The sequence below is a fragment of the Diabrotica virgifera genome, chromosome 9, assembly GCF_917563875.1.
Source record: "Diabrotica virgifera virgifera chromosome 9, PGI_DIABVI_V3a".
Lineage (NCBI taxonomy): Eukaryota > Metazoa > Arthropoda > Insecta > Coleoptera > Chrysomelidae > Diabrotica > Diabrotica virgifera.
The window spans coordinates 79621571-79693659 of NC_065451.1; the positions used below are offsets into that span (position 1 = coordinate 79621571).

The 72089-nt window shown below is 33.4% G+C and overlaps 1 long non-coding RNA gene across 1 annotated transcript; it reads left to right on the forward strand.

The window, feature by feature from the left end:
- The first annotated feature begins 21752 nt into the window (after positions 1 to 21752).
- Positions 21753 to 59577, forward strand: LOC126892234 (uncharacterized). Its single transcript, XR_007700738.1, has 2 exons — positions 21753 to 22007; positions 59267 to 59577. It is a non-coding gene; the product is annotated as an uncharacterized LOC126892234 (long non-coding RNA).
- The last annotated feature ends 12512 nt before the right edge of the window (positions 59578 to 72089 follow it).

Below are 72089 nucleotides of genomic sequence, written 5' to 3' on the forward strand. Positions count from 1 at the left end.
AAAATTACATCAACTAACACACAACCGCTGAGCAAACATATCGAACACATCAAGGGGTTCGACACACCGAGGACCATGAAGCAACTCAGAAGTTTCATCGGGACAGCGAATTGGTTGAGAGACTTCATTCCCCGATTCGCCGACATCATAACCCCACTGACGGACCTAACCGCAGGCAACCGAAGACGTCTGAAGTGGAACGAAGCAGCAGAAGACGCCTTCAACCACATAAAGCAAGAGATAGAAGGACGACTGCAACTTCACAGACCAGACGCTTCCAGACCGTTCAGCCTGCAAACAGACGCCTCCGATGTCGGCATGGGAGCAGTACTCTTCCAAGGCACGCAGAACGACAAGAGGGTTATCGCCTACGCCTCTACCAAACTAAGGCCAGCAGAAAGACGGTACCACATAAATGAAAAGGAGTGCCTCGCCCTAGTTTGGGCCCTCAAGAAGTACAAGCACTTCCTCCAGGATTAACACTTCACCCTCTACACAGACAGCCAAGCCCTCCTATGGTTAGACAGGTTCAAAGAGGACAAAGCAAAGTTGTCACGATGGGCTCTACTCCTCCAGGAGTTCAACTTCACCACGAATCATATACCTGGAAAAGAAAACGAACTCCCAGACCACCTGTCAAGAAACCCAACAGAAGAACGAGAGGGTGAAGTGGACCAAGACGAAGAAGTGGACCGTCTAAGCTGGCCTACCCAGGAAACGGAAGAGGAAAACACCTTTCCTTTACTCTGCATGCTCGAGGACGTTGAAGAGGGAGAGAACAACCCCATCCTGGACGACCTAACCGACCTACCGCTCCAGGATAAAATCAGACGAAATCATCTGGTACACTACGGGATGAGGCGCTTCCACAGACGATGGCAAGAGATAACCGACCGAGGACCAAGGAGCGAGGTCGAGGAAGACCTCCTCCGCGAATTCACAGTGATTAACGGCGTAGCATACTACGTCCACAACCCAGACCATAAATCACTGGTAGTTCCACAATCCCTCCGGTCGGAGGTCCTCAAGACTTACCACGACTCCGACGAAGCGAATCATCCAGGGCAGGACGAGACAATACGGGCCATCAAACGCCTATACTACTGGCCTACGCTATCAAAGGACGTCAGGAACTACGTCAAGTCCTGCATGACTTGTGCCACCACGAAAGCAGCACCCAGACAACCAGCAGCACCCGTTATGCCAAGGGAACCCAAGAATCCATGGGAGAGGGTCTCCTTCGACATCCTAGGACCTTACCCACCAGGACGAGGGACCCGCAACCGCTACATCCTCTTGGCAACGGACTGCCTAAGCAGCTGGGTAGAATTCCGCTGCGTACCCACTACAAAAAGCCGGCAGGTGATCCAGTTCCTCCAGGAAGAAGTCTGCAACCGCTGGGGAAGACCAACCACCCTAATAACAGATAACGCACCCCAGTTCAGAACAGACGCCTGGGAGAGGTTCCTAAGACGCCATCACATTCAACAAGAGTTCAGCCCAATCTACCATCAAAGGGCCAACCCTGTTGAACGACGAGCTCAGGAGCTCAAGAAGGGACTTCGAGCCAGGTGCAAAGCAGACGACGACCCGAGATGGGACTCCTATGTGCCTGAAATCATATTCAGTTTAAGGACTAGGAGAAACGAGGCCACCCAAGAGACACCTGCCGAGCTGCTACTGGGTTACCTGCCCAGACGAGCCGAGGAGAGCGAACAGACGGAACGAGAAGCCAACACCGCGGCCAGACGACAAGAAAGGGCGGACAAAGCCGTCCGAAATGCCACAGTGTACGCAAGGAATCTGTTCCCGGACAATCCCAATGCTCCACCAGCCAGGAAGTTCATCCAGGGGGAGCAAGTGATGGTGCGGAATCATCAAAAAGGCAACTTCGGACCCACATGGACGGGACCTCATACAATTCTACGGTCATTAGGCGACCACACGTACGAGGTACATAGGGACCAGGACGTCAACCGAACCATCCATGTGGACGATATCCGCTCCGTTCCCCCGCCTAGAGATGGACCTCCACCAGAACTTAACGAAATCCTTTTTACGAAGCATCGTGGACACCAGGGTGAACTGAGTAGCTCTGCGTCGTCCACGACGTCACAGGATTCGTCCAACACGAACGACGGGGGACCGCACCAGGGTGAACTGAGTATCCCTGTGCCCCCCCAAGACTCCACCATGGATCCAGTCCCAACCCAAGACGCCACCAGGGACCAAGGACCACCAGGAGAAGAACATACAATATCTCTTGAAATGTAAATTATTTTTTTTTTGGACAAAATAAAATGATCTGCACCACCCAAGAGTCTCCGAAGGGGGGGGGGGATGTCCTCGGACGCTGTTCAGTCTTTGACCAATCAGCGCGCCGGGAGCATCTCTGGCCACTTTTCCAAAACGCGATTGGTTCGATCGCTTGGGAAAATCCATCTCCTACGTCATAATCCTTGAAACAAAGGAAAAATGGTGTATAAAAGGAGGTGGATTTTTCTCATTTCTTCAGTTCGAGATTTACCTCGTAATCGAAGACTCTTGGGTTCGGTGTAGTAATACATCCACCTAGAATCTGCCTTTTTATTTCTTTGCTATTTTATAAATGTGAGAAGACTTGAATATTTTCATTGATATTTTTATATTGCTTGATTTATTGTGTTATTTCAGTGGTATCTCTGCTTGCAGACCACGCACTTGAAAACACACATTTATTTGTGCCATTTTATAGTCGCACGTATTTTATTACTGTTGAAAATTGTCTCTTATGGTATTTCTCTTGTAGATCAAGCATTCGAGACATTTCCCCATTTTTACTTTATCATTTTATTTTGATATATGTATTTTGTTTTGCTAAGTCGGTTCCTTCCGTATGTTAAGGAAAAACTTAGAATTATTTTGCCATTTTATAGTGTATTATTCTATACTTACTATTTGAAAATTGTCTCTTATGGTATTTCTCTAGTGGATCAAGCATTCGAGACATTTTCCCATTTACTTTATCACTTTATTTTTTGATATATGTATTTTGTTGTGCTAAGTCGGTTCCTTCCGTAAGTTAAGGAAAAACTTAGAATTATTTTGCCATTTCATAGTGCATTATTCTATACTTACTATCTGAAAATTGTCTCTTATGGTATTTCTCCAGTAGATCAAGCATTCGAGACATTTTCCCATTTACTTTGTCATTTTTATATTTGATATATGTATTTTGTTGTTCTAAGTCGGTTTCCTTCCGTAAGTTAAGGAAAAACTTAGAATTATTTTGCCATTTCATAGTTGCATATTACATTTCTTGTTCTTACCCCTTTTTCTAAAGTCTTTCTTCTCGAAGCAAAGCACTTATAGATTTTTCCCTATATATAAATATCTGATTATTTCTATAACACTGCTCTAGTGATATTCCTACTACGGTAGGACACACACCTGAGCGGTATCTCACTCAAGGCAGCGGTATTTTCCTTAAGGAATCAAGTGCTTGCCTTAAATAGCTTTCTAGTGCCAGCATACGTTCTGTACGCACTCGAAAAACTCATTACACGATGGTAGATACTCGTAGTACATCCCGTTCTAATTCTCAGGAACGGAAAACCGTCCAGGAGTCCGGTACGGCCAATTCCACGCCGTCCAGCGACCCTAGGGAACATTAATACACTAATAAATGCAGCCTTTAGGCTTAGACATTAGGTCGGGCCGAAAATGGGTAAACAAATTTTTTTTGCGAAATTTTAAACGGGCTAGTAAAAAAAGTTGTGTATGATAGTCCTTATACTGTGTATCAAACAAAAGGCTGAATTAAATTATCTTTGACCGGGCCCCCGGGGGCCTAAAAAAATTATTTTTTTTTGGCTTTATTTTTTGGGTCGGCTAGTGCCTAAAATATTAAAATCGATGCTACTATCTTGTTAAAAAATTTTCATCATGATCTAAAAAAATTTAACCGGCCCCCAGGACTAAAAACATAAAAGAGGGGTAAACAATGCATATTTATTTATTATTTTTGCGCTGTGAACTCTGCAGCTCTTTGCTTGAATCAATATTCGGCACGAAAGGTTTTTACATTACACTATTTTGCACATATTTAATATTATTTCGTATATTTATTTAACCCAGAACTCACCACGATGAGTACGGTGAGTTCCACCCGCCCACCCTCATTTGCTCAACATTTTTACTTACTCATTTCTTGAAGCATAGTATCGACATTTGCTTTTAAATATCGGCTAATTCTTTCTCGCATCAAGTTTAGCTCGAATGTATCCATCTCTAGATTCTTCACCACACACTTTTATTGACGCTTGTCATCAATTATCAATCAGTAATTATCTTCACACACCTCTCCACCGCTTGAGTATGCCAAGGAAAATTGTCAAACTTTGGAACTTGTTTCACCATGTCCCAAAATTCCTCGTCGGCTAAATTAGAATTATTAGAAGAGGATTTATTAGAAGAGGATTTGTTACAGCACTATTCACTAGTCTATGAGATCTATGTAATCTTCTGCATCGAAATTGATTTAGGGATTTGGGAAACTATGAAAATGCAATTTATGATACCATCCTTCCTACATTTTAAAATTCTTCTGGCAGCAACCTCTCCCTCTCTAATACGTTGACCTGAATCTATTAACATACAAGTTTGAATGATTTCCGGAAGCGCAAATTGAATAACTTGAATAACTTTATTGATAATTGATGAGGCATTATTCGGAAAATCTCTCGAGGCCTGGATTAATTTCCATAGATGCCTGGCACATATTACAATCTTGGCTGTGTTTTTATCTCAAACGTCATATGATAATACACTTGTATTTATAAATCATGTATCAGCTAAAATCTTTAAGCTTGGGACAAGCTGGCCTTGACAAACAAGGATCAGTTGTAGCTATATAAACTCTGAGAATGCCAACTTCTCTCTGTCAAACTTTGAAAACATATTCCGTCTCCAATTATTGCTTTAGATAGTTTGAACAAATACTATTGATCTGAACTTAGATTATTTTCATTTACAAGAAGCAGGACAGCTTATATGGGTTTAAATTTAATAACAGGCATTTTTTCGCAATTGGGAAGAAGGGGTCCAATCGGCTCAGAATATGAACAGGGACCTTTTGTGTGATCATGGTTTGTTTCCGAAGATCATGGTTTGACCTTTTCTTTCATCAAAGTAGAGTTCTTCAATTGAATTGTTTAACATTTTTCATGCTGGAGTTGCCGTCTGTATTCCTTAACTCATCTCCGAATTTTATTTAGATCTTCTAAAGCGGCATTTAACAAAATAAAAGTTCTTTAATGGCCGGGGGGCCCGGTTAATTATTTTTAAACCGGCCCAAATTTGGTATAGGATCATATAAATGCTAGTTACAACTTTTAGCAACTAGCCTTGTACAAGAAAGAGTAAAAAATTTTCGACGCAAAAAAAAATTTTTAAGAGCCAGGAGGCCCGGTTAAATATTTTTTAAACCGGCCCAAATTTGGTATAGGATTATATAAATACTAGTTCCAACTTTTAGCAACTAGCCGTGTAGAAAAATTTTAAAAAAATTTCGCCCCGGCCTATTAGATATGTTCCCATCCTATGGAAAACTGCAGAGGTCATAATGATACCCAAAGTAGGACAAGATAACCATGAATTAACATCATACAGGCCAATCTCTTTACTATCCATAATCTCAAAGGTGTTTGAAAGATTACTACTACGAAGAATGAACCATATATAATTGAACAAAAAATATTATTCCGATACACTAATTTGGATTTCGTGATAAACACTCCACAATTGACCAGGTCGATCGAATAGTAACGGAAATAAAGAAAGCATTGGAAGGGAACAAAATTTGTTCGGTAGTATTCCTGGATATCGCAAAAGCATTTGACAAAGTATTGCACGACGGCCTGTTAATGAAGCTAAAGAAAATATTTCCTATGCAACTTGTTGAAATATTGCAGTCATACATACACCAGCGAACATTTAGAGTTAAAATGGAAAACGAGTACTCTGAGTTAAAACAAATAAATGCAGGGGTTCCACAAGGTAGCGTTCTTGGACCAATACTATACCTTTTGTACACATCTGACATTCCGGAGAGGGAAAACATCCAACTGGCCACATTTGCTGATGATACAGCAGTCCTGACAATAGGAGCAACTATAGAGGAATCTACGATTAACTTACAAAATGCAATTAATGGCATAGAAAGCTGGTCCAAAAAATGGCGAATAAAGTTTAATGAACAGAAGTCAGTTCGTATTAACTTCACTAACAAGAAAATCGATAATCTTTCAATTATATTAAACAACAACGTTGTTCCTAATAAGAAAACAGCGATATACCTGGGTTTAAATCTCGACGTCAAACTTAAATGGAAGGAGCACGTTAAAAAGAAAACTGAACAGTTGAAGATGAAGTACAAAAATATGTATTTGCTAATAGGTAGGTACTCTTAATTTTCCATCCAGAACAAAGTACTAATTTACCAACAGATATTGAAACCGGTGTGGACCTATGGCCTACAATTATGGGGCTGTACCAAAAAAAGCAATTACCGAAATTTAGAAACGCTCAAGAACCGAATATTAAGGAATCTTGTATGTGCTCCTTGGTATGTTCGGAATGACGATTTGCGTAGAGATCTTAAAATCGAATATATTCCAAATGAAATTAAGAAAGTCGCCAGGAGACATTAAGAGAAGCTCCATAAGCATCCCAACCATGAAGTACTTCAGCTTCTTGTCAACGAACCCCAGATGCGAAGGCTCAAGAGGACTAAACCGTTCGATCTCGTGTAATGTATGAAGTTGTGCCGGGCTTAATTAGTGTTGTGCAGTGTATTGTATAGAATAGAGTAGAATAGAATAGAATAGAAATATGCTTTATTGCCATGAAAAATTTTACAATTTTATCGACAAAGCTTATAAATAGTCAAAAAACAAAACAGTAACAATCCAATTTACTAAAATTACATAAATCGTCAATATATTTAAATAATAATAATAATAATAATAACTTTATTGACTATAAAAAGGCCTTTGATTCAGTACCGCATGAATGGCTAATAGATATATTGAAAATATACAAAGTAGATGATAACATAGTGACCTTTTTAAGGCATATAATGAGAGATTGGAAGACTAAAATTCACCTCCAAATACCTGGTGAAATCAATATCGAAACCGAAAATATCGCAATCAACCGGGGCCTATTTCAAGGAGACTCGTTGAGTCCATTGTGGTTCTGTTTAGCTTTGAATCCCCTTTCCCAGCTATTAAACTCCACCGACTCAGGTTTTAGCATTAAAAGCAATAATACTGTGCTAGCGAAGCTCAATCATCTGTTGTATATGGATGATTTGAAATTAATGGCTTCCACTCGAGAACACCTAGAAGAGATGCTAAAAACTGTAGAAACATTTTCTAATGATATTAGTATGCAGTTCGGTCTAGACAAGTGCCGTGTTTTGAATATAGTCAGAGGAAAGGTACAGCCCGGTGGATTCGATATGCAAAATGGCCAGAACATCGAGGCCATGGGCGACAACGATATGTACAAATATCTTGGAGTAAAGCAGGCGCGGAAAATTGACCATAAGCAAATGAAAACTGAGATAACTATTGAGTTTATAAGAAGGGTAAAACAGCTGCTTCGTTCACAGCTTAACAGTAAAAATTTGTTTAAGGCACTAAACACCTACGCTTGTTCCGCGCTTAGCTATTCATTTGGTATTGTTAAGTGGACAAAAACGGATATAGAGAACCTTCAGCGAAAAGTACGAACACACCTCACAAAGGCACAAAAACACCACCCTAAAAGTGCAGTAGAACGAACGACATTACCCCGGTATTTAGGAGGAAGAGGACTTATGGATATAGGTGAGCAATTAGATAAACAAATTGCTAATTTAAGAACTTATTTTCAGATGCAGGCTGAGACATCTACTCTACATCGCGCTATCTGCGCAGTAGATGACACAACACCGATCAAACTGAGGGAAGCAGAACTGCGCATAAACCACCTTACTAAGGACGAAAAAGTGCGCGCCTGGATGGGTAAACCTTTGCACGGGCGACATCCCAATGAGGTCAGCCAAGATTATGTCGACAATATAGCGTCGAACTACTGGTTGACATCAGGAAAGATGTTCTCTGAAACGGAGGGTTCATTACTGGCCATTCAGGATCAGGTTATACCAACCAGAAACTACCTGAAATATATCATCAAAGACCCTCAGGTTCAAAACGACAGATGCCGATATGGATGTCAAGCCCAAGAAACCATCCAACATCTTACAGGGGGCTGCCAGGCATTTGCTGCAACTGAATACAAGGAACGGCATGACGCAGTGGGAAAAATCCTTCATCAAGAGATAGCTATCAAGCTGGGACTTCTCCAAACGGACCATCTCCCGTATTATCAATACGTCCCTGAGAGTATGCTTGAGGATGGCAACTACAAGCTATACTGGGACCGCACTGTGCTCACAGACCAAACAGTGGCACATAATAGACCAGATCTCGTACTAGTTAATAAATTAACAAGACAAACAACACTAATTGATGTGGCGATACCTAACAACAATAATCTACGTAGTAAATTCACTGAAAAGATCGCCAAGTACAGAGATCTAGAAATTCAAATACGAAGGCAATGGAGAATGCAAAGTACCCAGACGATACCTATTGTTATGTCTACTACTGGAGTCATTCCGAAGAACCTCCTCGAAAGCATAAAAAGGCTGGGTCTAAATGAACATCTTTACAAGACCATGCAGAAAGCTGTACTACTCGCAACGGCCAGATGTGTACGAAAATTTTTGGGAGATACACCTGCATACCAAGTCACCTAGGGCTCGATAACACGGAAAGAGTCCCACCAGAGCTCAATCCTTTTGATACCGTAGGTATCTGGGATGAGTCAATTTTCCCCTTAGAGGGAGTGTGAGCCGTATGGCTAAATCTGGATAATAATAATGAAGTTAAAACAGAAATAATCAATTGCAAAAATTTAAATAAATTACAAACGCATAGTGTACCTAATAATTAATAAAAAAGGTTTAAAAGTTAAAAAGTTAAGCTGCTGCCTATGACACCCAAATATAGATAAAAAAATAATAAAAATACTACTTGTGCAAAGGGTACTGTAATTTCTTAGTTATTGACTAAAAAAATCTTCTACTGAATAATATGGTCTTTCAGACAGGTAGGCTTTTGTCAGTTTACGGAATTTGTGGAAAGATGGTGCAGATTTTAGTTGTAGGGGGAGATGGTTGTACATTTTTTTTGCAGAATATAATATCGATTTCTTTACTAACTCCGAGGACGGGGTCGGCAAATAGACGACTAACGTAGAATTTCTCGTGAAGTAGTCATGATTAGGTCTTGGTGAAAAGACATGTAGATGTTTACGAATTAAGCAAACAGTTTCTAAAATATACAAAGATGGAAGGGTTAAAATTCCGTGATCTTTGAAATAACTTCTGCAATGTGTTGTTCTTCTGAGGCCAAATTGCCCTTTTTTGTAATTTGAAAATAACATCGAATTGGGCAGCTGTACCAGAACCCCAAAAAGGAAGACCATAACGAAGATGTGACTCGAACAAAGAAAAATATGTTATTTTGGAAGACGCTAAATTGAGTTCATTCGAAACAGATCTTATAGAATAGCAAGCTGAAGAGAGTTTCTTCCGTAACAAATCGATATGGAGGGACCATTTAAAGTTGCTGTCTAAAAAAATACCAAGAAATTTTACAGAATCAACGGTACAGATCTGGCTGTTATTAAGAGGTAAGGGTTGAAGAGCTCCTTTATAAGACAATGCTACTGTTTTATCTACGTTAAACGAGAGTAAATTTGAGTCAGACCAGGTTTTTATTGTAAGTAGATCAGAAGTTATAGTAGCATGAAGAGTTGCAATATTTGAGTTGCTCCAAGTGATACTGGTATCATCAGCAAAAAGAAAGATTTTTCCATCGATTTTTAAATTAGTGATGTCATTAATAAAGATAAGGAAAAGTAGAGGACCCAATACTGAACCTTGAGGTACCCCACATACAATGTTTTTGAGACTAGAGTCTGTATCATTTGCTCTAACCAGTTGTTTCCTATCATCCAAGTAAGATTGGAACCAATCTAAAGAAATGCCTCGAATTCCGTAGAAATTTAGTTTTTTTATTAAAATGTTGTGATTTACACAATGAAAAGCTGTGGCGTAGTCACAAAAAACGGTGGCAGTGTGAAGATTATTGTTCAGTGCTTGATAAACCTCATGTAGTACAGAAAACATGGCATCAGTGGTGCATTTATTATTTAAAAAGCCGAACTGATTTTGTGATAAAATGTTGTTTTCAACTAGAAAGGACATAAGTCGGGCTTTTATGAGTCTCTCAATAATTTTGGAGAGTACCGGTAGTAGTGCAATAGGTCTATAATTGCAGGTATTAGATATTTCACCACCCTTATGAAGAGGAATAATGATGGCTGTCTTCAGGCACTCTGGAAATTTACCTTCCTCAAAAGAATCATTAATTAGTGAGATGAGGACTTCTAACACATTTTCTGGAAGATTAGAAAAAATTTTTATCGATAGACCATCAGTACTACAGGAAGATTTGCTTTTGATACTATTAATTGTTTGGATCAGTTCAGATTTATCGACTGGTTTTATAAAGAATGAATTCGAGACCTTTCTTGAATTAGGGAGATAGGAAATTGGATCTTGTTGTGGCAAAATAGTTGATGTAATATTTTTACTCACATTAACAAAGTATTCATTTAGATTTTCAGGCTCTGGGAGGAAAAATGTTTGAGCAGTGTGGGTTTTATTTCGAAGATCGTTTATTATGGACCAAGTTTCTTTTGCAACACTTTTAGAGCTTCCCAAACGGTTCTGGTAGTAGACTTTTTTAGCTGATTTTATAAGTTTAAGATATGTTTCCCGGTACTTGGTGATATATTCAGTGATAGAGACGTTGGTAGTAAATTTCTTGATATAGAGAAGAGAACGCATATTCTTGGAAGGTATTCGGATACCTTTAGTAGTCCAGGGTTTGTGATGTTTTGGCTTAATTGCAATTAAAGGAAATGCTTTATTGAAGGTACAGATAAGCTTATCTAAGAATTCACTGAATTTATTATCCAGGAAAGCGCCACTCAGAGGTTAAGCATAAATTTTGGAATTTACGAAAGTTCCGGGTGGAAAAAATCCTGCCTAAACGTCGGGTTTTCGAGGAGGGTTTGCTGGAGATATTAAACTTCGTATAAACTGCTTCATGATCAGATAGTCCAGCATTAATAATTGTAGAGTGGACATGAAGGGGCGAGAAATCTGAGACTGTATAATCAATTATGGTAGATGAAATTTTTGTAATCCTTGTAGGAGAATCAACGTGCATTGTTAGACCATGCGATTCAAATATGTTGACCAAGGATATTTGTGTAGCACAAGCAGCAGCATAATCAATGTTAAAGTCCCCGCATAAAATTTTTCTACTTTTATGAGGCAGGTCATCTAACAAATTTAGCAGGTTCTGAAAAAATAGTTCCACGGAAGAGGCAGGTGATCTATAAATGCAAATAATGTAAAGATTAAGATTCTTATTGTAAACTAAGGAAAACTCAAAGGACGCTTCACTTAACAGAAAGTCATATTTTGTTACCAAAGAAAAATCATTACTCGTAGACAGAATTAGTGTCCCCCCATAAGCTGAGCTTGGACGATCATACCTAGCAATTGTTGTGTATATATCTACAACAAAAGGCTCGTTGACTTCAAGCCAGTGCTCTGTAACCGCAACTACCAGGGGAAACCCTAATTCCTCTAGGAACAAAAACAATTCATCAGTTTTGTATCTTATAGAACGAATATTAATCAGAACCATGCTAAAGTTTTTATCACTAAAACAATTTGAGAATTCTAGTCCCTCAGAACACGTCGTGATGTTTAAAAATTTCGTTTTGGAGAGGCAGCGGAATAGTAATTTCGGTCACATTCCCTTGATTTTTGCAGGTGTATAATTCTTTCAGAAGTGAGAAAGGACCTATAAGCATTAAGATCAGCTTCCACCTCATCTGGACCAATTCCATAGGCATTGTTGAAGTCTAGCAGAATTTGTCGTAGATCTTCTGTCTTAGTGGGAAGTTCCTCGGAAGCCAAAAAGAGTTTAACGCTTGTGTTGGTAAATCCATCCTAAAACACTGAAGCTGGTTGGTCATGTAGATAAGAAAGATGAAGTTTAATGGCTTTTAAGATATCCGGTTCCCTTAATCTGGCTAGAAGATATCGACTATTAGAGTTATTGGTTAATCGAACTCTTGGTGGGTCAAAGGATCCAGATTTATCGATGGTTCTAAAGTATCCTTCTTAAGGAAATTTATTGGCGAATGGAACGGATTCTTAGATTTACAAACTTCGATGGCTTGCTTGTCTGTACGTATGTTTGTGTTTTCTACTTCATCTTTGTTCTTGCGAGAATTGGTAATTGGATTTTCCAAGGTAACAGGGCTTCTGAGATTCTTCGGATTCTTATGTGACTGAGATGAAAGCGTTGGTTCAGAATAGGAAGATTCTATAGACCATATAATTTTAACACCAGGTGGCCAAATTTCCTTATTAAATAATAAGTTAATAGATGTTTTAGATTTTATACGTATTTTGAACGAAGAGCCAGTTGTTGTGTCGGCATCTTTAAGGAGTGCGTAACATCTAATATATTCCTTAATACCTAGCTTCTCTTTAATATAGTGAACCACTTGTATAGGGGTGTACGTTGGGGTCAAGTTACTAATAACTACAAAGTGACATTTAACTTCTGTACTTTTTAGCTTTTGCTCTGGACTTGGTTCTAAATGTCGGGACTCTTCAGTTTGGGTACTTGCGGTGGCATAAGATATTTTTTTCTTCAATATCTCTTTTTTAGTTGGTATAGTAGATAGATTTTTAGTAAGACTGCTCATTTGATTTGAAATTTCACCGATATTTGAAGAGAGTCTTTCTAATCCCAACTTAATCTCAGTTGAATTTGTGTCTTGGATTTCAATCTTGATAGTCTCGTCTGAAGAGCCGAAAAAAACTGACGATATATTGAAAATGTCGTGTTCCATCTGCCTTAGCGATTTTAAAACCTTTTCAGGATTCAGCACGTTGTTTAGTTTGTGGATCTCGTCAATTTTTTTCATAAGATAGTCCAGTTTACCGTCATTTTTAGTTAATAGATCATAAGTCTCGATGAAAACAGGCAAATTGTCATTTAGTTTTTTAATAACTTGAATTAAGGCCTCAAAGTTCTCTAAAGGTATTTGATTTTTTGATAAATTTGTAATTTTGTCATTTAAATATCTCAAGCTTGGAGAGTCACATACGGTACAAAAGAATCTAAGATGAGAAGACTTTTGGTCCAATAGGGCTTTAGTGATGGTCTTGTTTATTCTCGTACATTTCATACAGAAGTTTCTTTGGCAATCTCCGTTACATCTTAACTGATTGTATTTATCCGAGTCAGAATATTGGGTAAGACAATGTTCACAAGTATACGTCATTTTCAAGGTTAATTGATTACGATGTGCAAAAATTAACTAGGTCGATGTGATGGTAGTAATAAAAAATTTGAAACACTTACAGCTAGTATTCACAACATATAAATCAAAACAAATAACAAAATGTGTAAACACAAGAAACCAATCAAAACATACATCCGTACACTTCCACTGCTGGAATACGAATGTAGCCACAACAAAGACGTGAGCAATTTGTGAAAAGCAGAGTCAGTGCTGTGCTGTGTAGCCACAACAAAGAAGTGGGCATTTCATGTAAAAAAAGCTAGGACGGACCAGGTGACATCTAGTTTACAAACATTTTTAGGGAAATTAGGTTAAAGAAAAAATACTGATTAATCTTTTAGATTAGGTGTATTTATATTGTTTAAATAAAAAAAAATTACTAGCATCAAAAGTAAACAAGTTACCCTCAAAATAAAGTCGGTCCCTTTTTTTTGGTAAAAAAATCTGGAAATCCCCTCCTAATTAGCATCTGAAAATGAACTTAATCGTTACCACCTCATAAGTTGCGTTATTCGTATATGTATTGTTTTTATGGTCTGTAAGTTTCTTCAGTTTAAATTCCTTTTTTTTTGGAAAGGTCTGTAGTTCAAACGGTTTGAACGAGTCACTAATCACAAGTGAATGCAAATGTAGAAATACCAAATCTTAACCAATTTTTGTCTTAGAAAAAAACAAAATACTGCAAAATATTCAGACAAGCAAAGCCGACTTTTTTATTGTTTAAGATTTTTGGTACCTATCTATAATAATTTTTAAGTTATTATGGAAAAAAAGCATTTTTTTCAAAATAATTTTTTTTAATTTGACTTTAAAACCAAATTTTTTTAAAAATAAGCACTTTGAATCAATGAAATTTACAAGCAACTTGTGAAGCGGTAACGATTAATTTCATTTACGTTGCTAATTAGAGGGTGATTTTCCCGATTTATTTTTGCCAAAATAAAAAGGACCAACTTTATTTTGAGCGTAATCTGCTTACATTTGATGCTAGAAAAATTTTTTGATAAAAACAGAAATAAAGCTTTTTAACTTAACTTAACTTAGTCCTAAGCCTTTCTACCTTCAGGTGTAAGGCTGGTGGAGTTGAGTTTGGCATTGCAGTCTCCATGCTTACCGATCTTGCGTTAGGTTTCTTGCACTTTCCAATGTCAATCCCTTCTTCTCGACTTCTTTCCTGATTTCATCTACCCACATAACTCTTGGTCTTCCTCTTTTGTTTTTCCCCTGCACTCTCGTTTCGAACACTTGTTTTGTAAGCCTCTCGTTCGACATTCTACACACGTGCCCGAACCATCTTAGTTGTCCCTCCACTATTTTTTCATTGATTGGTTCCAGATTTAGGTTTTGTCTAATTGTTTCGTTTCGTATTTTGTCTGTCCTCTTTCTGTTTGCTATTTTCCTCAGGAACCTCATTTCCATAGCATTGATTCTAGATTTTTGTCTCCCCGTCAATGTCCATGTCTCGATGCTGTACATGATTGTTGTTCTAACTACTGATTTACCGACTGCCGTTTTTACTTTCTCCGGTATCTCTTTTTTCCCCAAAAATGTTGTTTTCATAGCGTTAAATAAGCTTCCTGTTCGTCCCACTCTCTCGTTTATTTCCATGTCTTGTTTACCATTTGCTTCGATTATTACTCCTAGGTATTTAAAATATTCCACTTGTTCTAGTTGTTTCCCGTCTAATTCTATTGCGTGTGTCTTCCTCGTATTTGAAATTATCATTGTTTTTGTTTTCTCTGTATTAATTTTTATATTTATGTTTGATAGTTCTTCTTCTAGGATTTCAAGATTGTTCTGTAAGTCTTCTCTGTTTTCTGCTAGCATTACCATGTCGTCTGCAAATAGTAGCTCCGATAGTTGAGTCCGTTTCATTTGCCAGTATCCTAATATTAGTTTTCTCATTCTTCTCTTGGCTTTCTTTATCGCTTCATCCAGTATCACTGAGAATAGCAGTGGACTCAGCACGCATCCTTTTTTTACGCCTTCGCTTCTAGTAAATTCTCTAGATTCCTCATTATTCTATTTGGGTGTTTTTGGTCTTAAGTTAAAATCTTTGGAGTTATAGAGTAAAAAATTGAAAAAAAAACACGATTTTCGGGCGCCATTTTGTTTATAAAAAAAAGTAGCACACTATCTGCGGACTTTGCATATCTATATTATTAATATAATATACAATCATAAGATTCGATTCCAGCAATAAAATTGCTGGTAAATAACTTTTCCCAAAAATGGCCTATTCTCCGATAATCAGCCCAGACTAATTTAGAATTTAAAAATTATATCGGGCACTCCTTGGTTTGTGTTATTAACATACTAAATTACATACAAACCTCATATTATCGTATTTTAGAAAACCCTATCGACAAGTATTCGCGGTGTGCAAGTACTTGGAAGGGAAACGAGAAACGACCGTGCGCGAGTCGCGGAGAAATATTGCAACTATCTTAAATAATTCACATTGTGTATTTCATACCTTCTGTCATTGAAGCAGAAAAATTATATATTGATCCACAATATTGATATGATATGCAATTATTATATAAAGGTAAATTTAATTAATTGTATTTTGCTTGCAGTACTGCATTTTAATAACTAATTTTATTTACTACATACAATTGTTTACGTTTGCATAACATAACCTGCATCTTATTTTTTCTTCTTATTATTTTTTTTGGACTATGGCCTTGACAATTATCCAGCAACCAGGACTAATATAGTTGGCCAATATAATTAAAAGTGCGAATAAAAGTACAGAGCGTAGAAATAGAGGTCGCTTTGCCGAACTTGCACGGTCCCAATAGTCTAAGAGCTGGGAGCGGATTTTGTGCGTGATAAGTAATATGGAAAAACTATACGGGGATATGTTGAATTAGCTGTGTACATGACTTTCACCAACGGCCGGAAACCAGAGTTGGGGCCGAGGGTAGTTATAAGGGGTCAAAGTCGCGGAATTAATTATTTTTTTTATGACGCTCATGATCGAGATAGTGCACCAAAATTTGGGGATAGGTAGGTCATGACGTACCTAAGTAAAATCTCTAGGGGCTCAACGCTGCGTGGCCGACAAAGGGATGGGGTAGGGGTGAATATAAAAAATATAAGGGGTTTTTTGCGACGTTCCCAGAATCCCAAAAATCCCCAGAGCCGGAAACCAGAGTGGGGAACTAAGGTAGTTATAAGGGGTCAAAGTTCCGTTTTTTATTATTTTTTTTGTGACGCTCATGATCGAGATAGCGCGCCAAAATTTGGGAATAAGTAGGTCATGACGTAACTAAGTAAAATCTCCAGGAGTGGAACGCTGCGTGCCCGACAAAGGGGTGGGACAGGGGTGAATATAAAAAAATATAAGGGGCTTTTGCAACGTTCGTGATTGAGATAGTGCACCAAAATTTGGAAATAAGTAGACCATGACATAAGTAAGTAATATCCCCAGAGGCGGAAACCAGAGTGGCGGACTAGGGTAGTTATAAGGGGTAAAATTCGCGATTTTTATTATTTTTTTTTGTGGCGCTCATGATGGAGATAGTGCACCAAAATTTGGGAGTAAGTAGGTTATGACGTAACTAAGTAAAATATTCAGGGGCGGAGCGCTGCTTGGGGTACAAAGGGGTGGTAGGCAGGGGTGAGTATAAAAATATATGGGGTTTCTTTGCCGTTCGTGATCGAGATAGTGCACCAAAATTTGGGAATAAGTAGATCATGACATTACTAAGTAAAATCTCCAGGGGCGGAACGCTGCGTGGGGGACAAATGTTGTGCCGGGTCACAAAAAAAATAATACACACTGCGACTTTGACCCTTAAAACTACAACTCTGGTTTCCGGCTCTGGGGATTTTACTTAGCTATGTCATGGTCTACTTATTCCCAAATTTTGGTGCACTATCACAATCTAGCACGTCGCAAAAAACCCCTTATACTTTTTATATTCACACCTACCCCCACCCCTTTATCGGCCACGCAGCGTTCCACCCCTAGAGATTGTATTTAGTTACCTCGTGACCTACTTATTCCCAAATTTTGGTGCACTATCTCGATCATGAGCGTCACAAAAAAAATAATAAAAACGGCGACTTTGACCCCTTATAACTACCCTCATGCCCAACTCTGGTTTCCGGCTCTGAGGATTTTACTTAGTTATGTCATGGTCTACTTATTCCCAAATTTTGGTACACTCTTTCAATCACGAACGTCGCAAAAAACCCCTTATATTTTTTGAATTCACTCCTGCCCTACCCCTTTGTCGGCTACGCAGCGTGCCATCCTTGGAGATTTTACTTAGTTACGTCATGACCTACTTATTCCCAAATTTTGGTGCACTCTCTCGATCATGAGCGTCACAAAAAAAAATAATAAAAACGGCGACTTTGACGCCTTATAACTACACTCATCCCCAACTATGGTTTCCGGCTCTAGGGATTTTGCTTAGTAATGTCATGATCTACTTATTCCCAAATTTTGGTCCACTATCCCAATCACGAACGTCGCAAAAAACCCTTTATACTTTTTATATTCACCCCTACCCCCACCCCTTTGTCGGCCACGCAGCGTTCCGCCCCTAGAGATTTTAAGTAGTTACGTCATGACCTACTTATTCCCAAATTTTGGTGCACTATCTCGATCATGAGCGTCATAAAAAAATAATAAAATCCCCGACTTTGACCCCTTATAACATAACTACCCTCGGCCCCAACTCTGGTTTCCGGTCGTTGGTGAAAGTCATGTACACAACTAATTCAACATATCCCCGTATAGTTTTTCCATATTACTTATCACGCACAAAATCCGCTTCTATCTCTCCGACTAGTACATTCAAACTGTTCGCTAAATAGGATTATTACTTTACTTCTCTGGTCTCTGGGTGTCAAGGTCGTTTTCTAATTTAGTAGGTACTTGGTACTGCCATAAATTGGTTGTGGTGGGAGTGATAGGGGAGGTAACCGAACGTCAGTCTACGATCATTCTCTTGCGAGAACAAATTCCTAACTGGCTATTTCACGAAATAACCACTAGAGTCGCTGATTCTTGACTGAAATTTTAATTTTTTGGATGGTAAAGGCCTTAGACCATAAAAACTGATAGACATGCCGTAATGCTATTCTCTCATCTCGAAGAGTGAAGCCAACATAAAACGATTCATACAGCTGTGCGTGACGTCAGTTTACGGCAGAAAACGTTAGAGATTAGAAGTGTTTATAGGCGTTGTAAACTTTTTAAAGTGTTCCAATTTAGAAATTTTCCAATACACTAATTTTTTAATTATGGTGTTATCTTGCAGAGCATTTAATTGTACGCAGCGACAAAAAAGGGGAAAACACCTAAAATCCAGTTTACAGCAGCATAATAAACAAGCGATTTTTCAAAAAATTGAAGAATTTATAAAGTATCTTAATTCACTCAAATATTCCAACAATGGTGAACCACTGCATCTAAGCCAAAAATAAACGGGTTTTATTGGTATGATGCGAATGCGAATTTGGAAAAATTACGTGAAGGATCATATGGATGGAGGTCTGAAGTATCTTTCGGCCTATAAACTTTCTCAGTATCACTTAGAAGTTTTCTTTAGTTCTATTATAGGAGTCATGGAGGTTACAACAACAACCCAACGGCAAAAAATTTGAAGATGCATATAAAAGACTCTTAATGCACACAAGTGTTACAGGATCTACCCAGGCTAATTGTATAAAACAGGCACCTTCCACAATTTTAGCAATGAGCAAAACAAATACTGTGAAAATGAAAACTGTTGATCATCAACTCATTGACAACTCTAGAACTGATGAAAATAATAGGGAAATAATAACTAATAACCATGATTATAATGTAAATAAATTAAGTTTTTCAAAAAGAGTTATCTTATGTTTGTGATGTTGTTGACTATATCGCTGAGTTTGTAGTTAAGAAAGTTAAGAAAACATTACATTGTGACATATGTTTGTGTGCAATTGAATGTGATAATTTACAATGTCCATTCATAAACACAAAAATTATAGCATATCAAAAAAATTTTAATTCAACCTTCTAAAGACGTCATTCATATTTGCAAAATTGCTGAAAGCGAAATTAGAATTATGTAGGTACAATTCAAAAAAATTGAACGATTCTAAATTATTGACAAAATTGATCTTAAACGTGCATGGTTCTGTGTTTAGCGAATACAAAGAACATGTTTGATCATGATTTTGAAACAAACCATTTGTTTAATCGAATAAAGATAATTTGTTCGCATTATTGATACATCAGATTGTACCACGAAGGTGAAAAACTAAATAATGTAATAAGAGTTAGAAGTAAGTTAACAAAAGGTATTTTGTTTTGTGGTCATTAATTAATAGATTTCCTACATATTTTTTCACCTAACGTGAAACTAACACCCAAAAGAAAATTACTCTCCTTTAAATTTATTTTTGATTATCAAACAAGAAGAGATATACCAACGATATAATTTCAAAAAAACATTTATTTTTACAAAATTACTTTAAGTCAAAAATATTTATTAATTATTTTGCTAAATGATTTTTCTTCCCTATTTTTTACAAAATATTAAGTTATACTACAAAACTACTTATATTACAAAAGTTATACTATAATTAATCTAAAATTGGGTAATTTTATTAGTGCTTTGCTAAGAATCCAAACGAGTTCTTGCCGTATTGTGACGTCACTTTCGCGGAAGGTCTTTGCTTCAACGGTTCGGTACAAGGCGTGTCTATCAGTTTTTATGGTCTAAGGTAAAGGCGACACGCTTTCGTCCATAAGCGCTGGGGATCTATCCGTGTCTATAATCAATGCTTTAATTGAATTATTTTCTAGTTTTGCTATGTTATACTCTGAAGTGACACTTAGTAAAACTAGAAAATATTTGAATTAAAACTAAAAATTCAAATATATTGACATTGATAGAAAGCGATCGGCGTTAGCGATTGCATGTACACAGAATCCCATCTCCACCACCATAGCCACCTTTACTTTACAAGCCATGAAGAGAAAAAGGCAACGTCGCAATTTATGACGTCCGTAGTCCGACTTTCGGACTACCGCTTTCGAAACTACGATTTTAAAGTACAAATTCTGGTAAAATTTATAGTATTTTTTGAGTCGAATAAGAAAATATTATTAATTAGAAGTTTGTACAAAATAATATTAAAAGTAATTCCTTGCAAGTAACGTTTATTATACAAAAAGAAAGCAATAACAAGAATATAAACGGGATTCATTTTTTTCGAATCCTAAGAAAACTAATAAGTATTTTTGACAAATTCAAACGCAGAATGAAAGATTACGTTAGGACCGAGGGCCGAAAATCCCTGAAAACTTCTATGTTTATTTTAATAAGTTACAGGGGTGAAAAATTAAGAAAATTTAGTGTGATTTTTAGTTTCAAATGTCATTAAAAAAAACATTTTATTCATTCTAAGGGACTTTCTGCCCTCGGCAATAAAGTAATCTTTCATTCTGCGTTTAAATTTTTCAAAAATACTTATTAGTTTTCTCAGGATTCGAAAAAAATGATTACATTTAAAATACAGGCGTCAAAATTTTACATTTTGTTCCTTTCCACTTAAAGTTTGTCGCACTTATTTAGAAACACCCTGAATTGATAAAGAACAAATCTAGTTGTTAAACATAAGCGAATTAATAAAAAAACAGAATGTTAAGAAAACCGGAGTCTATAGTTGGGTTTTAATTTCAGTATTTTATAAATGCCCGGTACACCATAAAAATTTAACTGGTTAGCAACAATATTATTACAGCGGTATTGTAAAAGAATTAGGCTATAACATATTAAAAAATCACTTAAATCTGCCAACAGATTTAGGAAATATAAGACATTAAAAATGACAAAATTTTTAAGTGGACGGATTTCTATATGCACGCAAGTTTATATAAAAATATATTATATTGAACTAAAATCATCTTAATAACATACCTTTAAATGTTCTTTATAATTTGGAGCACGAAATATTGTAAAATATTTCAGTTTCTCTGTAAATACAGTGAAAATTATTTAAAAACAAATGAGAACTGTCAGAATTAATAGGTCTACCAATAGATATTGCCAAATTTCAACTTCATGGCTGGTTAAGTAAAGGTGGCTATGCCACCACAGTGCATTTACAAAAATGTCTCTGGCAACCGGGCAACCCTGCTGTCAACAAGTCACGTCAACTTCAACCTTCAACCTTCATTCACATTCAACTTCAACTAACTACTAACTAAACTACAAACTACAAACTACCTTCTAGGCGTAGTTGCGTGCCTTGTATAATGTAGATTTTTTGTCATTTCTAGAATTTCTACCATAGATAAATAATTCTACTTTTTGTCATTTTTTTTTGGTTTTTGTTATGGTAGGATGATGATGCCACCAAGCACCCTGCACCAAGCCAAGCGTTTGTGTGAAGCTGTAATCCTGTAATGGCTTCTGCCGAGTTAAGATTTTGTGAATGTAAGTAATATTTAGTTCATATCATAACTAAACATTTAACATTAATCCTAATTGCATACAGTTCAAGTATGAGTATGGCTGATCAATATTGCCATAATTATGATGCAACCAAGGTAAGCTTAGATATTCCTTGATGCAACTATCAAATTCTCAAGTCCCTTTGTGAGACCACTTCATATTGCAGTAGAAGTAGAACCCCGATTATCCGTGCTCGTCGGGACCGAAGGGTGGCACGGATACGGATAATCCGAACATGTATTTCTTTAAGTATAATACATATAATATATCTGAAGCTATTTTGAAATTTGGATGTTCTGTGTTTAGGAACTCGTAAAGATTCAGCACTTCTTGTATTGTAATAGTGATTGTCTGCATTTACTGGAAATGTATTTATTTCCTCTTTTACATAAACATTTATAGATATATAGGCAGTAGAAAGTTAAAATTTGATGTTTAATAAAAATTGGTTTACAAGATTGTTGATAATCCAAATTAAAAATTTTACCGATAATTTTTTTTTGGGTAATGAACACTTTGGCACTATCTACTGAGTTCCCCCATAAAATTACATTATAGCACATGTGGCTGTAAGCAAGGCTATAATAAACGTTTATTAATGCCGATATGGGTAGTGTGTTTTTAATTCTAGATATAGCATAAAAAGCTTTATTCAATTTCATGTTCACTGAATTCACTTGCTCTGACCATTTCAGATTACAATCAATGAACACACCCAAAAACTTTGTAGAGTGAGTGGAAGATAATAACATATTGGTTCTATCATGGATGGTTAAGTTATAGTCATTGGTAGATAAGTTTTATGAATGAAAATAAATAATTTCTGTCTTGTCAATGTTTAATATTAGTCTGTTGGTATTACACCAGCATCTAAAGCCACAATTTTACCTAAAAATGATTTTATTAACGTTTTGACGCAACTCATCAATATTGGCAATATCATTTTAAAGTCGTCTACTTTAAAATGTATAATACATGTCTGAATTGCCGATATAAATGAGTCAGATTAAATAAATTATTAGAAGAATTTTTTACTAAGCAACAACATTTTATTTATTTAGTATTATTTTGTATTTTGACAACGACACCCGACTTGGGCGTCGAAACGTTAATAAAATCATTTTTAGGTAAAATTGTGGCTTATTTCCCATTTGAATATACTTGATTATAAAAATGCCACAAGAAAATAGCTTCAGAACAACAGCATCTAAAGCAGTCAACAACAGTCTTCATTGTCATTTTTAATTCCTCGAGTGCACGTGCAGAGACTATTAACGAGGTATCGTCAGCAAACATGGATATTATAAGTGCCCTTATGTGATCTGGTAGATTGGTAGATCGTTAATAAAAATTAGGAATAATAATGGTCCCAGCACGGATCCCTGTGGTACTCCTTTGTTTGTCGTGTATGGTTCTGAGCTTGATTCTTTAATTTTCACAACACTCTTCCTGTCACTTAAGAAATTTATTACCCATTCTAGAAATATCCCTCTAAAACCAGTGTTATACAATTTATTGCGAATAAATGTTATGTCTAAGCAGTCAAAAGCTCGTGATAGATCAAAAAATAGTCCTGCCACGTGGTTTCTACTATCTAATTCATCATAAATACGCTCAAACAGGTTGCATGCGGCCATGAGTGTCGACTTTTTTGGTCTAAATCCGTGTTGGTTTGGAGTTAATAAATTGAATTCTTCTATAAAATTTAACATTCTGTTGTATACAACCTTTTCTATTACTTTGGAAATTATGCTAAGGACAGATACTGGTCTATAATTTGAAATATCATGAGGGTCATTCTTTTTGAAGATTGGAATAACTTTTGCTATTTTAAATATGGATGGAAATTGGCTGGTTGTTATTGAAAGAATAACTAAATGGGTTAAAGGATTCGATATATGCTTACTAATCAGTTTTATTATTTTTACAGATATGTTATCAATACCAGTACTAGGCTTATTTTTTATTTGATCGATTGTATTTTTTATTTCAATTGGAGTTACGGGTAAAAAGAAAAATGTTTGGTTACACATTTTTGAGGTAGTACAAGAAGAAGGCAACGATGTGCCAAAATGAGTTTTAAGATTGCATTCTGTAATTGTAGCAAAATATGAGGCAAACGAATTAGCAATATCACAAGACTTGGTAATAATTTTATTATCATAATGTAGAATAATATCAGACCTGTTCTTTTGCCTACCAGTTTCCCTGTTTACTAAATTCCAAATTGTTTTTGGTATATTGTAAGATTGATTAATTAAGTCACTATGAAAGTTTTTTTTTAGTATTTATTAATAGAGAATTATATTCTTTTTTTGCCTGTTTATAGGTATCTTGAGACTCGAGACTCCCTATATTTTTGCTATCCAGTGTAGATTTTTTAGCTTTTTACTAGCATGTCTTACCTCATTTGTTACCCATGTAGCCTTATTCGTTTTGAGTGTTTTATACCGTGTTTTTATTGGACAATATAAATTTAGATTGTAATCTAAAATGCCAACAAATGAATTTGTGGCATATTCAGCATTCAATTGGGAATAAACTTCATCAAAAGCTGTAGAAGAAATCCCTGCTTTAAACATCATCATATTTTCATCTGACATATCCCTGTAACTGATGGGTTTTTTTATCTTTTTTCGATACTTTATTGGCTTGCATGAACTTGTTTACAAACCATTATTTATTAAATATAAAATAATGCCCTTGCCAACACTATGGTTATACAATGTTCTCGTGGAAACACACAAAACTGCAGATACTTTAGTTAAACAGTCTGACTTGCATAATTACAGCCCAAGAGGTGCAAATAATATCAGAACAGTCAAATATCGTTTGAGTAAATCACAAAAAAACTCAATTGATTTTAACTATATAATGTCCTACCTATAGATTTTAAAAACCTTACAATCAATAAATTTAAAGTCATTCTGAAAAAATATCTACTGAGATTTGCTTTTTACTCTGTTAGTGAATATTTCGATCACTTTAAAGCAGTATCATGGACATGAATATTACTCACTATGTTTTCCGATGTCTTATTTTGTAAATGTGCGTGAATGTATTTATATTTCTATATGTTATATTGTATATTTGTACACATTATCTCATGTATTTTATATATACAGGGTGAGTCATGAGGAACTGTACATACTCCTACCTCATATAGAGGAACCTATGGGGAATAACAAATGACCATTAAAAAGTGTCTACTCCCATTGTTTGATAATATACAGGGTGAGATTCGCATTTTGACAGAAATTTGTATTCGTCATAATTTTTGAACGGTCAGATCGATGTGTCTCTTATTTTGGTCAATCGTTACACTATTACCACCTAATCAACTGATTTATTCAAACTAGAAAAAAATCAGGTCCGGCTTTATAAAAATTAGTTCGTTTGGGTCTTAGAAAAAATTTGACCCTGTATACGCTTTTTGAAAACTCTAATATGAATTTTACAAATAAGACAAATAGGCAATTAAAATGGCATATTTATTTTTTCCGCACACAATTACTTAATTTTTTATAAAAAAAATCAAAATTGACTATAAATTAAAAGTTTGGTAAAGTGAACCATAGATTTAAAAAAATTAACTTTTATTACAAAAATTAATTTTTTTGAACAAATATTTAATTTATGTTACCACCCAATCAACTGATTTATTCAAACTAGAAAAAAGGCAGGCCCCGAATTTAAAAAATTAGTTTGTTTGGGTCTTAGAAAAATTTTTACCCTGTATACGCTTTTTGAAAACTCTAATATGAATTTTACAAATTAGACAAATAGGCAATTAAAATTTCATATTTATTTTTTCCCCACACGATTACCTATTTTTTTATTAAAAAATCAAATTTGACTATGCATAAAAAGTTTGGCAAAGTTTTTGCATAGATTTAAAAAATTAACTTTTTTTACAAAAATTAATTTACACAAACAACGTTTTTCTTAAAATTAAAAGTTTTACCATTGTTTTTTTCTATAACACGTCTAGATCTAAAACTCCCCATAACAATTCTTTTGGACTCTATAGTTTAACATAGACGTGATCAAATAGATAAATTTTAAATGTTTTCACTTAATTTTTGCGATTTAACTTTGCAATTCACGAATCTGCTCCTTTTATTTTTAAAAATTCATAACTCTTACGAGAAGAAGACTGAAAGTCTACAACAATTTTCATAGTCTTCACAATGGTAAGAGATATATGTGCTGTAAAAATTTCAGAGAAAAAATATTAAAATGGAACAGAGTTGTAGCGAGTTAAACCGTGATTTCAATTTTTTTCCATTTTTACTTTAAAATTCCGATTTTGACAAATTGGTTTTTTTTATAAAAAATTAAGTAACCGTGTGGGGAAAAATAAATATGCCATTTTAATTGCATATTTGTCTAATTTGTAAAATTCATATTAGAGTTTTCAAAAAGCGTATACATGGTGAAATTTATTCTAAGACCAAAACGAACTAATTTTTTAAATCCGGGCCTGATTTTTTTCTAGTTTGAATAAATCAGTTGATTGGGTGGTAACATAAATTAAATATTTGTTAAAAAAAAATTAATTTTTCTAATAAAAGTAAATTTTTTTAAATCTATGGTTCACTTTACCAAACTTTTAATTTATAGTCAAATTTGATTTTTTTATAAAAAATTAAGTAATCGTGTGCGGAAATAAATAAATATGCCATTTTAATTGCCTATTTGTCTAATATGTAAAATTCATATTAGAGTTTTCAAAAAGCGTATACAGGGTGAAATTTTTTCTAAGACCAAAACGAACTAGCTTTTTAAATCCGGGCCTGATTTTTTTCTAGTTTCAGTTGATTGGGTGGTAACATAAATTAAATATTTGTTCAAAAAAATTTTGTAATAAAAGTTAATTTTTTTTAATCTATGGTTCACTTTACCAAACTTTTAATTATTCATAGTCAAATTTGATTTTTTTTTATAAAAAATTAAGTAACCGCGTGGGGAAAAAAATAAATATGCCATTTTAATTGCCTATTTGTCTAATTTGTAAAATTTATATTAGAGTTTTCAAAAAGCGTATACAGGGTGAAATTTTTTCTAAGACCAAAACGAACTAATTTTTTAAATCCGGGCCTGATTTTTTTCTAGTTTGAATAAATCAGTTGGTTAGGTGGTAATAGTATAACGATTGACCAAAATAAGAGACACATCGATCTGACCATTAAAAAATTATGACGAATAGAAATTTCTGTCAAAATGCGAAACTCGCCCTGTATATTATTAAACAATGAGAGCAGACACTTTTTAATGGTCATTTAATATTCCCCATAGGAGCCTCTATACGAGGTAGGAGTATGTACAGTTCCTCATGACTCACCCTGTATATCAAATTGACTTGCTACAATTCAAATTTTTTTTTTGTAAACGGTCAATAAATTTTTGAATTTTTGAATCTTGTAAGTGGTGAGGTTACCACGAAATCCACATTTATCCATAGGTCTTCTTCCTGGTTTACTAAAGAGACCGAAATCATTAGACCGAAAGCAGTAGACCGACCTCATTAGACTGAAAAGTACTTTACCGCAACCTCACTAGACCGAACAGCAGAAGACCGAAATGCAGTTGTTTTTACTTGTCGCAATAAAAGAGATAAGACTAATGTAATTACAACTAAATGTTATTTGGATGGTTATTATAAACATATAAAATGGTGTTAACGTCACTCTACCCTTAATTTATTTTTACCTTCACTAATTTGTTTAACGGATGAAAATTATTTCATATCAGACTATACAGAGTAACAATTTACACAGTCTATATATAAAATAATACAAAACAATACAATAAACAAAAATACAGATATACAAAATCTATGCATAATTTACTGTAAACTTTTTAAGTTTATTTACCATTTCGGTCTAGTGAGGTTTCGGTAAAGTTCTCTTCAGTGTAATGAGTTCGGTCTAATGATTTCGGTCTAATTGTCGTGTACCCGTCTTCCCGGCAGATCCCAGACCAATATTCTTTTTGGCCACCTGTGCTGAGGTATTCTTTGTACACGCCCCTACCATTGCAGGGCTTGGTCTTCTAACTTTTTTGTAATGAGCATTCTACTTCCATTACAGTTGAGTCCCTGAATCTTTACCCGTGCGTCATAATTTAAAGCATACGAAATAAGTCGATGATAAGTCAGAAATTGAAATTTACTAAACGCAACAACAAGTCACTATATGTTCCTTATTTCCTCTGTTCTCATTCTATCATCTCTGGTGAATTGTAGACATCTTCTCGAAAAGTCCCAATTCAACTGTTCTTATTTTATTTCATATTGTTGTTGTAATTGGCCATATTTCTGATCCTTATGCTCGAAACACACACTGAAAATTTTGAACATACAATGGTTGAAATCTACATAGTGGCCCGAGCAATCATATGGATTCTTTCTTCTTTCACCGAATGGTTCAAGCGTTAAAGGGAGAAAGATTCCACATTATTGTTCGAGCCACTATGTAGATTTCAACCATCGCACAGTCAAAATTCTTAGTGTGTGAAACAATCGATATAGGGTAATATTCAGTACTATGCTCTGAAAGATCCTATTTGTTTTTTTTTGTTGAAGTATTATTCCATATCACTTCATGGAGAGCTTTCCTATCATGTCAATACTTAAAAGTCTTATGACTCTTAATCTGCCATAAGTCACGTATGAAATCATAACACAATTAGTCACCTATGAGTGCTGCACTCAACTGTGTTTATCTTCGTGTTAATTTTTTTTTGTTGAAATATTTCGGTCATTAAGGAAGAGTAATCCATTAATGATAAATAGTATAGAAGGTGCTCCATAAAATGTCATATTAACGTCATAAGCATGACTAAAGTCGACTAGATCTCACCTAACGTCTAAAGGTGGGAAACTATCTTAGGTGTTAAGGGGGGCGGGTATAGTATTTTTGATTTTTTTTTTATTGGCTTATTCGATTGTAAATATTTTCAAGAGTATACCATTAAAATTTCAAGTTAATTTGAGCAAAATTGACGGAGATATGGATATCTACAAAAATTGTCTTAGTATTATTGACAAAACTACATTTTTTTTAAAACGCGTTTTCTGAAAAACATGTTTTTTTGAGACGGTGTACATCATAACTTAAAAAGTAATGCACCGATCTTTCTGAAATTTTGATCACTTCTTTTTTAGATATTTTACTAGGTAGTGACGTCGAGTTTTTGCTTATTTTAACAATTTTTTTGTTTATATTACCATTTTTCTCTTTACCAAACACACTTTTTTTTTTCGATTTTTTCACTCTAAAGTTATACCATAAATTTAAAAATCAATATAATCATAAAAACTCGTCGTAACTACCTCAAGAAACTCTTAAACTAAAATAATCTTTTTGGTTTCTATGTTTCAAATGATTCTGTCCAAAGATATAGTGCAAATCATCTTCTTTTTTGGATCGTCTACTTAAAAATGACGCCACTGCTTCATTTTTTAATATTTTTAAATAAAAATGTAACTGAATCATCTTTAAGTGTTGCTCTTTAAGATATCCTTTTACCCATATAATTTAACACCACCACTTTTAAGGGAAAACGTTTTAAAATTATGCAAAAAAACGCAGAATTAACTATACCCCCCTTAATGTATTGCATTAATACCGATAATTTCCCACCTCTACTATTTTCATCTCTTTTATTTCACAACACATCATGTTGTCCATCTTTTGTGTTCTATTGCCGGTTATTAGTGCGCTCATCACTGTATTCATATTAATAAATGCAATTAGCAATTGCGATTATGAATTGATGCTATTAGATGCAAAGTGGCGTAAGCCAAAAATGCAACAAATGAGAAAAACGGTTTTCAAATTTTAATTACACTGTTAATGTTAAGGCGGGTATACATATGCGCTCTGCTCGGTGTGCGAGCCGCTCGCGCGCAACATATTTGTTAGATTAGTACGTATTTTCAAGTGGCACACAAACGGCTCGCACACGGCGCACCACGATCTAACTTCTGTCGGCTTTCAACAAATGCTTTGATGGTTCGCAATACGTATTTGGACGGGTTTGCGAGTGGTTTGTTGGTTTTGGAGCGCCTGAGTTGAATATTTGTTAGTAATGGAGTGGTCGGAAGGAAATATCAAACTTATTGATGTTTACCGTGGAAAATAAAAATGAGATGATGACATTGAATATATTTAAACATGTTAGCTTGCAACCCCCAACTTGCAACCAACTTGCAACCATCTTGCAACCAACTTACAACCAACTTCAACCAACTTGCAACCAACTTGCAACTCAACTTGCAACCAATCGGAATGAAACCAAACACTTCTCGATGAGAATAGGAGAAGCTACTCCCGACGTCAGCCGATATCGGATCTGATCTGATCGGAGAAAAACGGATCCAATGTAGGCACACACATTTAATACTAATTATCTACAATTACTAAATGTTCGTAAGTTTCTTCGGGATCGCGGAAGGTTCGTCAAAATGAAAAATTTTAACGAACATTAACCGCGGCGCTCACACGGCGCGGATATGTATCTCCGCCTTTAGAGGTTATATTGCATATTTTTGCAGAACAATATAGATCGAATTATAATATATTCTTTCATGAGTTAATTATAATAAGGAAAATCTTGCAATTTTTTACAAAAAGTGATAACGTTAATGCAATAAATGCATTTTGGTAAATTTGCGGGTTAGGCCACTTTGGATACTTAATGAGTTGGATACTTAGTGAGAAGCATACGATATAAAGACTCGGGAGCTGTTTTAATTAAGTAAATAACTGACAGTAATAAAAACACACAATCACTTGTTACCATTACAATGAAAACTGAGTGAGTTTGTGAGTTACCAGGGTTGCCAATTCCAATCAATGCACATACATTACATAAAAATATGGAATATTTTTAGATAATCATGAGAAGTGAAATTTTTTGTGCTGCAATCCTTAGCCCTCCATAGTATAAGATTTCTTAACAACGTACTGAACTCAAAGAAGAACCACAACAATTTTATTAAAATATTTAAAGGTTAAAATTTTGGACATGGTTCGGCCCAATACGAACCATCATCAGCAATTTACAGAAAACAAGAACTGGCCCACAGGAAGGAGGAAGAATCGATTTGGCTTGATCATTTAAAATTCACGTACATAAACTTATTACAAATATTTTAACGATTTACGTTTTAATGCTTTAGGAATTAGTGGTTAGTAGATTCCTGAAGTACTAAAATGTAAATCATACAATATTTTCAATATGTTTGTGTACGTGAATTGTAGCTGTTTGAGCCTAATCGATTCTTTCTCCTAACTGTGGGTCAATTATTGTTTCCTGTAATTGCTGACAATGGCTTGTGTTGGGCCGAAACTTGTCCAATGTTTAACCTTTAAATATTTTAATAAAATTATTGTGGTTCTTCTTTGAGTTAAATACTTCATTACCTCTAGACCACATTTGAAAACTTTGATACTTTCTTTCATAATAACATTTCTTTCCTGAATGCAATGTTTTAAACAGTATTACATAAATACTCAAGCAGATATAAATCTGATTTGGGCTATATGGTGGCCAATATAATTTTTTAGTTGAATCTCATCAACAATCTTTGTAAAACATGATATTCTAAAATATACTCGCGAGCAAAAAATCAAGTCACTCAATGAATTATACACGTTTGAGGTCTCGAATTTCCTAAACCTGTTATCTAATTTGAGTAATTTTTTTAGTATGTTATAGCCTTATTATTTAAGAATATCAATGTAACAATATTTTTGCTAGACAGGTATTACCATTTTTTTTTATTCATTTGCTTATGTTGTATAATAAAGTTAGGTACTTTAACATCTAGTTCTTCATCAATAAAGGGTGTTTCTAAATAAGTGCGACAAACTTTAAGGGGTAATCCTGCATGAAAAAATAATGACTGTTTGCTTTATAAAGATATGCCCGCAAATGCTTCGTTTCCAAGTTTCGTTCCTGTTTTTGCTTATGGTTACCCATTCTCTGACTCCCATCTTCTTAAGGTCCTCGACTATCTGGTTCTCCTATCTAGTTTTGGGTCTTCCTCGTGGTCTGCCTGATACAGGTCTCCATTTGGAAATTTTCTTGATGACAGCTTCTGGATTTCTCCTTTCTATATGTCCCATCCATCTGAGTCTCTGTGCCTTGATAAATCTGACGATGTCTTCTCCTTTCAGAAGTCATCTTACTTCGTGGTTCATGAGTTTTCTAAATTCATTATTACCTAAGTTTAGTGGGCCTGCTATACTCCGAATTATTTTCCTCTCTAGGATCCTCAATCTTTCTTCCTCTTTCTGGGTCAGACACATTACTTCAGCATCATATGTGATTACTGATCTAATTGCTGCTTTGTAAATTTTCCATTTTGTATTCTGAGTAAGCTTCTTATCTTTGAGGAAGTTATTGTATTTCCAGTAGGCTCTGTTTCCTGCCTGGATTCTTTCACTGATTATGATGCTTCTATCATTAGTTCCATTAACTGAACTCCAAGATGTTTAAAGTGTTCTAACTTTTCAAACTCATATTCACCAATATTTAAACTTGTCACATTAACTCGATTTTTTCTTAGAATATTAGGTATTTTGTTTTGTTTTGATTTATTTCTAAACCCATTTTGGATGCTTCCTTGCATAACTTCGTAAATTCTTCCTTTAAACTGTTCCAAGTTTCTGCTAATTAATGCTATGTCATCAGCATACTCCTCAAGTTGCGACGTCGATGTTATAATTGTACCTTTTATTTCTGTAGCTCTTATTGTTCCTTCTATTGTGACATTAAATAATGACGTTGATAGAGATTCACCTTGTTGTACTCCACTTGCTCTTTCTATATTTTTGGTGATACCATTATCTGTAATTATTGCTGCAGTCGATCCTTCCATTGTGATTTTCGTAAGTTTTATAAGTTTCATTGATATATCTAGGTTTTTCATGTCTTCTCTTAGGTCGGGTCTTTTAAGCTGTCAAAGGCTTGCTTGTTAAGGTCTCCTTGTTATTAAGGTAATATCATCTGCGCATGCAATACATTGATGCCTGTGATGATATACTGTGCCTTTAGTATAGATGCTGCATTCTCGTAAAATCTTCTCTAAAATTAAATTGAAGAAATCTGTTGATAACGGGTCACCTTGTCGCGGGCCTCTATTGGTGATAAAGCTATCTGAAACCCGTCACCCATCACCCTATCATAACTTTACTTTTAGTGTCACTAAGTATGCGTGTAGTCAATTTTACTATTTTTGGTGGAAATTAAAATATTCTAGCATTCTAGCGTCTAAAATCAATAAATAACATTTAATGCTAAGTTGAATTCATATGAGCTAGATAAAATTTGTTTCATTGCAAAAATTGGGTCTATTACCGATCTTTGTGCTCTAAAACCCGCTTGATATTCACCTAGACAATTTTCAACTTTTGTTTTAATTTTATTTCTAATTAATATGGCCAGTATCTTATATACTGTATCTTGTATTCTTTTTCTCATGATCATCTTTCAGTGCGTCACAGTTTTTCGATTTCTCTCTAACGCATTAAATTGTATGTGACAGAAAAAAAGGCACGTCTGTGAATACTTTGGTAATTATTCTAGTTTGGTGATTATTCTAGTTGTCGATAGATGGCGCCATAATCAAAAAAGAATTATTTATTAAATAAAATAATACTATTATCAATATAATCTGTACAATTTATAAGACTATACAAATTAAAGAAAATACCATTTTATAAATGCAATAGACACAATTGATTTGGTTTTATTCCAAATTGAAAATAAAATTTGACAACTGTCAGATTTAACTAAAATGTCACGTTAGAATAAATGTCATAAATGTGTATTATCACGGACTTACCTTTTTTTCTATAATTTGTGACGCACTGAAAAATGTTCATGAAAAGGAGAATAGAGCTATTCCCCTGTAACGTCTACTTTTTTAGGTACAGGACATAGGATACCTTCTTTCCACTGATTGGGTATTTTTTCTTTGATCCACACTTCACATATTAACTCAGTGATTTCTTCTTGAAGCCCTTCGCCACCATCTTTTAAAAACTCTGCAATGATACCGTTTTCTCCCGCTGCTTTGTTGTTTTTTAAGTTTTTTATGATATCTATAATTTCTTCCTTGGTAGGTACTTCTTCATTTATATTTGGGTCTCATTCTTTTTCATGTGGTAGTTGCATTTTCTCTATTTCATCTTGGTCGTCTGTGCATAATATGTTCTGGAAATAATTGGCCCATTTTCCTAATTTTTCATCTATTCCACCTATCGGATTTCCCTCTTCGTCTTTATAATATCTTGATGTGGTTTGTACTGGGTTCGGTCTCGTTTTATTTCTTGGCGGAAATTCCTGACTTGTTTATTTAAAAAATCTTCTTCAATGCAGTCTAATTTCTGCTCTAGATTTAACCGCTTCTTTCTTCTACAGATCTTCTTTGCTTCCCGTCTTTTTTCAGCATAGGCTTGTTTACTTTCTTCATTATTTCCCATTATGCTGTTTATTATGGCTTTATTTCGGTCCCTAATTGCTCTCTTACAATCTTCATCATACCAGTCTGTTTGTTTACTTTGTCTTTTTCTTAGTAATACCGAGTCGGCTACCTCTTGAATGTTTCCCCTTAGCTGTGTATTAGCTTTCTATATCATCTACTGTTGTCTGGCTTTCTATTTTCTCTTCAATTTGCTGCTTGAATTTTTTCTTAACCTCTTCATTCTGAACTAGTGCACCGTTACATCTTTTCATTTTTGTACAACTAGTCTTATGAATTGTGGGAATTATTTGCTCCATTTTGATTTTGACCAAAAACTGATCAGAATTTGCATCTGACCTGTGTAACTTCAGCTATCTTTTATGGCTATCGTATGTTTGGCTTCTATTAGCAAATGATCTATTTGATTTACTGTTTGTCCATCTGGTGATACCCAGGTAAATATAGCTCATATCAGATTTAAATCTGATTGAGCATTTATATGACACTTTAAATAAAACATTGCATTTCTAATAGAAATTCTATTCATGTGACACTGGGAGACCTAAGAATTGCAGCACAAAAAATTCAGCAACACTGGTTGTATAAGGGGTTTGTGTATGGTTATTTTTGTTTTTTGGCTTAAGCTTCTGCTTTTTATATGTCAACTCAGTCCAAAATAGCATTTGTTTGCTAGGATTATCCTTTGCTTGATTTCTTCCATCAAGGTTTTTGTGTTACTGTCAGATCTTAAATTGTTAATTATAGTTTTTGTTCACAATCTGCATCCTTGTTTTAGTCTAGTTCTGAATCTATTTTCTTTATTTTTGCTATCTTTTTGGGAATATAAATATAAATCATAATATAACTCCCTAGTGGACCAAAGGGAACATCAGTGTTTACATAGCAAAAGCAAAAGATTTGATGGTATGGTTTCCAGCCTCACTCACCTTTGCTTGAGACCTACCCAATTTTATTGATTAATTTTCTCCACTTTCTTCTTATCCTAGCAATATTTTTTGCTTCGTTCCATGTTAAATTAACTTATCTACGTTCTTGTTCTATCGTTCTCTTCCATGTGGTCTTCCTTGTTTTTTTTTACCTGGTAGACTGTAGTGTAAAACTTGTCTCGATCTATTTGACAGGAGCTTCCGTAATATGTGACTTATCCAACTCGATTTCCGCTTTTTTATTGTAATTTCTATTTTTTTCCTCAATTGTTATTTGTCACAGTTCTTCGTTTGTGATATTTGCAAAAATACTTTCAATATTATTTATAGACATCTGTTCACAAAGGATTGCATTTTTTGACAGAGTTTTTTTGTTGTATTTCCATGTTTAAGCTCCATATACTAAAACCGATTTCAAATTTGTCTGGAAAATGCACAGTTTCGTTTTTTTTTTTATAATACATGTCTTGACCAACAATAGTATTTGTTGGAAATAAACCACACTTTTACTTTAACACTTTGAAGGACAGAAAGTTTATAGACGTTTAGTTTCCATTGATGCAATGTGACAAACGTTATTTTTAAAATATCAAGGTATGCCAAGAAATCGGTGTCAAAAAATGTCACATTACATCGACAGATGCGTATGACATGTGACATGATGCTCACAGTCGTCATCCACATGTTTACAATAAATGTTAAAAAACTCATTTATTGCATAAACTGTAAGCGCAAAAAGAAATTCAGCAATTTCTCTACTCTACTTTGCAAAATACATAATATAGTAATTTATATAATAGCAAAAACTACTTGCTAATACATTTGGCGCATTGTCCATAAACATCTAAAAATTAAGATTATTTGACCTTTAGATTTTCACTTCAGAAATCCTTCCAAAACAGAAAATATTAATAGATTAACACGTTAAGCGCTTTGTGTATAAAATATATATGTACACAGTAGTCAGATCCAGGGCGCCATGTGTGTAGATTTTATTCACGAGGCATAGCTGTATTGTAGGTCGCGTGTATGTGATTTCTGCACAGTTAACATATGTACTTCGGTATCTTATGGGATATGTATTGGTGCGGTGCTACATTACATCATATATCAAATTGTCAGATAAATTGGTTTTGCCCATAATTTTTTAAAATTTCGTTGGGACATTTTTATTACAGTAAAAAATTCGTCATTTTAAAGCGAAGTATCGGATTGTACTGATAATTTGTTTATTGTCTACAAATTAGGTACAAGTAATTCAAAATAAAACAAATTTACAAATTCTAAAAACAAAAACAAACGATTCTAAAAAACATTTCATTAGGTACTTAATTCAAACAAAAACTTGTAAATAACAAAAATATTAGATATAACAAATATTTTAGTTTGAACAGATGAGAATTGAAAAAGTCTATACAATGAGAATTTACACAGTCTATACAAATAGGTAGTTTGTTCGCACATGCTGTACAGATTTTAATCAATTAGGTGCCACGTGTATAGATAATATTCAGGGCGGGTTGTTCGAACGCTAATCAACAATGATCACTATCAAATATTTAATTACTGTCACCAACTGTCAATGTCAACTTTGATTGGGTTGCAGAAAACATAATTGATTATAATTATGATATTAGTTAATCAATTAACATAACAATTATTAACATAATTGATTAACTAATTTCATAATTGTAATCAATAATTATGTTTTCAGCAACTCAATCAAACTTGACATTGACACTTGGTGACAGTAATTAAATATTTGGTAATGATCATTTTTTATTAGCGTTCGAATAACCAGCCCTCACACTTTTAATTGGCTTTACCATAATGGTTATTGATTTTTTTATTTTAAAAATGTTTCTAGAAATATAGTCCAAATACGATTCTAGAATAAAAATTTTATGGCGCCATGGACCCAATCGCAAAATATAGTTCGGCGCTTAATGTGTTAAACAAATTTTGTTTTTGATACTTCATAAAAAAATTCTTATTTAATTATATCTGACAATTCAGACAATATTATACATTTTAAATCAGTTCACTTTAAAATTATATTGTCAATATTTATTTTGTAAATATGTTTGAGTTGCCTTCCTGAGATGATTTTATTGGAAAACAGTTTATTTGATTATATGAAATCAACTTTAAGTTAAGAATACCCATCGGAAAAAAATTGTAGCATATGATTTGTCTTTAAAAAGACAACCACATGTACCTAATGATGACAGTAAAATTCTCCATTGCATGTGGTTGTCTTTTTAAAGACAAATCTATGATCTATGCCATGCTATGATCTTTTTGCGATGGGTATTTTTAAAGTTAAAATCCTGTAAAGGATGGATAGGCAATGTAGAGGAAGATCTAACCATTAACATCAGGCAATGGCAAAGGAAAGTAACCGACAGGGAAGAATGGAAGAACATTGTTCAGCAGGTCTAAACTCACAAAGGGTTGTAGCGCCATTAGAAGAAAAAGAGACTTGTTAAGTTAAAGTTGATTTCATCCCGCAAAAATATGGGCAATATCATTTTAAAGTCATCTAGTTTAAAATGTATGTGTCTGAATTGTCAATTTGAATGAGTTAGATAAAATTAAATTATTAGAAGAATTTTTGGTGCTACTGTAATATGCAGTCTACCATCATGTTTCTACTATAGCTTTCGGTCTACTTAGGTATCCATTGTATAACCTATGTACAGAGGCAAATCATCTTAAAAAGTGAATAAAACGCATGAATCAGAAGAATTTTTATTTTAATTTTACAAATTAATACTTTTTCATATCAATTTACTATTTTAGCTGGAAATAAGCCACAAAATTGGCTAACTCTGCACACTATAATATACTGTGTATGGTGGCACCGAATTTTTGTCAAGTCACAAACAAGTTTCGTTTTACACGTTCGCTACCAAGCGGCTCAAGTGACCCACATTGATTTTTTCCATAGACCAGTGTCTCTGATTGCACTGTCCTTTAAATAACTATGGTCTATGAGGACGAAACTTAAGTAGCCCTTTAGTAGCGAACAGGTTAATTTATTAATGTTTTGTAGTTTGAGAAAGCTTTCTGAAGTGGAAGTCGAAATATCCAATAAACTTAGTTACAAAGTAAAATTGTGGCTTATTGCCAACAAAAATAGTAAATTCCATTTCTTTCAGTCTTTCTGGCATTACTGTGGATAGTGACAGCCACTGGATCACATTTTCAATATCATGATCTGCTATTTCTGTAGATATTTCATTTGTGTTGATTTTCCTAAATTCATCTTTTTTGTTTTCAATTCATTAAATTTTTAAGCCAATATTTTGTGTTATCCTTTCCATAAAGTTAAATGCTTCTATCTTATCTCTTCTACTTCTTCTACACTGGGGTGCAAAGTTAACAGGACACCTTCAAAATGGGTCATTTTTGATGTCTAGATTTTCCTAAACCTGTTGTCCGATTTAAGTGATTTTTTAATATGTTATAGCGTTATTCTTTATCAATATCGCTGTAATAATATTATTGCGAAACAGGTAAATTTTCGTTGTATACCGGGTGTACCAATGAAACTGTTTTTTTTTCTCAAACTTCGCATCACCCTGTGGAATATTCTAGAACGTATAAAATACTCGAATTAAAACACAAACCATAGCCTCATGTTTTTTCAACATTCTGTTTGATTCATTCGCTTATGTTGGACCATAAAAAAGTTAAGTACTTTAACAATTAGCCATGTTTTTCATCAAAACAGCGTGTTTTTAAATAAGCATGGCAAATTTCAAGGGGTAATTCTACATAAAAAAAATAATGACAGTTTGCTTTATAAATCTATGTCCGCAAATGCTTCGTTTCTGAGATAGAGGGTGTTGAATTTTTTCTTACAGATTGACGATTTAATAATTGCTTTAAAACCGGTTGAGATATGCAAATGAAATTTGATGGGTTTTAAGACGGTAGTTATTGTACATTTTTTGACATACAAGTAGGAATTTAATATTCACCATTGCCGCGCATGCGGGTAATATGAGCCGTCATATGTCCCGTATGTGCGCCAATGGTGAATACTAAATTCTTGATTGTATGTCAAGAAATGGGCAATAACTACGTCTTAGAACCCACCAAATTTCATTTGCAGATCTCAACTGGTTTTAAAGAAATAAATAAATCGTCAGTTTGTAAGAAAAATTTTAACACCCTCTATCTCGGAAACGAAGCATTTGCGGACATACCATTTATAAAGCAAACAGTCATTATTTTTTCATGCAGAATTACCCCTTAAAGTTTGCTATACTCATTTAAAAACACCCTGTATTGATGAAAATCATGGCTAGTTGTTAAAGTACCTAACTTTTTTTGTGGTCTAATGTAAGCGAATGAATCAAAACCAAAATATTGAGAAAACATGAGGCTATTGTTGGATTTTAATTTCAGTATTTTATAAATGCTAGAATAGTGTAGGAAACAAAGGTTGAACCTTGCAAAATGGACATAAGTCCGGTTCTATTTTTTTTCTGGTATATCAAGGGGTGCTTATTATAAGACTAACTTTTTCTGAAAAAATTTCACCCCGGAACCTCCCTTTTCGCCCCTTTAAAGGGGGTAATTTGTGGTTTTTGCGGAACGTAGCCCTTCCTGTAACTTTTACAAAAAATTTCTTTTATAGAAATATGAAGAGAACTATATTTTCTACAATTTATTTCCAACACCATCTCTCTATCATCCACCGTTTAGCGGGGGTGGCGCCCTAAAGTTGACAAGTTTTTAAAAAAGATGTTTTTAAAAAATATATATTTTTCCCTAACTGTAACGGAAATTAAGAAGAAATCCTGCGGCAAATATTCACAAATAATTGACTGATTTTTTGGTATAGGTTTTACTTAAGGGTAATTGCCCTTTTCTTAATTACAGGGTGTTACATTTTAAAAAACCTCTTTTTATACCATCTGAACCGTTTATGCTAGAGTAAAAAGACTTTCAGCGATTACCCATGTACTGGTGCTATTTACAAATTTGTATAATGCACCCCCATTTTTTCCCCGGAACCACCCCCAAAAAAAGAAGAATTAATAAATAAATTGATTTTCTTGGAATCCTTCACACACAATGCCCTTTATTAATATGCTTCATATATCATTTTGTGGACGTTATTATTACCCATGCATGGACACCAAAAGCAATTTCCTAGTACAACCCCTGTAGCAAAAAAAAATAAATAAAATGGGGGGTTGAAAATTTTTTTTTGTTTTTTGCTTTTTGATCCATATGGGCATATGCTTCATCAATAGTGCTTTCCAAAAATATATATGGTTATTGCAGCATCTCTGCGAAAACCACGCCTATCCTTGAAAATATACTGCAGAAACTACCCCTATCCCTTGGCGAGAATGTTTTTACGATTTTCTCATTACCTATGTATTCTTTTTAAACAAAACTTATACAAGGTTAAAGACCACTATTTACTCTAAAAATTATGTCCTATTCATTATTTCGTATAAGCAACCGTTACGGCACAGTGGCGCCGTAAACCTCATATATGCTTTGGCGGGCTCCAGTTTTTGTTTTTTTTTTTCGTCATCTGTTCGTTTTATTGATAAAGTACTTATGCAAAATAAAACAACACAGTGTAACCTACAAATTATGACATGCACATTTTACATTCTTTGCTCCCCGAAGCCACAGTGGTGGCCCAAAATAAATTTTTGCATATTTTCGCCACCTACATGCATTTTATTGCATTAATGCTACCTCAACAGCACAATATTTACCCTTAGGTGGTCGCTACGCAGTGGCGGATCCAGGGAGGGGTGATGGGGGTGATCACTTCCCCCCCTCTCAAACCAAGTGATATTATATTCAAAGATTATCAAAATATTCATTTATTTTTATAGAAATTTAACCAATTGGCACCCCCCTCTTAACGATGCTGGATCCGCCACTGTCGCTAAAGCATAAAAAGTCATTCTTATAAAAATAATATTAATATAATATAAGTATTTCTATAAAAATAAATGAATATTTTTATAATCTTCAAATATAATATCACTTGGTTTGAGAGGGGTGGGGGTGATCGCCCCCATTACCCCTCCCTGGATCCGTCACTGCTTAGCAACCACTTAGGGGTGAATATTGTGCTATTAAGGTAGCATTAACGCAATAAAATGCGTGTAGGTGGCGAAAATATGAAAAAATTTATTTTGGGCCACCACTGTAGCTTTGGGAAGCAAAGAATGTAAAATGTGCATAGGTCATGATTTGTAGGTTACACTGTGTTGTTTTATTTTACATAAGTACTTTATCAATAAAACAAACAGATGACGAAAAAATAAACAAAAACTGGAGCCCGTCAAAGCATATATGAGGTTTACGGCGCCACTGTGCCGTAACGGTTGCTTATACGAAAAAAATTAATAGGACCTAATGTTTAGAGTAAATAGTGGTCTTTAACCTTGTGTAAGTTTTGTTTAAAAAAATGAATGGGTAATGAGAAAATCGTAAAAACATGCTGGATAAGGTATAGGGGTAGTTTCTGCAGTATATTTTCAAGGATAGGGGTGGTTTGCGCAGGGATGTTGCAATAACCATATATATTTTTGAAAAGCACTATTGATGAAGCATATGCCCATATGGATCAAAAAGCAAAAAACAAAAAAAAAAATTCAACCCCCCATTTTATTTATTGTTTTTGGCTACAGGGGTTGCACTAGGAAATCGCTTTTAGTGTCCATGCATGGGTAATAATAACTTGCACAAAATGATATATGAAGCATATTAATGAAGGGCATTGTGTGTGAAGGATTCCAAGAAAATCACTTTATTTATTAATTGTTCTTTTTTTTTGGGTGGTTCCGGGGAAAAAATGGGGGTGCATTATACAAATTTGTAAATAACACCAGTACATGGGTAATCGCTGAAAGTCTTTTTACTCTAGCATAAACGGTTCAAATGGTATAAAAAGGGGTTTTTTAAAATGTAACACCCTGTAATTAAAAAAAGGGCAATTACCCTTAAGTGAAACCTATACCAAAAAATCAATCATCTATTTGTGAATAATCTCCGCAGCATTTCTTTTTAATTTCCGTTCCAGTTAGGGAAAAATATATTTTTTTTAAAAAACATCTTTTTTAAAAACTTGTCAATTTTGGGGCGCCACCCTTGCTAAACGGTGGATGATAGAGAGATGCTGTCGGAAATAAATCATAGAAAATATAGTCCTCTTCATATTTCTATAAAAGAAATTTTTTGTAAAAGGTACAGGAAGGGCTACGTTCTGCAAAAACCATAAATTACCCCCTTTAAAGGGGTGAAAAGGGGGGTTCCGGGGCGAAATTTTTTCAGAAAAAGTTAGTCTTATAATAAGCACCCCTTGATATGCCAGAAAAAAAATAGAACCGGACTTGTGTCCATTTTGCAAGGTTCAACCTCTGTTTCCTACACTAGAATATTCCACAGGATGATGCGAACTTTGAGAAAAAACACAGTTTGATTGGTACACCCGGTATACAATGAAAACTTAACTGTTTAGCAACAATACTATTACAGCGATATCACTTAAATCGGACAACAGGTTTAGGAAATTCAAGACATCAAAAATGATCCATTCTTAAGGTGTCCAGTTAATTTTGCACCCCAGTGTAGTTATGATATCGACATCATATGCAAACTTCCAATGTACATCAGTACATTGGCGAATTATGCACGGTCTTCAGCTAATCGAAATTGTTGTTCAGCAATGCGAATTCCTATTCAATCGCAAATTTTCTTCAGCTGTGACATCTGCTTCATTGCAATTTCTCTGTGAACCTCGATTTTACCTTTCATGATGATCTGAAGGATTTTGTACCAGTCTCCTCTAAAAAGATGGCCTGTATACGAATTCTTACTTATTAATAGAATTTTTCTTCTTTCTTTTGGTGTCTATTCGTTTCGAATATTGGCGGTCATTCTGGCTATACATAATTATTTTATTAATGGATGCTTTAAATAGATTACTTGTTGCTGTGAAGAACCATTTCCTCAGGTTCTTTAACCATGATCTTCTCCCAATTTCTCGGTTTCCTAATACTTTGCCTTGAAGGATTACCTTCAGTCATGTATACTTAGTGCCGTTTCTCATTATGTGTCCGAGATATTCTAACATTCTCCTTTTAATCGTATACATCACCTCTCTTCCCCATTCTTCGTAGTACCGACTCGTTGGTTATCTGGGCCGTCCATGATATCCTTATAGCCAGTTGCACCAACAAATAAACGGTTGATTTTTTGATTTCGATTGCCCGTTTATTTTAAAATGCGTTGCACCGACCATTATTCGATTAAAACCGACAGTTTTTGATCTGTCAAAATTAACCACCCGATTTTCTGCGGTTATTTAAAAAATCGACTGTTGTTTACCTGACGTTTGACGTTTATTCCAATAACCTATAAAATTCCAGTTGTTGATAAAAATTAAAATAAGATAATTGAAAAGAGTAAAACCACGTAAAACGTTAACTTTAATTATTTTGTCATTTAAAGATGTTTAGAGAACATCATATATCCCATAATGCTCATCGTTCAATAATATGGAAGTGCAATTGAAAATACTATTTTAGTTTTTAAATACTTTTGCATTATGGGTATATAAAATGGGGAATTTCTGGAGAATATATTATTAGGGAATAGTGGATATCCCAGTCCTCAACTACAACTACCCAATGACACATGACACCATTGCAGAATATTCAGACAGAAGTTGTGTTTTACAATCAATCACAAATCCCTTCAAGAATTGTTATTGAAAGAACATTTGGTATTTTGAAGAGATTTCCCATTTTAACATATGTAATGAGATGCAAGTTACCTTTTCTTCAAAGAATAATATCAGCTTGTTCAGTTTTACACAATATTGCAGTAGATAATAGAGAAAACCTTGAAATAGTGGCAAATGAGTGTGCTGTTGATATTGATATATTAGAAGCAGCTGTGGCAGTACATTTTCAACCAGAAGCTAATCTAATGCAACTAAATTGTGTGTGTGTGTTTGTTTAAAAATATTGTTTGACATTTAAAGCTAGCTTAAATAAATTTTATTTTTATTGGACTGCAGTTTAGGCTATTGATTATGTACTATAGAAAGGAACTACAACGTTAACGGGGTTTTATTATTTCATATGGTCAATGAATCTCTATATATGAAAAAACCGCGGAATGCTACCATTTAAAGGGGTGCGTTTTTGAGAAATGGGTGAATTAGTCCCTGGACACAGGTTACATTAGGGTGAGTTCTATGCACTTTTGGTACAAATACGTCTACATAAAAATTGTTCCTGGTTAAATTTACTTTCTAAATATAACTTTTTAAAGTCAAAGATACTTTTTTTTTCAAAAATATATTCAAAAGAAAAAGCACAAAGAAACCCAAAAGAAAGAAATTTTGTTTTTTGTCCCATAACTTTTGTCCACGAGGATATAGGTATAGACATTGCTTCACAGCAAAAAAACTTACATATTTTGTCTTTAAAATTATGTTTGGTAGAAGTCATTAGGATGTACAGTTTTCGAAATATGATTTTTCAAAGTTCGCCACTCACAGCAATTTTGGGCAATTTTCCTTGTTATTTCGCAAATATTGTTCTGTAACTTTTTTCTACGTAACTTTAGGTATATGCAATGGTACATGTAAGAGGAATAGAAATCAATTACCTTTAAAATGGTCTACTGTATAATGTTGTACAACTTCTTTTAAAGAGGTTATCTTTTTCAAGACTTTATACTTTTAACGAGTTTTTATATTTTTTACGATTATTTTTTAAATTTCCCATTATAACTTTTTTTCTATATGGTATATATTATATAATAAAAAATAAAGCTTATTCTGTTTACTTTAAAATGGTGTATTATAAAAAATTCTAGGGTTTTTTTTTTGAATAACATATGCTTTTTCAAATTGTAATAAGTACTTGCAACGATTTTTCGTTATTATATTCCTCATTATAACTTTTTTATGTGATTGTGTGTTATGATTGAATCTTATTTTTTATAGGTAATACTTTGGATCCACTTGACTCGGCCGGGCAAACTTCAAAATATGGATTAATTCCAATATTTACTGTCAAAGCTCCTGCACCACAAGCTTTGCTTGAAAAAATAGCATGTAAATGTAATAAAGGATGTACAAAAAACTGCGGTTGTAGGAAGATAGGAATTAGTTGTTTAATATTCTGCAAAGGGTGCATGTGCATGGGTACTAATTGTGGGAACTCTAAGATAACTGAGGTGTCAGAGGAAGATATTAAAGCTAATGCTAAGGAAGAGATGGACTTTGATTTTGAAAATTTTTTAAATGTCAACGTTTAAATAATTTTAACTAAAGTGATGTTTTTTAAGACTAATGTTTATGTAATTTTTGTAAAAGAAATAATTTTAAATAATACAGGTAAAAAAATATCAAAGAATCACTAGGTTTCCATTATGTATTTAAATATAGATGATACACCATTTTAAAGAACAGAAAGTAAGCCCTCTTTGTTGCGCAATATATAGATAGTATTGTATAGTATTGTATATTCATGTACAAGAAAAAATAAGTTATAACGAGAAATTTCAAAAATAATCGTAAAAAATGTAAAAAATAACATTTTTTTTATATTATGTATTATTTAATATATTATATAATAATTTTATTTTATTTTTATATTATATTATAAAAAAATCGTTAAAAGTATAAAACCTTGAAAAACCATAATCTCTTTAAAAAAAAGTAGTACAACGTTATACAGTAGACCATTTTAAAGGTAATTGATCTCTATTCCTATTACGTGTACCATTGCATCTACCTAAAGTTACGTAGAAAAAAGTTACAGAACAATATTTGCGAAATAACAAGGGAAATTGCCCGAAATTGCTGTGAATGGCGAACTTTGAAAAATCATATTTCGAAAACTGTAAATCCTAATGACCTCTACTAAACACAATTTTAAAGAGAAAATATGTAAGTTTTTTTCTGTAAAGCAATGTCTATACCTATATCCTCGTGGACAAAAGTTATGGAACAAAAAACAAAATTTCTTTCTTTTGGATTTCTTTGTGCTTTTTCTTTTGAATATATCTTTGTAAAAAAGTATCTTTGACTTTAAAAAGTTATATTTAGATAGGAAATTTAACCAGGAACAATTTTTATGTGGACGTGTTTGTACCAAAAGTGCATAGAACTCACCCTAATGTAACCTGTGCCCAGGGACTAATTCACCCATTTCTCAAAAACGCACCCCTTTAAATGGTAGCACTCCGCGGTTTTTTCATATATAGATGTCCATTGACCATATAAAATTTGTAGTTCCTTTTAGCTATCTTATTTTGAATATAATCAATAGCCTAGTTTGTTAATAAATTAATATAAATATTATATTGGTGACTGAGTTTAAGTACTTTATGTTCATTAGCAGGTTTTCAATAACAAATTTATAAATATTACACATGCTATTGATGTTTGATCTTTTATAGTTTAAAATATGTTCATTACGATCCATTATGACCCTCTCTTTTCACCTCTGGATAACTAGTTATCAGGAAGTTTATCTGACAGATTAGATACTAACAGATATCTGACAGAGAAAAACTTCCCGTTGATTAATTATTTATATGGGAAATAAGCCACAATTAAAATGAAAAAAATAATTTTATTAACGTTTCGACGCCCAAATCGGGTGCCGTTGTCAAAATACAAAATATTACTAAAATAAACAAAAGTGTTGTTGCTAAGCAAAAAAATTCTTCTAATAATTTATTTAATCTCACTCATTTATATTGGCAATTCAGACATATATTATACATTTTAAAGTAGAAGACTTTAAAATGATATTGCCAATATTTATGAGTTGCGTTCCTGGGACGACTTACTGAAAGATAGTTCATTCGATTACATGAAATCAACCCCAACTCAAGAATATCCGTCATAAAAAATTATAGCATGTGATCTGTCTTTAAAAAGACAACCAAATGCAACGACAGTAAAATTCTCGCGTTAGAGACTTCATAGTAAATCACAAGGGAAAACCAGGAAAAACCCTGTGCTACTATCCCGACATCGTAAGTATTTGGTCTTACATTAATTTACTCTCAAAAAATAATACCAAATTCTGACTTGTAACATGTTTAAATTATAAATAATATTAATAATATTAGATATATAAGTAATACTAAAATATAAAATATGTACTAGCTCGTATTATTGACTTACTAATCTTGGTATTTTCTTTCTATTGACTTCCTCTTTCAGTATGGGTAACCACATCCTACTGCATTCTACCGAGGAATTTGCGACACAATTGGTTTCATTTAGCATAATTAGAGCCGCTTCTTTGATTTTTCTCTTTTTACTATCTGATTCTTTCAGGACTACTTTCTAGTTGGTGGTCTAGGACGTATTATTTCTGGTGAATGTTGTAGGATCCCGTTCTAAGTTGTTCTGTTCCATTCGATCCAATCTTGACAATTCCTTATTTATAAACGATAAAGGATAATCATTTTTTAATAAAATAGATGTTAACAATTGTTTTTCTGCTAAAAAGGAATTTTCGTTAGAACAAGTAATTTTGGCTCTATCATATAAAGATTTAATGATTCCCTTTTTAACGTTGATGTTGTGATTTGACTTGTAATTGAGATATCTGTTGGTGTGTGTTGGTTTTCTATACACTTGAGTCTCATATCCAATATCCTTCTTTGAGATCAAAACATCGAGGAAAGGTAGGCTGTTATTGTATCGAATGGAACAGAACAACTTAGAACGGGATCCTACAACATTCACCAGAAATAATACGAGGAAAATATCAATACCATATATAAAAGGACTATCCGAGAAACTTAAAACAATAGGAAATAAATTCAACATTTCAACAACATTCAAAACAACAAACACATTGAGATCTATTCTATCTAAAACTAAACCTAACAATGATCAAGAAAGAACAAAGAATTGCATTTATAAAATACCTTGTGAATGCGAACAATTTTATTTAGGTGAGACATCAAGACCATTAGACGTTAGAATAAGTGAACATCAATCTTATATTAAAAATAGAGAATCTCTCCAAAGAAGCGGCTCTAATTATGCTAAATGAAACCAATTGTGTCGCAAATTCCTCGGTAGAATGCAGTAGGATGTGGTTACCCATACTGAAAGAGAAAGTCAATAGAAAGAAAATACCAAGATTAGTAAGTCAATAATACGAGCTAGTACATATTTTATATTTTAGTATTACTTATATATCTAATATTATTAATATTATTTATAATTTAAACATGTTACAAGTCAGAATTTGGTATTATTTTTTGAGAGTAAATTAATGTAAGACCAAATACTTACGATGTCGGGATAGTATCACAGGGTTTTCCTGGTTTTCCCTTGTGATTTACTATGAAGTCTCTAACGCGAGAATTTTACTGTCGTTGCATTTGGTTGTCTTTTTAAAGACAGATCACATGCTATAATTTTTTATGACGGATATTCTTGAGTTGGGGTTGATTTCATGTAATCGAATGAACTATCTTTCAGTAAGTCGTCCCAGGAACGCAACTCATAAATATTGGCAATATCATTTTAAAGTCTTCTACTTTAAAATGCATAATATATGTCTGAATTGCCAATATAAATGAGTGAGATTAAATAAATTATTAGAAGAATTTTTTTGCTTAGCAACAACACTTTTGTTTATTTTAGTAATATTTTGTATTTTGACAACGGCACACGATTTGGGCGTCGAAACGTTTTTATAAAATTATTTTTTTCATTTTAATTGTGGCTTATTTCCCATATAAATAATTAATCATAAAAATGCCACAAGGAAATAGCTTCAGAACAACATTAACAAACTTCCCGTTAACTAGTTATCCGGAGCTGAAAAGACAGATACTAAGGATACTGCTATATAAACTTCCCAGTAATTAGTTATCTGGAAATGAAAAGACCTCTAATATCTAATCTGTCAGATAAACTTCCCAATAGACAAAAATATAATAGAAGAATTAACCTTTATGGTGGTTTTTTGTTAATTTTTTTGGCAGTGTTTAAATAAACAAATACTGAGGACATGAAATGGATCACGAACAAGGATGTTCTAGGAGGAATGAAAAAAGAATTGGAGATTGTGTTTACCATTAAACACATAAAACTGCAGTATCTGGGACACATATGAGAAATCAACACCGTTACTCCCTGATGCAGTACATATTGCAAGGTACAGTCAAAGCTAAGCGAAGACCCAGTAGAGGGAGAAGATCAATGGAACTGTTTCGAATCGCAGCTAGCAAGGTTACGATTGCTAATATGATTTCCAACATTCGAAACAGATAGGAATCAAAAGAAGATGGCATGAAAATGAAAGTGTATTACCTAATACTTTTGACTAAAAACTTTATAGATTATAATCTATAAAAAGATTAAATTTTCAAATATAAATACTTGGCCTTTGTTTTATTTTGTTAACCTGTTGTTATATATGTGTTGAATTGAACTCTATTTTGAATCTAGAATTTTAACGAATCCTAACCTTTATTAAAATTTATTGAAATTACCTCTTTATATCTATAATAAAAAATATTTATTTCTATACAAAAATGTAAAATATATTGAGTTTAATAAATGAGTTAATGATATTCTATGTCTGATCACTGTAAGTAGTAACACTTTAAAATTATTTACATAATATTCTTTTTTACAACTTTTTGTAATAACTCTAGCTTCAATAAAATGTTCTTTTTTTATATTCGTTTGGGTCAAAAGTCAAAACATCAATAATCTATATCTGAGAATATTACTTTAGAGTTCTTTTTAATAAATAAAACCCAACATACAACTTTAATGATGAAAGTTTAATCAAATATCAATCCCACAATAATATATAAATTATTAATCCAAAGAAGCGACAACACGATAAATTCAAAATACAAGTGAAGTTAGAGCTTTCTTCACATTTTTGACACGTTATGTCAAAATAAAGGAACTTTTATAATCATCTTACTGTGAACGCCGAAAAATTGAGTATCTAGATCATATTCTTCTAAAGTGTCCAATAAGAGTATCCAAGCAGTTTAATTTGAGAATCGAACTTAAAAAATTAGGAGTACCAAAGAATTCCAATGTTCAAAATATATTGCAACATCTTACCCATGAACAACTAGAGGCAATGCTTATTCATTTAAACATTAACAAAGTGGTAAATCAAGGCAACATTTTTAGGTTTTCATTTCAGTGTTGCAGCATTGATTAGAGCAAGACGAGCTGCAATACAATCAAATGTACTAACAGATGCACAAGTATGCAAGCCAAGAAAGAGAGTAAGAAGAAGGAACTTTTATTAAAGGATCGATGTTAAATAGGGTTTCGATATCTCTCTATTATCTAATAAAGTATCATAGTATCATCATAGATTATAATTTATAAAAATGGATTTATCATCAAGTTCATCTTCTGACGATTTGGAAGATATAATATAATGCATATGCTACCAAATATAAGATCTGTAAGAGATCGCAATGAATTGTATAGTATAATAAGTATAATGAAGATGAATTTAAAACAAGGTATATTTTCCCATATAACAAGCTAATATTTTTCCATGCAATGGCTTTTTGTTTATTTGTCACACCATCTGTTTGTTTATTTTCTATTATAAATTTATATTTAATTGCTAAATCTAAAATTATATCTTTCTCTAAACTAGAGAAGTGGCTTCCTTACTTCCTTTATTTTCCATCGTAAGTATGATAAACAAAATTGCAAAAAAACAGTTGACATAACCTTACAAACTACAAACAAAACTTTCTTTGACAATCTTTTTTGACAGCCGACACTCGGATTCGAATGAAATAATCGAATGAAGTACGATGTTGCCACTTATATATTGTCGGTTTGTAAACCAACAGTTTTTTTTGAATGGTGCAACCCGTTTGAAAAATAACCATTGATCATTGATTTAAATCGTCAAATTGACGGTTAGCAAATCAGTTGATTTACAGTCTGTTGGTGCAACTGGGCATTAGGATTTGCCTGTATAGCCACATCTCAAAGCTTCGAAGTTTTTTCTCCATCGTTTCAGTGACTGTCCAGGATTCAACTCCGTAATATACTATTGAGCAGATATAACATCGTAGGAGCCTTACTTTTATCTCCAAATTAATGTTGTGGCTTTTAAGAGCAAACAGTAGCGATCAACAGGTAGCCAAAACGCGTTCCAAGATTGCGGCTGTAATTTTGAATATTTTTTCGAGATATTTGGCACACGTATTCGTAATATAATAAAGAATGGCGGTACAGAGCCCAATTTGAAAAATATATTAATATGTGGAAATTACTCTGTAATTAAATACAATATTAAAAAAACGAGCCTGTACCGCCATTAAGAAGAACAAAAAAATACACTTTCTTCAAATAAATTTTTTATCCGATGCCTAGATTTTGTGTCATTTTGGAACTACTAAAATTTTTTATTTCATTAGTAGTTCCAAAATGACACAAAATCTAGGCGTCGGATAAAAAAGTTTATTTGAAGAAAGTGTATTTTTTTCTTCTTCTTAATGGCGGTACAGGCTCGTTTTTTTAATATTGTATTTAATTACAGAGTAATTTCCACATATTAATATATTTTTCAAATTGGACTCTGTACCGCCATTCTTTATTATATTACGAATACGTGTGCCAAATATCTCGAAAAAATATTCAAAATTACAGCCGCAATCTTGGAACGCGTTTTGGCTACCTGTTGATCGCTACTGTATCACCTTAAAGAGTGTCCATATTCTTGAATGCACTCCTAGTCTTCTCTATTCTACATTTTATTTCTTGTGAGTGATCCCATTCTTCTCTATTCTACATTTTACTTCCTGCAAATGATCCCATTGTTCCAAGATAGGTATACTGTTTTACTCGATCCATTTGTGTTTTCTTGATAAACAGTTTGACATCTCTAAATTTTATTTTTGCTGATGACCAATTATAGTTTTTAAATTGAATAAAGTGAAGAATAATTCTTATTATTCTGTATTCGTGAATTATTAATATGTATTCGTCACATCTCTATTTTTTTATAGAGCACTGATGTGGCCCTCTCGCTATTTTTGAAGAGTTAAAGAGTAGAATATTTTATGAGCCAGGTACTTACGCTTTTGGCATTAATACTAAACCATAAACACAATAGGGAACTTACATACAATTTTAATTTCGAAAAAATGTTATAAATCACAACAGAACATAATTTAAAACATGTATCAAAGATAAAAAAGTTGTTTTCGTGTTCCGTTTGGTCCCTAAAGACGATTCTAAATTCAAATTAAAGCAACTAGCCCAAAACGCGTCGTGACGTCATATGGTTAATGTTTACATTCTGCACCAACAAAGTAAACAAAACTGTATATAATTTTAAATTAGACATTATAAACATCAGTAGAAAATACAGTTATGTGACGTCACAAGTGTTTTTGATCGTTTGAACTATTCATAGAAAATTTGTACTTTTACAAAACTCCATTTTATTTTCCATAGTAAACCTTCTTTTCTTTCCTTCAAAAACTGTATCAAACTCCAATCTCAAAAAAACTGGTATTATTACAATGACATACGATAAATGCCATTAGAATATAATAGTATATTATTCAACGAGCATGTAATGATGGCTATTACTCACGATGATGAAGTTTGCGAGCCGTAGGCGAGTGTCGTAATTCATCAGAGTAAGTAATAGCCATTACATGCGCGTAGAATACTATACTTTTTCTACGACCTTTTTTTTATTTTAATTAGTAGAAAATTTAATTGTCAACTACTCGAGATTTAAATTATAATAATTTACAAAAATACCTAAATGCTATTTACCCCTAGTACGTGGTTGAATAATTGGTTGCCTACTATTATCAAATTCTTATTTATTGTAAAAATACAACTAGAAATAGTCAATAATATGATATGTAAGTTCTATTCGTTTTCGAAAAATTATGAGCTTAAATTTTTACCTACTGTCAGTGAATCTACAATAATAAATATGAAATGACTGTTGTCGGTGGACGTATTTCATATACAGTGCTAGTCAAAAGTCCGTACCACCCTCGTATCTTTTGAACGGTTATACCTATAATAGTGGAATTTGGAGGTAGGAAATAAACGGACGTAAGCTTCTTAACTAGTCATGACAGGTGACGTAATAGTGACAGATGACGGTACAGAGCCACTTTGGCCGATAATTTTAAATGGGACCTTATGGCAAGTGATACCTCGTTTGAAAGGTATTCAAAATACCTATTCATTCATACTAATTTTTTTGGGTTTTAGTTGATTTTGATTTTGGTAAGTAAATTAAATAAATATAATATTATAGTTTCGCATTTAATTAATAAAAAATCAAATGTCCGCCTATGGTTTTTTTGTCAAAAAAGTGACGTTTTTCAATTATTCTCTAGTAGTTTTTACGTCAACGTCAACCTTTTTGACAAGTAACCATAGACAAAATTTTGAATTTTTATTAATTAAATGCGAAACTACAATTTTATATTTATTTCATTTATTCGTCAAAATGAGCTTAAACTCAAACAAAATTAGTATGCCTGAATAGGTATTTGCAATACCTTTCAAGGGTCAATCCAAGCCTAGTGGTCCAAAGGTGGTTGCTTGACTATTTTTAATGTTTTTTATTTTTCTACCTTTTAAACTTCAGTCTATAGAGAGTACAAAATTGCATTCATTTTATTTTAAAAAAAATTAGTTTGCCGATGACGGCCATTTTTGTTAAAGCGTGTCGATCATTTTCACGGAAAACATGGCTTCGCTCTTTAGCCAATATTTTTTCTGAGGTTTGCCCTAGAACAATAAATCAAAAACCAAACTTTTTAGAAAGTATGCTCTAAAAAAAACAGCCTATATCATTATTTAATTTCAAACTGTCCTTAAGGCCTTAATTGAAGCTCAAAGTTTGAATAGGTAAACTGATAAAATTCCATTTTCAGCATTTTTTAACAGCATAAGGCAAGCCGATATTGGTTTGTAATTTTTTCTGGAAAAGACAAACGTACATACTTTAAATAAAAAAGTTTGAGCTTTGAGACTTTAGTAAATTTCAAAAAAAAAAAATCTCAAAAACGTAATTTTTTGAAAAATCTCAAAGTTTGACCCCTTATATCTCTGATGGGCACGGATGAAAAAATTTGAAATTTGACTGAATGTTAGCCCCTAGCAAGTAGAATAAGGAGTAAAAATTTGAAGTTGCAGACTTACGTCATATGAGAGTTACAGGCCTGAAAAAATGGTCAACATTTGAGCGTTTGCGGACAGGGTAATTAAAATTCAAATAAACTGTCTAATGAAATAAAAATTAATCTATTTTAACCAGATTTCACAATGAATATAAATTTATACAGAGTGGGCCAAAGAAAAGAGTCCACCACCATATTTGGCAATAGTTACCTATTAGATTTTAAGGAAATGCCGAAATAGGTTCATTTTTATTTTTATTATATTGCAACTTTTTGGGATATCTTTCATACTATGTGACGTCATCCATCAGAGCGTGATGACGTAATCGATGATTTTTTTAAATGGGTATGGTGGTCTTGTGGCAACTAAAAATACATTGTACTGCTGTCAGAAAATAGAAAAAAATGTTTATTTCACAAATAAACATTTCTTTTCGCTTAAATTAAATGAAACAGCCTCCCACTTACCTCTTGACAGTTTGAACATTTAATTTAAGCGAAAAGCAATGTTTATTTGCCAAATAATAATTTTTTTTCTATTTTACGACAGCAAGAAAATGTATTTTGAGTTAAATAAATTACATACATTCTACTTTTTGTGTCAATTATTTTAATTCAAAAATTATTTTTTGGCCACCTTGTATAAATAATTATATTATTGTTTATACTACTGAACAGAGAATTGAACACTCTTTCAAATGAGATAACATACGACACCTATTACCATTAAAACAATCATCGATTACGTCATCACGCCCAGGTGGATGACGTCACTGAAGATGACACGTTATGGAGACGTATGAAATATATATAAAAAAAAATTGTAATTTAAAAATAAAAATCGACCTGTTTCGGCATTCCCTTAAAATCTAATAACTGCCAAATATCAAGGTAAACTCTTTTCTTTTGCCCACTCCGTATAAATTAGTATTCATTGTGAAATCTGGTGAAAATAGATTAATTTTTAATTCATTAGACAATTTATTTGAATTTTAATTACCCTGCCTGCAAACGCTCAAAGTTTGACCATTTTGATTTTTGACGATTTTTTCAGGCCTGTAACTCCAATATGACGTAAGTCTGCAACTCCAAATTTTTACTCCTTATTCTACTTGCTAGGGGCTAACATTCAGCCAAATTTCAAATGTTTTCATCCGTGCCCATCAGAGATATAAGGGGTCAAACTTTGAGATTTTTTAAAAAATTACATTTTTGAGATTTTTTTTTTGAAAAAATTTACTTCGTCTCAAAGCTCAAACTTTTTTTATTCAAAGTATATACGTATGTCTTCTGCAGAAAAAATTACAAACCATTATGGGCTTGCCTTATGCTGTTAAAAAAATGCTGAAAATGGAATTTTATCAGTTTACCTCTTCAAACTTTGAGGTTCATTTAAGGCCTTAAGGGTAGTTTGAAATTAAATAATGCTATAGTATAGGCCGTTTTTTTAGAGCATACTTTTCTAAAAAGTTTGGTTTTTGATTTATTGTTCTAGGACAAACCTCAGTGAAAATATTGGCTAAAGAACGAAGCCATGTTTTCCGTGAAAATGATCGATACGCTTTATCAAAAATGGCCGTCATCGGCAAACTAAATTTTTTAAAAATAAAATATCTAGAATTCTGTACTTTCTAGGGACCGAAGTTTAAGAGGTAGAAAAATAAAAAATATGAAAAATAGTCAAGCAACCAAAATTTATATTGGACCACTTGGCATGGATTGACCCTCAAACGAGGTATCACTTACCATAAGGTACCATTTAAAATTTTCTGTCACAGTGGCGCTGTAAAGCCATCTGTCACTATTATGTCACCTGTCATAACTAGTTAAGAAGCCTACGTCCGTTTAGTTCCTCCCTCGAAATTTCACTATTATAGGTATAACCGTTCAAAAGATACGAGGGGGGGGTACGGACTTTTGACTAGCACTGTATATATAGTTATAATGTATATTTACATTTAACTATATACAATATACAATATAATAATATAACTATACATAATATGTTATAACATATTTGACACAATATTTCTTGAAAAATAAACACAATATTAGTTTTAAATTCCAATTAACATAAACAAAATGCGCTAATGTCACTGTCACTAAAATAAATGATAAACGTCAAAATTTTTAGTAAACAAGATAAAATATACTGACATTGTTACAGTTAAAATTCCTTTCAAAATTTTTCGGAGTTAATTATTGATATAAATTACAATGACTATTGTATTAAATAAACAAGTTTAAGCAATTTTATTTGCAGTTTACCGATATGCATATACGATTAATATTAAAAGTGGCATGCGCCACTTGAATCTAACTTCAGCCCGTGAGTAATGACTCGTGAGTAACTTCAGCCCGTGAGTAATGAATTATTACTCACGAGTACAGTAATGGGTGCTATTACCTATGAAAAAATAGCGAATAATGAGCATGTTATTAAACGGTCGTAGAAAAATATTTTTCCCTTATTCCGCATTCCGCGACGATGAGCTGCCAAATACCCAAGTAGGTGGAGGCCAATAAACTAAAGAAGAATATACCTAAATATAACCATATAGTTAAACTATGTGACGTCGCGGATCATTTGAACTATTTGACTATCGCAGAAGATTTTAAATTTGTGTTTCTAAGTTCTGAGTTTTGTAGAAGATTTTAAATTTGTGTTTCTAAGTGGAGGGAAAGAGATGCATTGGTCGAAAGAAACTCTCATGGTTGCGTAATATTAGACAATGGTGTGGCTGCACAGTAGAAGAATTATTTCGCGCAGCAGCCGATAGAGAGAGATTTCAGGAAATTGTAAACATGATGACGGCCAACGTCTGAATACGGAGACGGCACCTGAAGAAGAAGAGGAAGCGTAATATTTTGGAAATCTCATTTTTAAACAAAACTGAACATTATTTATGTAATAAAAAAATGCGCAAGTTTCCTATTAGGCCTATATTTATGCCAAAATAAAAAGGTTTAATATAACATTTTTGAATATGATTAGTGGCCATAATAATTTGGTCAGAAACTGTCAGTTAAAACTACGTTTTAATTTGACGTTCTGATTTTCACTTCATATTCATCATGTGATTTATTTTATATTATTTTCAATATATATCATTTCCGAGAAAAATTTTCGAAGTGGAAATCGAAAAATCAAATTAAACCCATCTTCAGTTGAAATTATGGTAAATTCCTACTAAATATAATAATTAATTTTTTATTCTACCGGTGGCAAAGAATTATCCTTAATGACGTTCTACACCTTCGTTGCGTGATATGCCTCTCAGAGGAAAGAGGGAGGGGGACTTATATGCAAGCGAAAGTTGGTAACAGTTCATTTATACCAGAATACTCAAATCATATGTTTCAATATTGAATACTTTATAAAAATAAATTATAAATAATTACGGAAATTACGGAATCAATTATAATAAATAAATTAAAAATAAATGGTACGGTAAACAATCCTCATTTTTAATATGTTATTCCTTACAAAAAAAAACCTTTAATTTAAGCACAAATAATTAAAAATCGTAAATTTGGTTCAAACGTTATTAACTTTTTAAGAATTTCCATAAGAGCCCATGTTAAAACTTAACTTTGACCCTTAATAGTAATTAAACGGCACGGTAAAACAATTTTAAAAAATCAAGTCTCAGTTTTTTTAAGTAAACTATAATTTAATTTAATTCTTTGCCGAAGGTGTAGAACGTCGTTAACATAAAACTCAAAAAAAGCATTTCCGAATCTTTATGAAGCTCCTGCTTCATATTAGCTAGATATAGACAATAATCTTGGGAATGGCTCATGCTTCTTAATCCATACATTCGTCACTTCTTCAACCATTGGTGAAGATCAAGCGTTATTAAAATTACGAAATGTTTTAAAAACATAAAGAAATTCCAAAAGTCTGCTGATAAATCAAGATTAACATTTAGTCAGATCATGTTTACCGTAATCTTCAATTTTTAATATTATTTTGAAACATACAGTGGGTGATCAAATTATTAGAGCCACCTCAGAAAATTTAACTTTTTGTTTAATAATGGTATGTAATTTTTTCGTTATACAGTCCACAGTTGCCTTTAAAACTTCAGAACTGGATGCTATGTTTCTCTTGAAGTGATTAGTGTTGAATAATAAAGTTTTTATTTCTGCTGTTTTCCTTGGTGATATGTCTTTGGCTTGTCCCATGATGTTCTGGTACCACTAGTGTAACGAACGTGCAATGTTTACTAGATTCACAAAAAATAGTATAGGACTGTCAGAATATCACTAGAGAGCAATGGAAATTCCCAAAGTTTATTATAACTCCAATCACCAAGAATACAAAATAATAGGCACACGAGTTGCAAGCTAGGCTGGGCAGCACTGACAAACAATGGCATCTGAGTCACGCATTGCTACACACGCGTGTTGCCACTATTGTCAGACTATTTATTGCCCTTTCATAAAGTGTAACACGACAGTCAAATGGAAACAAACGCATTAATATATTATACGGCTCAATTATATACCATTTCTGTAAAACATTGAATTTTACTAGGTGGCTCTAATAATTTGATCATCCACTGTACATAGATGGCGATTTACTCTAATAATTATATATTTTTTTTCAGGTTAAGAACAGAAGCAGTGCCGTAACAATGTCTGGATACATATAAATGGATTTTTGGTTATTAAGGAGAGCTTACAAACACCTCATGGGAGTTTGATTTTCAGCCTGCCACAAAAGCTTTTCTGCCGAAGATGCAACTTTAAGTTTGGTCTTTTTATCGGATTGACACTGATGAATATACAGTAGATGATAGGATTAAAAAGCAGAAATAGCCTCACGTGTTAAGAAAAAACGAGACATTGGCGAATAGTACTCAAAATCCTAATCTAATGTATAAAAGTATTGTTAATATTAAATGTTGTTTATGTTGTTTTTGTATTATTTTTTGTATCCATTTTCAGGTTTATCAAGTTTTGTTCAAAACCGTCAAGGAGTACATATCTTACCAAGATTTTATAAATAATATTACGTTAGTATCTGCTTTATATTTAAAAAAATCGAATGATAATCATACAAACTGTGTATAGAAATAAGTGAAATTCAAACGACAGCCAGTACTAACGAAACGATATTTATTGAATTTTTATGACGTGAAAATCAAGGATTTTTAATACCTAGGACGACTTCTTCTGAATATATATTTTTATTTATAATAATCATTAGGTTAGCATTGACTTCAAATTTGAAAAGTCGATTTATGATTATTATAAAACAAAAAATTGTAATTTGCTTAAGAAGAATATACTCTACAAGCTAATCGAAAGGACTTTGTCATCTACATCTGACATGAAAAGAATGGCAGTTATTTCATGTCAGGTAATATCAGATTGTTTATAATTTGTCAAGAGTTTCTATTTTCAAAAATATTTGTGGCTCTTGAATTGAGAATAGAAACGTGATCAACAGAAGGGTGTTTCAATTAACACGTGTTATAAGTATATCAAATAAGGTACACATCAGTGTTATAGAAAAATGTGGTGGATTTTTTATTGTTTTATTACGTTTTTACATATATGTCTCCTTCAATTTAAAATTAGATGTATGATTATCTGTCGTACGCTGTTCTACAAATGCTTTATTTAACCTTCTTACATTCTTGAGGGTTGGATCATTTTTCTAATTTATCATTAGAGTATTGAAAGTAAAATTAAACTTTATTCCTAATTGATATATGTACCTATGTCTATATAAACAAAAAAAGGGTGAGGGACTTTGACAGTCCATACCAGTTTTTGAGCTGAGTAGAGAGCTACAGAAGAGGTTGCTATGGAACTCTGAGGACCTCATTGTCTTGTGACTGGTTGATTGACACCTGTTCTATGCCATTAAAAAATATGTCTGAAGTAGATTTATTTATAATAATCATTAAGTTAGTATTGGCCTCAAATTTGAAATGATTTATTATAAAAGTATAAGCAGATATTTCGTTGAACCTTCATCGATTTTCATGAAAATTGGCGAGTGGTTAGAGAATATTGGTTAGAGAACTTGCGCTTTTATCCTGGGGGTGGATTATTGAAAATAACCCCATAATTCGATAGAGGGACAAATTTTAATCAAAATTTGTTATATAAAGTTATTAAAATAAATCAAAACTTTTTGAGTTTTGAGATTTTTAATTTTTATTGAGAAAAATGCGTGTTTTTAACCGATTTTTCATCAATAACTCGAAAGCTATAAGTTTTTACATAAAATTTATTATTACCAAAATTGAAGCTAATAAAAATTGAAATAAAATCCTTACTAGAAAAACCTTTTAATGTTAACTGAATGTATATTTTTATAGTTATATGTAATTGAATGTATATTTTTTTCGGCGAGTAAAAAAATCTGAGTATTCAAGCTTAGTCCTGTCGCCAGTAGGGGTACAACGGCCTCCTTAATTCAGATGGACTTACCCAAGTTTTCTTTATGTATTTTGACCCGTAGAACACGAATTTTTTGGGTAACAGTCGATCCGGATGTCGATAAGATTGTTATAAACAAAGAACTTGAGGAATCACATAACAGCGATTTTTCGCAAAACAAAGCATTTTTTTGTATATGTTGAGTCATTCTAAGCAAAAAATGTTTTTACAAGTTTTTTCGTAGGATGCATAGTTTTCGACATAAACGAGGTTGAACTTTTAAAAAATCGAAAAATTGCAATTTTTGAACCCGAATAACTTTTGATTGAAAAATAAAATAGCAATTCTGCTTACTGCATTTGAAAGTTCAAGTCAAATTCTATCGGCCTTAAATATTTTCATTGCTAAAAAATATTTTTTTTATTGTTAAACAAAGCTTTAAACACATAGTGATTGAATGGTGTTTTCAATGCATTTCTAATTTGAAATCGAACGAGTAGGCGCGCATACAGAATTTCTACGTATATTACGTACATTAAAACGCATGCATTTGGCACGGGAAACACTATGTGTTTATAGCTTTGTTTGACAAATAAAAACTTAATTTTTAGCAATGCAAATAATCAAAACCGATGTAATTTGACTTGAACTTTCAAATGCAGTTAGCAGAATTGCTATTTTATTTTTTAATCAAAAGTTATTCCGGTTCAAAAATTGCACTTTTTCGATTTTTTGAAAGTTCAACCGCGTTTATCTCAAAAACTATGCATCCTACGAATAAACTTGTAAGACCATTTTTTGCTGAGAATCACCCAAAAAATAAAAAAAAATATTTTGTTTTGCGAAAAATCGCTGCTATGTAATTCCTCAAGTTCTTTGTTATTGTTTATAACAATCTTATCGACATCCGGATCAACTGTTACCCAAAAAATTCGTGTTCTACCGGTCAAAATACATACAAAAACTTAGGTAAGTCCATCTGAATTAAGGAGGCCGTTGTACCCCCCCTGGCGACAGGACTAGCTTAAATAACGGGAAAATGCTGCATTTTATAACATAAACTTATTAAACATTTGTTAAAGTACTTAAAATATCTATCAAATGAGCCCCTGAATATATTGATAGCATTAAAATTTATCTTTTAAAATTTTTTCCAAAAAATGTTATTTTTTTTTAAATAACTCCGTTCATTTTTACAATATCAGGTTCATCTAAAAACCATTTAAAATTTAATTCCAATTGCTATTTAACCACGTTGAATTTAATGTTTTAAACCCCTTATTTTTTAGAAATAACGGTTAAATGGCCCTGGTTGCATGGTTCTCACAGCAAAATTTAAACGTTTCTATCAGTGGCGTAGCCAGGAATTGGCTTTGGGGGGGTCTGGGGGTATGGAATACCCCCCAGGCAAAAGGGGGGCCCGGGGAAAATTTTTGAAAATTAGACCTTGAAATAGGCGTTTGGGACTCATTTAAGCATCAAAATCTTAGGTTACAAATAACTTTATTATAGTTTTCAATTCCTCTCGAAAAGGAAAAATAAACAACATTTTATTTTGTTGATTAAAACTTTAGGAAAGATGTAAAGTTGTATGTTAATGATCCTTGAGTCATAATTTGATTGATGCTCTGTCATACTGTATACTCTACCACTTTCTTATTGAAAAATACTCATATTTTAACAGATCAAAACCCATAAATATTACAAGTAATGTTCATAGAAAGGTTTCAAAACTCAATACAATTTTTTATCCGTTCATAACATTTGAAGCTATTAATGCAAAAAGGTGTTAACTTACATTTTTGTAAATTTGATCTTATCAAATGCAAAGAGGTGTTAACATCCATTTCTATTAAGTAGTAAAGCCTTTTGTCAAAAGATGGCATTAATAGCCATAAAAATGCATATAAAAAAGGAGTTAATATCCCATTATCAAAGAACCTGAAGTGCATAAAGGTGTTAACTCTCGACGTTTCTACAAGAAGCTGTTAACAGAGCAGTTAACACCTTTTTGCAGAATACGCAGAAGAAAATCTGCCTATTTTTGCGCGGTAAATCAAGCATTACAGTTGTAGTTGTTTATCAGGTGTTATTGTATGCCGTTGTGTTTGTTTTTGGTGCAATTATTTTGTTGTGAGAAGGTTTAACATAACTATTTAGTAAAAGTATTGCAAAAACAATTTAGATATAGCCAGTTTATTAATAAAACTGACGCAAATCATAGGAATTATCAGTTTTGGCTAAATTGAAGGATTCTAACCTAACTTTATGCGAAATATTAATTAGAAGATGAATCAAAACAGCAGAACTATGCGTATCTTAGGGCTTGCACAGGAATATCAAGAAGAGGAACTGTTTCAAGATTCTAGTTCGGAATATATTCCTGAAACAGATCATGGTAAGTTTTTAAATTTATAGGTGCTTAATTTTTTTGTAACTTTGAATTCGATGATAAAGACTTATTTTGCTTTGTACGAGCATAAAACATGTTTTATGCATATCATAGTATAGGTGGCGCATATTAAGTTTTTGTCTTGTTCTTTTCAGAATCTAGTTCGTCTGAGGAAGCGACAGTTTCAATAGTAAAGAAAGCAAAATATTTTTTGGGTATGTTGATTGTCTAAAATTTTGTATGTTGATTCTCAATAGATATTCTGCTCATTATTTAATTTTTTTAGATATTGGCAGTCCTGGTAATATTAATAGTATGCCTGTTCAGACCCTCGAGGTCCACACACCCGAGGAAAGTGAAAACACAGATAAAGGTCTTCTAATTCAGCAAATAGAGAATGATGATGGTAATTTCTACATATAAAGTTTTTAACTTGATTGTGTTCTATTTAAAGCAACAATTTTTAGATATGCAAGAAATCATCCCTTCTACTCAAGATAGACAGAACGCAGATATGGAACAGGAAGTAGTTTCTTCTGAAGAGGAAAATAATGCTCATATACAAGGTAAATTTTTTTACGTAATACATAGGGTAAATATTAAGTATTTAAACCAAATTTTTAGCTCCAATTCGCAAAATAAAAAAATCTAGAAAAGTTAAAGCAAAACCAGAAAATTGGAAAAGAAATGAAAAAAAGAACAACAAGGCTGCTGGAAAATCATATATAAACTATAAAGGTCAGGTGCAGCCAGCTAAAAAGTCAAGTGTCGGTAAGCCGTTGTGTAAAGAAAAATGTCGACTAAAATGTGATTCACGTTTTACGGATGAAGATAGAAGCTTACTATTTAACCACTACTATTTATTACAAAATGACGAGAAAAATCTGTACTTGTTTAGTTTGATGAAACCTATTGGAGTAAAGAGGCCCACTTTACATGCTGTTCGTACAAATTCTTATGAATATTTTTTTAAAATAAATGGAGAATCTCGGAAGGTTTGCAAAGACGCAGTTTTATCTATGCTTGACATTGGTCGAAAAAAATTTGATTTAATTCGAAATCAAATAACAGCTGGTAAATCAACTCCCAAAAAGGACGAAAGAGGCCGTCATCATAATCGGCCAAAAGCAATACCTGCAGATACCAAAATGATTGTTCATGAACATATTAAGTCTTTCCCAGCAGAAATGTCCCACTATTCTCGTAATAAGAACCCTTCTCGGCTATATTTATCACCCACCTTATCAATAAATAAGATGTTCGAGTTATATGAAGCGTACTGTGTCAAGAGGAAACTGGATAATGTTGTGTCAAAAGCAATGTACAGGAAAATATTTGTTGAAGATTTTAACTTAGGATTTGGTACTCCCCGATCGGATACTTGTAAAGTCTGCGACTCTGGTAAAGCAACAGATGAACATTCGGAGAAATTTAAGAAAGCCTTTGAAGAACAAAAAAAAGATAGGGAGTTGGCTAAAACTGATAATAGTGTTATATACATTACTTTTGACATGCAAAAAACTCTGCCATTACCTAAAATTTCCACTAGCATTGCTTTTTATTTAAGACAGGTATGGCTCTATAACTTAGGCGTGCACGTTATTAACAAAAACCAGCCAAATGGCAGGGGGTATTTTCATCTTTGGACAGAAGACAAGGGAGGTCGTGGACCTGAGGAAGTTGGAAGTTGCCTGCTAGCATTCTTAACCACTCTGAAACCACAGCAAAAACATCTTGTAGCCTGGAGTGACTCAGCAGGTGGTCAAAACAAAAACTGGTTTATTATATGTTTTTGGCATTACTTGATAAAACAAGGTGTTTTTAATACCATAGAACATAAATTCCCTGAAGTGGGCCATACATTTATGGATTCCGACCGGGATTTTGCGGCTGTCGAAAAAGAAGTAAGAAAGCATCAGAATATTTACACAGTGGATGAGTACGTAAACACCATGGTACAGTCCAGGAAAAAAACTCCTTTTCATATTATTAGAATGGAAGACAAGTTTGTGGATGTTAAGCGATTACCTAATAATTTGCAACTAATAAATAAAAAAAAAGCTGACAATGGTGAAAAAATATCATTTAAAGATGTAAAGTGGATAAAAATTACGGAATTTGGTAAAACAAAATACAGATATTCTCTAAATGATGATGAAAATTGGAAAGAAGTTTCCATTCTAAAAAGTAAAGGAACTGCAACACGCCAGTCAACTTCAAGTACAGGTGAAATATTATTGCCAGTGGATAAAAGTAGGCCAATAGCATCTAAAAAATATGAAAATATTCAACAGCAAATGCCATACATTCCAGAAAACTTGCGGGCTTTTTACCATGGCCTCAGAAAAGAAGACGATAATGAAATGTTTTTTATTAACTATAAGTTACACAAATTTTGTAGTTTTTTTTAACAATAAACTTTTTTGATCTCCTTTTTATGTGTTATTTGATTCTCAAATGTAAAAATATGTTTGTACAAAAAGGTGTTAACTTACATTTTTTTCGTAATTTGTATAAAAACTCTGTTAGTCTTATTGATTTATAGGATTATGTGTATCCTCAAAAAATTGTGGGTTAATTTATTTAACACTTGTTTTTGTAAAATGCGCATTGAATTATTAGCAAAAAAGTTCTAGTCAATAAACTTTGATCTTAATTATCTCACATTATGAAATTTGCTGGTTAACACCTTCTTGCATTAATAGCTTCATTTATTATGTGCACAAAATTAGAAAGTTTACTTTCAATACAATCCTGAATTGGTAATACATATGATGTGCCCTACTAATGGAACTGCAACCTTCTTGGAGTTCTTGTGTATTGGCAGATGATTTCTTCTGTCTTCACTTGCAAATCTCGATGTATGGATAAGAGTGCAAGGGAAGTGAGCCTTTCTTCACCTATTGAATTTCTTAAATAGGTCTTCAGTCTTTTCAGTATTAAAAATGATCTGGAAAATTAAAAAAAGCTGGAATCTTTTGAACTTTAAAGTGAGGTAATGAGTAATATTACTGACGAACTGTCTAGTATTATTAAAAATTGTTACAACTTCAATAAATTACAATGAAGAAAACATATTACTAGAACAACTAAAAAGAACGATATTAACTATTTATAGTTCAAAGTAAACTCATCAAAGTTTATAGGAAATATTGTATAATAATTTACCTTTCAACTGATGCTGTTGTGACAGGGAGGACTGCCAATATACCAAGCAGAATCTTCATGTTAGGAAAAGCATCATCTTCGTCCTTCAAAGCCTTTAGCACCGAAGTAGCAGTTTTAGGCGTAACCTGGGCAATCTTCCAGTGGCTTTTCCATAACTCCCACTCCGCATTCAAGATGTCCCGGTTTGTATGGACCAAATCGGATTGGTAAAAATCCAAGGCAGGCTCCAGATCAGTGAACTGCCTTTGTTGGATATTGTAAGGAAGTACACTGTCTAGGCCAATTAACACATCTCTGTGGCTGGTGAATCTTTCGGTCAGTGAAGATGATATTTCGTCAATATACGGTTAACATATAGATCTCCTGTAATACTCCTCTGGGTTGTTGGCTTCTACGTTCGATCTAAATCTTTGTGTGCTTACGACTCTCGGGGTTTTTGGTTTGATACCAAGTTTCTCTCCCATATCTTCAGCTCTTCTATACAGTTGTAAGAACTCTTTGTCGCCTTCTTTTCTCATTTCGGAAAATCTTTGTTGTACCAACTTAATCTTGAGCATAGCTGAACTCAAGTCGATCGACTCTTTTTGCAAATACTTGGATACTATGTATGTCAAAGACATCATTTTGTTCATAATGGTCAAAGTTATGAAGTCAAATTTGCACAAGCATGCATGGAAACTGGATGCTTTTGATCCGTGCTCATCGCCTCATTCAATGACTTTTTCTAAAGCACCAACAATGCACTCAAACGATTCTTGGAATACGCTGACAGCATCATGCCTCTCTACCCATCGTGTCTCTGAGGCGCTGTGGAGTGTGCTGTTGTCTTTGCCTGCAGCGGAAAGGGCATCTCTCAGGACTTTGGTGCGCTTTGCAGACGCACGAAAAAAGCTACACACTTCGGAAATTGTTGACAAACAGTTCCAAACACACGGGATTTTGCTGGCGTCACTGAGACATAAGTTCAGGCAATGTGACGAGCAGTGGGTGTACACAGATTTGGGGTATTCTTTTTTGATCAGAGCCTGTACTCATGTAAAAGCTCCGCGCATTGCTGAAGCACCGTCGTATCCTTGGCCTCATATTGTTCAAATCCAATCCAAACTTCTTAAGCTGACTTTTAATTGTTTCTGCAAGCCCAGCTCCAGTCAAATCAAATACTGGAACAAACGTGATAAAATCTCTAAGTTCCAGAATGGTACTGTCAACATATCGAAAACAAAGTGAAAACTGCTCTACCCTCGAAATGTCTGTGGTTTCGTCTGCAAGGACAGAAAAGAATTTAGCTTGGTTTACTCTTTTCAAAATTGATTCTTGCATTTGATTACCGATGAATTTGATTCTGCGACTTCTTTTGTCACTCATATTTCCGAATTCACAAATTCTTTTTAGACAACACGCTGCTCAATCAAACAGTTGAATAATGGTAAGCTATCGTAAGTGCGATTACGTTAGTTGAACACCCAAACAGTTCCACATTCTCGGCCAAATTTTTATTAAACAAACGTAACGTCCTTTGCGATAGTTTACTACTGCAGTACTTAAGTAGTTTACAATAGTTTCACATTACGTTTTAAACCAGAATGAAAAGTATCACTTACGATACTTTACCCCCAGGAAATTCGCGTTGAGATGTACCTATTAAAAATATAATCAGAAAACAGCGAAATTTGGAGTTACGATAGTTTACCTCTGAGGTACCGATATAGAGTTCTTGCACTTCAAGGGGCAAAATTTTAAAAACAAAATGCCGAAACATGGAGCATACATCATCTGCGCCTTTTTTTGCCACATACTCATCAGACGTATAAAAAATTGCTTGCTGCGTTGAAAGTACATGAATATTGAAACTAACAAAATTCAGTTGGCGCCGATAGTAGACATCATTAATCGTAATGTTAGGACACGGCAGGTTTTTTTGAAAGTCCATGGTCACAGATTCCATCGTGATTGATTTCATGGAACGTCTTCGGTAATTTTTTTTAATGTATAAAAACGCTCACCTCTCTTAAGATGCACCTCTCTTTCTGTCGGCTTTGTTTGCAGATTCTGACTTGTTTCTTCTTTCTCAGTGGCAGTTTTAAGCTTCTCCAGCGCTAAAATTTGTGACTTAAAGGAATCACATGTACTACAAGAATCCTTACGTGGATAACCAAAGGAAAGGTTGAAGTCGTTCTCAAAAATCCCACGAAATGATTCATACGAAATTTTATGTTCTGGATAGTTAGTTAAGTACATGGTATGTAGCTTTGAAATATTTAACTCAGCAGGAAGGTAAATTTTGTTGGTGTCTTTTAAAGAATAGTGTGATTTTCTCCCTTTAAGAGATTTCAAATAAGTAAATACAGTGGAACCTCGATAACTCGGATTAATCGGGACCGCGACCGATCCGGGTTATCGAAAATCCGAGATAGCCGGAGAATATGGTAAAAATTAATAAAATACGGTATACTTACAGATAAACTCCGTTAGAATTGAAATAACATGAAATATATTTATAAATATGCACAGTACCTACTCACTAAAATTACTAAAAAAAACACCAAACCCAAATGGAAGCGAACAATACAAGACACACAATACTAAAGACCATTGTTTATAAAAGAATTTTTTAAATAGTCTTTCCTAAACAATGCTGACAGTTTGAAATAAAAAGGAATAGATACTACAGACAGGTGGCTGTTGTTTCTGCGGCGTGTGCTATGAGTCATTTTTAATATCGTATAGTTCAAATTACACACATAAGTACACATTATCTCTCAAATATTATATTACATACATTTTTATTGTTGAAAGGTTTGTCTGATAATTAACTATTTTGATTGGAAATAAGCCACAATTAAATTGAAAAATACAAAATATTGAAAATCAAAATGTTTATCTGATGAAAATCGGTCCGGGTTAGCCGGACTTCCGGGTTATCGGGGGCCGACTTATCGGGGTTCCACTGTACCTTTTGTTTGGTTTCTTGTGAAAGTTTGTGGGGTCTTGTTGAATGTTTTCCACGACAGTCAGTGGGAGATTGACCAGCACCAACCAGAGCACTCCTTATGTACCTAACCTTGTCCTCACTAATACCATGAAGCGACATGAACGCTTTTAAGCAGACCTTAACATCACAGACAACATTGTCTTTTAACAAACGAACTCTATGAAAATGAAGCTACATTATATCTATTCTCTAGCCGCTGAAAAGATGGACTGATCACGTGAACGCCACACACTCTAAAACGTTCCTCTCCCGATGTTACACTTTTCCTACGTTTACACCGCTCAACAAAAGCGAAAATTCTCGCTATAATATATTTTATAGGGTTTGTTACGGGTTATTGATTAACATTTAATTTAAACATTATATTGGCTTTTGCGTATAGATTTAAAATCTAAATTTCAATTTTTATATATAGGGTGGACATATAAAAAAGTTTATATATGTTAAAAGTAGTATGTAAACAATAAAAATAAAAGATAAATTCGGTTTATAAATTTGATGGAAGGCGATTCGTTTGAATATAATAGAATATCTTTATGCGTAAGAATCGGTTGAAAAACAAATATATGATTTAAATGATTGAAAAACACGTTTTTGTTTCTATGAACCTTGTAAAATTTAAATTTAGTAAACTTTAGTAAAATTTAAAATTAATAATTGTAAAAGTAAATGTTAAATATATGTATGTATAGTTTGTTATTTCCTGACCGTGCTTATTGAAAATGGCAAGTAGCTGAAACGTTTAAGCAAGAATAAAGTGTTATTTATCAAACTGACAAACCCAGGAATTAAAAAGTTTCTATATTTGGCAGTAGTTATTAGATTTTAAGGAAATACCGAAACAGGTCGATTTTTGTTCTAAGGGGGGCACATTTTTTCTATACATACATCTGTTATTTGTCAACCCCCACCCTTCCACATCCCTGACACCTTATTTTTAAATAGGGAATAGTGATCTTGTGGTAGCTCATTTAAAAGAGAATTCAATTCTCTATTCAGTAATATAAACATTATCATCATTATTTATACAGGGTGGGTGGATGGCGGTACAAACTTCGAAGAGGCAGGTGGATGGTTGGAGCTGGCTTGAACATTGAATTTAAGCGAAAAACAATGTTTATTTGTGAAATAAACTTTATTTCTGTTTTCTCGCAACAGTAAAATATATTTTAAATAAAATAAATTACATACATTCTTCTTTTTTTGTTAGGGTTGAAGGGTTTGAAGGGAGGGGGTTGACAAATGACAGATGTATGTATCGTAAAAATGTGTCCCGCTTAGAATAAAAATAGACCTGTTTCGTCATTTCGGCATGTAATATAAATACAATAATATCAGGAATATTACAATAATTTCATTAAAAAATAATCTTACCTGTTTTAATATTTTTCTTGGAATGATAACTTTTGTAACAACCCCCTAAACAGATGGGCCCTTTGCATTCTGGACATCCAGTCGCTACAGCTCAACAGCTGTGAGCTTCTGTGAGCTAATTGTATATTTGCACATCCATGGGAGTTCTTTTGGCGTTTCTGACGTTTGCTAGTTGACGGTAAATATGAAGGAGAATGTCTTTACATGAAATTTGTGGCCGCTAGTCGATCAAACATTTCACTGCATTGTCTTCCAGCTCGTACTGTTTTAAAGACTCCATCATGCGAAGAAAAACAATTTTTTTCCTGCCACTTGATGGGTTTTCTGACCCATTCAACTGCAGATATTTGTATGTCTGATTTATCTACTGTTCGTATATTTTGCGTATAATCGATGACAAAATCGGGTTTTATCACGTTTTCTCCTCGATTATTATTAGTTGATGTAAGTTTGCCATCGTCATTTGTTGTCAGCATATAAAAAACACGTTTGTCTTTCCACCTCATTGCTAAAATATTGTCACTGGTTCTCATAACGAAAGTCCCACGCGGTACTTCTTGCGGAAATTTTGGAAATTGTTATTCTCTATATACAATATATGTCCTTTATTTTCATATTTCGTTATAAAATGTGTACTGTACTACCACTAAATTCTAATAAATTGTTCCGCACTATATCTGTTGTAGCACTTACGTAAACTAATAAATCTAGTACCATTCCAGTTTCACAATCACACAGCACAAATATTTTCACTCCAAATCAGTGTCTTTTCGAGGAGGTATATTGCCTAAAATGATGCCATAATTTAATCACTATCAGAGTCTTCCGATGAGGAACTATCGTTACCTAAATTAATAATAATTGGTTCTATTACCCGTTCGATAATAAAATCCAATTGCCACATCTTGGATATAATTCCATCAACATGATTGACAGCATTTTGCCAATTATTGGCTGTAACATTACTTAAGGCTTGGTTGAACAATACCTTTACGTCGGATATCTTGTATGTACTATTGTTCCTCGCAACTTCGCCTTTTACTTGCGCCCAAATTAGTTCGATGGGGTTTAACTCACAATGGTACGGTGGTAACCTCAGCACACACCTACC